This window comes from Gambusia affinis, linkage group LG11 (genome assembly GCF_019740435.1).
Source record: "Gambusia affinis linkage group LG11, SWU_Gaff_1.0, whole genome shotgun sequence".
NCBI lineage: Eukaryota > Metazoa > Chordata > Actinopteri > Cyprinodontiformes > Poeciliidae > Gambusia > Gambusia affinis.
This window is the reverse complement of record NC_057878.1, coordinates 13,292,640-13,364,027: the sequence shown is the minus strand read 5'-3', so window position 1 is coordinate 13,364,027 and position 71,388 is coordinate 13,292,640. Positions and strand designations below refer to the sequence as shown.

At 38.6% G+C, this 71,388-nt stretch overlaps 4 protein-coding genes, 2 long non-coding RNA genes and 2 pseudogenes across 7 annotated transcripts; 2 read left to right on the top strand and 6 right to left on the bottom strand.

Moving 5' to 3' along the window:
* Positions 1-4,620: 4,620 nt before the first annotated feature.
* On the bottom strand, positions 4,621-10,353 carry ackr3a (atypical chemokine receptor 3a). Its single transcript, XM_044132193.1, has 2 exons — positions 10,189-10,353; positions 4,621-7,232 (listed from the first exon to the last, which is right to left on the bottom strand). Exon 2 carries the CDS (start codon positions 7,159-7,161, stop codon positions 6,031-6,033), a length of 1,131 nt encoding a protein of 376 aa, XP_043988128.1. The 5' UTR covers positions 7,162-7,232; positions 10,189-10,353; the 3' UTR covers positions 4,621-6,030.
* An 11,164-nt stretch (positions 10,354-21,517) lies between these two features.
* LOC122840065 (ribosyldihydronicotinamide dehydrogenase [quinone]-like) lies at positions 21,518-22,932 on the bottom strand. Of its 2 annotated transcripts, none has more exons than XM_044132190.1 (6): positions 22,781-22,932; positions 22,474-22,641; positions 22,278-22,408; positions 22,094-22,207; positions 21,927-22,028; positions 21,518-21,856 (listed from the first exon to the last, which is right to left on the bottom strand). In XM_044132190.1, exons 1-6 carry the CDS (start codon positions 22,782-22,784, stop codon positions 21,560-21,562), a joined length of 816 nt encoding a protein of 271 aa, XP_043988125.1. In that variant the 5' UTR covers positions 22,785-22,932; the 3' UTR covers positions 21,518-21,559. The 2 variants fall into 2 exon arrangements, with proteins under 2 accessions (XP_043988125.1, XP_043988126.1); XM_044132191.1 differs by having other exon boundaries at positions 22,474-22,638.
* Positions 22,933-26,798: 3,866 nt separating this feature from the next.
* On the bottom strand, positions 26,799-28,085 carry LOC122840067 (annotated as a pseudogene).
* A 1,530-nt stretch (positions 28,086-29,615) lies between these two features.
* On the bottom strand, positions 29,616-31,001 carry LOC122840066 (annotated as a pseudogene).
* On the top strand, positions 30,994-38,146 carry LOC122840068. Its single transcript, XR_006372164.1, has 4 exons — positions 30,994-31,180; positions 35,862-35,967; positions 37,863-37,972; positions 38,116-38,146. It is a non-coding gene; the product is annotated as an uncharacterized LOC122840068 (long non-coding RNA).
* Positions 37,230-42,873, bottom strand: LOC122840069. The gene is made up of 3 exons (XR_006372165.1): positions 42,752-42,873; positions 37,830-37,908; positions 37,230-37,516 (listed from the first exon to the last, which is right to left on the bottom strand). It is a non-coding gene; the product is annotated as an uncharacterized LOC122840069 (long non-coding RNA).
* LOC122840064 (vang-like protein 1) lies at positions 41,674-64,824 on the top strand. Its single transcript, XM_044132189.1, has 9 exons — positions 41,674-41,919; positions 47,227-47,467; positions 48,392-48,563; positions 55,048-55,476; positions 57,046-57,221; positions 58,158-58,291; positions 60,012-60,162; positions 60,792-61,026; positions 61,188-64,824. The coding sequence occupies exons 2-9, from the start codon at positions 47,406-47,408 to the stop codon at positions 61,446-61,448; spliced, it is 1,620 nt and encodes a 539-aa protein (XP_043988124.1). The 5' UTR covers positions 41,674-41,919; positions 47,227-47,405; the 3' UTR covers positions 61,449-64,824.
* A 288-nt stretch (positions 64,825-65,112) lies between these two features.
* Positions 65,113-71,106, bottom strand: casq2 (calsequestrin 2). Its single transcript, XM_044132188.1, has 11 exons — positions 70,578-71,106; positions 68,078-68,162; positions 67,866-67,966; positions 67,638-67,749; positions 66,997-67,070; positions 66,789-66,919; positions 66,634-66,679; positions 66,484-66,538; positions 66,171-66,271; positions 66,004-66,078; positions 65,113-65,916 (listed from the first exon to the last, which is right to left on the bottom strand). The coding sequence occupies exons 1-11, from the start codon at positions 70,812-70,814 to the stop codon at positions 65,662-65,664; spliced, it is 1,272 nt and encodes a 423-aa protein (XP_043988123.1). The 5' UTR covers positions 70,815-71,106; the 3' UTR covers positions 65,113-65,661.
* Between the last annotated feature and the right edge of the window lie 282 nt (positions 71,107-71,388).

Here is a 71,388-nt window from a genome sequence, read left to right as displayed (position 1 = left end):
ATGTGCTTCATTTTGTTTGTTCTGAATTTATGCTTAATTGCAGATAGTTGTTTTTTTTTTTTTTTGTTTATTTGCCTGTGATTTCAGACCAACATCATCATGCCTGTTTATACCCTCACACAACAAACAAATAATAAAAATAATCATCTTAATGGACTCATCCGCTGGGTTCACTGCGTACACACAAAACTTTAATTATCCATCGCTGATTGTTTAGCTGTTAGATGCAGCTGGATGAGAACTCCTATACTTTGGAAAATAAATCCTTTGGTGTTGTTTATGAAATGACCAAAGCTCAGTCTTTCAGAGAGTTCTTTTGAGAGTTGTGGCCTTGTTGCATGAAACAGAAACTTTTCTTAAAAGACATGTCATTGAAGTGGTGATATTTCCCAGCTCACTTAAACACTCTGCCTTTATAAAAATTAAATCAGGGAATACTAAATGATGCATGTCTTTGTAACTTTCTGTTTCATCGATTCATCAAAAATCCAGTTCAGTTGTCTTTAAGCCGTTTTTTTTGTCTTTTCTTTTAGACTAAACATCTGTCCCACATCTGGCCACACGGGTTGTTCTTTCCTGCTGACAGTAGAGTAGTGCTACACTAACCCAGACAATGAGGTTTTCTTCATATGCCCACTAAAAACTCCCTCTGACAACAAGCAGCTGCTGATTTCTCATTCTACTTCATTAAATATTTAAAGCCTTTTTATGTCACCCTGTTCAGTCCTTCACCACATGGAGCAAAGCAAGAGCAAACTATATTAGGAATCAACATCCATGCCTGGAAACAGTCCAGAAACAATATTACAGTTTCTTTGACCACACAGGCATGTTTGCCTTAAGATCATTGGATAACTGTGCGTAAAATTTCAAAGTGTGCACCTCCTGGAGAAAACGGGAAAGAATCCATGTACTATGAATTGCTCTGTGCTGCTGCACCTCGTTTCTATTTCATAATTCATTCATGTTATCTTGTCTCAGTGAAAGATAGAGGCCATTATTGTGAAATGAGAAGCAAAAGAACCTCACTCCATTAACAGAATTTATGCTCCATTACATCCGCTTATTAAATCACACCAAAAGCAGATAGTTGGCCATTAAGTAACTGCTGTTAAATCAGAGAAAATCTGATTTAAGTAAAATGAGAACTGAATTCCCAGTTCCTAGACTTGATTCTTGAGGCAGTTTAGATTCTGATATTTTTCACTCAACGCGTTTCCTTTGTTTTGACAAGGAGATCGCACGCTGTCTGAGCACCAGGAAAACATAAAGCTAAAATTAAAGACAAGGTGGTAAATGATGAGACTTGCAGTTTTCTCCTCTGAGGCTGGTTCAGCATTTTAACTGCACCGCGTTAGAGTTTGGTCAGAAAAGGTTCTCAATGAAAGGTTGGATACTTCTGCATGTGAAACATCTTAAAGCAGAATAATCTAATTAGAGCTGGCAAACTGTGACAAAGCACAGCAGTTCATAACATAAATGCATTCCTGGGGAAATATAAGCCATTTTACTGGAGTGAAGCCTCACTTTTCACCCTGAGAAACCCAGTCTCCCAGGAATGGCAATTAAAAAAATAATCTGCAACATAGCTTACATGTTCCACTTCAAGCATTCTGGTCAATTTTGATGATTTACTGAAGCCTGAAAACAGTTTCTTAGAATGATATATTGAATATTATGTGAGACCAATGAAAATATGTTTTTTAAGTAAAAAGGATGCCATGTTTTTTCCTATGCATTATTGCACCTAAGTACAAAACTGGAAAGTTAAGTGGAAAGAAAACATCTGGAAGAGTTAGGTGTACAAGAAACCTTGAGATGATTTTGAAGCAAAGCTCATGCAAGCAACTTAAAGAGATTCAGAAGGTGTTGACAGTGGCTGGCAGCACATAAACATATCCAGGAAGCTGGACACACTGCATTCACTGTGTTGAGCCACTCCTAAACCAGACACAGAAATGTCTTACCTGGGCGGAAATGAAACTTCGGAAAATGTTGCTCTGTGTTCAAAGGTTTTCTTTTCAGATGAAAGTAATTTAGCATCCTGTTTTAAATCCCAGAGTTTGGGGAGAGCATCCCGGTTGTTTAAGATGCCATGTGAAGTTTCCACACACTGTCATCTGATGCTGCAATTTATCAACTTTAGAGCATTTCATGTTTCCATCGGCTGACAAATTTTATGAAAGTGACGATTTCCTTTTCTAACATGAGCTAGTGCCTCTTCACGCTGCCAATAGTATCAATATCTGATTTAATAAACACAGTAAATCAGATATTGACGAACCAGCAAACTGGCCTGACATAATTTATTAAATAATCTTTGAAGTATTGTCAAGACAAACCAATCACAAGCCGATCATTTTCATGCCAACAATGATGCAGCAATTCATTCAAAAGGAAACTCATCCATCTATTGAGTGTATACACTGTATACACTCAATAGATGGATGTGGACAAACTTTTCAATAGGTTGACATTTCTGTGTACAATACACTTTTGATTGGTGTTATGTAAGTCACAAATGTATTTTTCTGATCCAGTCATCAAAGTTAACAGAAAATCTGCATTTTTTTAAATTACATTTTTAAATTAATTTTCAACAAAACGATCATTTCTGGGACCCAAGTGTACTCTAGACTTCTTTTTCAATTTTCCTTAACAAACATAGAAAATAACATTGCATACAAATGTCTCCTTGTTTCTCATGCATTTATGAACATATATTATCATGCAATATTTTTAAGTAAATTCTTACAAACGATGGTTCTCATAGGGACATCCCAATTTTGTAGTTGAAACTTTTGTCCTCTATCTCTTTCACCTATAAACCAATGAGCCTTTAGACTTATACAGTCTAGATATGTATAATTCTTCACTGAATCTATGTGTGGGCCACTGAGATAATAAGGTTTCTCATCTTAATATGCCTCTGGCTCCAACACAGATGATTTTTAGCTTCAATGATAAAGGAAAAACACTGTTCAGATCAGTCCTGTAGAGAAGTTCTGTGTCTTATTTTATAACATTTTAAATATATTTCAAATGCATAGTCTTTGCATACTCCAAAGCATGTTTGCTTTTAATCAAACTGAAACACACAGCAGATGGGTTTAATTAGGTCCCACAACTCTTTCTTTAAAATCCACTTGCATGGTGATCACCTTCAAGAGCAAAGCCTTTCATACCTAACTACAAAGCACTGTGTATGCATTGTAGATGAGTTAGTAAGTGGAGAATCGCTGACCTGTAAAAAAGCCTTTGGAGGATATTGACGGGGTCAGATGAGCAGGTCTCACACAGGGAAAAAGATTCAGACCAAGAAAGGAGAGGGAGGCCTGTGCACTGTAGGAGTGCTGCAAGATCAAGGTTGTGTCTGGAAAAGAAAGGAAACTGGAGGGGTATCATTAGCAGGTCACTCGCTTAGTTTAACCTTCGAAATTCCCCGCACAGCTTCCTTATCAGACTGACCTGAAACAGAGTGGCAGGACTGTGCCAGCAGTTCTGCAAGCAACACGTGCTTCCCTGGTTTCACCAGTGCAAACCTTTAGCACAGCTTTTAAATGAAATATACTGTCTCAAGGGTATCAGAAGTGGGACTAAATGCTTTGGAAAAGAGTGAAAATATGTTGCTAAAGACAAGCAATAAAAAAGGATAGCAGTTTTGCTTGCTTATGCTTTTTAAAGTAATTTTCCTGAGATTTCACCACATCCATTCTCTGCCACACTTTCTTTAAAGGAAGGTGAGATTCAATACAAACTCATATAAGACATGATTTTCATTGATTGCTGCATGGAAATCCTGCAACAAAGCAAGATATTTGCATAAAAGTTATTTTCATGAAACCAAGAAAATGATTTGTTGCATGAAAACAAACGCAACAAATGAAATTGTTGTTTTCAACAAATGATTAAGTTAATGGTTTTCTCTTTATTGAAACTATTTTCATTCTCTACACACACTCATATTCAGATCTAAGTACAATATAATGAGATTTGATTAGTCTCTAGTGAGACTTATCAAACATGTTTTCAAACTGTGGGAAAAAGCCAGAGTACCCAGAAAAAACCTGCACAAGCACGGTCCTGGGACTGAACCCAGGAACTTCTTGCTTCAACGCAACAGAACCAACAGCAGCTTGGACATGACAAATCACAAACTAAAGTGCTCCACACTAACAATGTCTTTCTTTGTAAGTGGAAACTCAAAAGAAATTTGCGTTGTTGCTTTGAAAAGAGGAGAAGGGCAATGTTTCTACTCTTTTGCTGTAGTGTGCGTCAGTAACTGTATAATGTGTCTTTTCCTCTAAGTTTCAGCAACTGAACCGTGAACAGACTAAAGTTTAGTGTACATTTCACAGGACAGCTGGAATAAACCACAGAAAGTGATACTTATTTACTTTTTTTCCTGCAGAGGCTTGATGCCTTTTGTGTTTATTTTGAACTTAATAACTCAGACTTAGTGGGAAATGTTTTCCAAACCCACATTCCATCAACATTAACCCCTTAGGGTTTTACGTGACTCATAATAAGTAAATACAATATTTAGTCATGCTAAAATTATAAGTCAGAAAGATGTTAATCCATTTTTTGAACATTGAAAAAAACATTGATGCAGATGGGTTTTTTTTGTCTGTTTTTATTATATAACAAAACACATGCTGTACATTACAATGCAAAGGGAATGCTTGTCGTCTTACAAAAACATGTTTGTGTCTCTGCTCTTTTCTTATCCTACATAAAATCTTTGCAAAAGGCATACAAGTGTAACACAAAACCTACTATGACATCATATCAAAATAACACAGTGAATAAAATGTATCTCTCAATACTCAGCACACATAAATATTATCCCTTGGTGTCAAGCTTTTGGTTCATGTACAGATAAACAATCAAATCTGAATCAGTACATTGATATTTATGGAATTTGATCTCAAACAGGCATATTCTAAAGCTGTTCACCGCAGCTGCTGCCTCCATTACAGGACGCAAGCTGCTTATTAATGTTGTTAGGTCATGAACTGTGTCTGTGGCCTGTGTGCAGACAGAAAAGAATTATTAACACATGAACATGTGTAACTGCCACAACTTTCAACAATATAATTTACTGACATAACAAAACAGACAGTATTATGTAATAAAGGAGTATTCAGTAACATCTGGAGCTTTTTATTCTTGCTTTATAAAATCAGTAGTCTCAGCAGAAGCCTACAGATAAAAGTGGAGAACGTTTATGTCCAAAAAAAGCAGGAATTTTTTTTTTATTTTTTTTTTTTAAGTTCTTAATTTTTTAAAAGAGGTTTTCTTAATTGGCTTATAAGGAAATAATATATGAACTGGTGTTTTCTAGGTTAATAGGCCAAGGTGTGGTAAGCTAACTTTAGCTAAGCTAGCATGCTTCATAACCTCTGATGCTTCAGAGATGATGTTTCATAATCCAAAAGAGTGCCATAAATACTTAAGCAACAACTACAAAAAAAATAAAATAATTGAAAACAGTAAAAACATGTTTTTAGGATTTTAAAAAGAAAATCTTTTTTTCTGAAGGCTTCTGCTGACTAAAATGAGGTTAATATTCACAATGTGGCAGCAGGACAAAAGCAATGGAGTCAGATAGCGGCTCAGCTGCAAATGATGAGGAAATGTTTTACGATATGAGAAATTGTGCGAAGAGTTTGCATTACAACAGAAAAGAGACAAACAGTGTAAATATGCATAAATACACAAAAGTATATAGACTACAAAGGTATTATTCTGCTGATAATGTACATCACTCACACTACACACACCAATCCACAGAGCATACATACATAATCAAAAAACAATGATTTCATACAATTTACACTCAATTTTGGCTTTTTATCTACAATGATTTGTAAATCAACTGCTATTTTAAACTGCTTTAAGTGCTTTTTGATTAGTCTTCAAGTCTTTCTAGGTCTAAAGCAGATGTCTGTGAAAAAGATGCTCGATAGGTTTAGAGCAGATAAATCAAGCGGAGCACAAGTTCATACGCTGCTAGACTCACTGAGGTCAGATCAGTGGTGGGTTTTCTACAGCTGAGTATTCAGTCTCTGACATGTTATTAGTCTCAATAAGATGTGCCAAGCCCGTTCGAGTTGAGTATTTGAAAATGAAGGCCTTCATGAGGTCGTAGCGGTAGTTGCGATTGATGAAGTTGTAGAGAATGGGGTTGAAACAGCAGTGGAGCAGGGACAGGCACTGGGTGAGGTGCAAGGCCACATAGAGCACGTTCTCCAGGCCGCAAGTCAGTGGCACCAGGCCCAGTTGTGACAGTGCGTCAACCAGCAGAGCAGCATGATAGGGCCCCCAGCAGGCCAGGAAAATCACAATGTAGGCCAGAATTACCCTGCGGCTCACACGGCGCTCCTGCTCCAAATGGGAAGATGAGGATGATGAGGAAGAAGAGCGACTGAAAGCTCTGGCTAGTAGGGTGTAAAACACTGCAATGACTGGAAAGGGAAGAACAAAACCCAGCAGGATGAAGCTGAGCTGCACTCCCACCATCCACTCCCTGTGGTTTTCCTCTGGATACTCCGGCCTGCACATCATAGTGTCTCCGTGCACCGACTTCACAGCACGCAGGAAGTAGGTTTCAGGAGAAGACGCCACCAAAGCCAGAAGCCACACCCCGAAACATGCAGCTCGACGGATCAACTTCCTGCGAGTGCCTCCCTCCTCTCTGTGCTGCATCACGCTTAGGTAGCGGTCCACGCTCATGCAGGCCAGGAAGAAGATGCTGCCAAAGAGGTTCACAGAGAATAGGAGGTGCGTGAGCTTGCATGCCACTTCGCCAAATGGCCAGTGGCCATGTTGGGCCAGGGAGCTCACCCACACAGGAAGAGTGACGCACACACATAAATCTGCAACTGCTAGATGAGCAATGTACATATGCGTCTCATGGCGAGGAGTGGAGTCTCTTTGGGCACGGATGTTCACCCAGAGGACCAGACCATTGGCAGCCAATCCGATAATGAAGATAAAAGTGTAGAGGACGCACATGGAGTACAGCAGGGCATTGCGGTTAAAAGCTGTGGTACACACCATCACATCCACTCTTGATATGTTGCTGAAGCTGTCAGAGACATTCAGCTCTCCAAAGGACTCCCACAGCTCCTCCAGCTCCGTGGCACTAAGACTCATTTTGTGACACTGGGGGAAGACCACAGACTACTGGGAGGTAATGCACTCCAGAAGTCCTACAGGGATGGATCCTGTGAAGACAAATAAAAACAACTTAATAACTTTTCATAACCAGTTAGATGTCAGGAGAAACATCAAAACATTGTCTGGTGACTGGGATCTGCAAGCTAAAACTGATCAAGTGAATGCTCCAACCAGGTCAGCCTTTGGTGTGAACAAGAGGGACAAATTATATGAACAGAATAGAAGAATACAAGTTATACAATAAAATACAATATACAATACAAATGCAAATAGTATTCAGCAGAGTTATTCAGCTGCAGAAACCATGTTTTACTTTACAGGAGGACTCACTGAGCTAGAAAAACATAAGATTGCAAAGAATCCAACCCTAATGTGGTTAAGTTGTTAAAACAGTGCTTTCATGAGTTCCTAACACCTCTTTGTTATCCTCTCATAAATGGTAGGGTGTTTCAATGATGGATGTGCACTCTGGGGGCAGCACAATAAATGTTTATATTAGCTCCACTGGCAGAGAGAGCAGAGTGGACATAAGGAAGCAGGACTGAGAAATCCAAACACGGTGTATTTCCGGAGCATTCTGGGCATTCCAAGATAAAGCACTGGTGAGGGTGGGAAATCTGATGCCTCTTTAAAGAGGTTTTTTTTTTTCCTTAGCTTGCTTGTTTTTGTAAAACACATAGAATCCCATGTCTTTTCTCCGCTCATGAGGCAGGAAAAGAGAGGGCGAGAGATCAGCTGTCACCACCCAGTTGATCAAAGGAAAAGTTGCGCATGGCTCCGAATACGTCATCTTGCAACATCTGATTCCAATAAAGCATGAACACAACATAAGATTTCAAACCTGGAGTGAATGTAAGCAAATGAAACAGTCGGTCGGGTAAAAGAAGTTGGCGTCTCCAGCCCTTTGGACACTGAGAGCCTCACCCCTGCGTGGCCCGCATTGGCAGCTTTTTTTTCCTGCAATGTCTCTCTCTGCTAACTGTCAGCCCACCACAGTGTGAGAGATCAGAGGTGAGGGGTGATGGATCAAAACCAGAACATGAGTGGCTTAACCCTGCCGTTTGCCCCTCACTGACTCGTACGCCCACAGAGTGAATTGTGTGCAAAGATCAGCAGGGGGGCCTGACGGCGGCAAAATGCTTTGGCCGAGGTTAAAAAGAGGGTCACCGACCACTGGTTTGGGCACAGCACGCTACGGAGCAGTGAAATGTGACCGTGTCAGACATCTGTCTGTAGGGAGAGACTAATGCTGCACACGTGATAATTGGCACAGAGTCACACAGGATGAGGAATGACGAAGTGTATGTAAAGAAGTTGAAAAAGGACACCTGGAACCTATAGAAAAGCAGTTGTTTGGGGATGGTCTGCCAACTTGTACTCACTCAACTTTAGAAAACATGTGCCTTTCCAGTATTTATCAGATTACATACACATGAAGTAAAACAGAAGAAACACAGAGATGAGTTTGAAATCATCAGGGGGTATTGATACCAAGTTGTACTGACTTCTGCTAAAACCTTGAGTTATTGTTTCACTACCTAAAACTGCTTTATACCTTTCCACAACTTCACCCCTGGCCTGCCAGCTCTGTTACTCGGTCTTTATGATAGTGTTGTTCACTAAAGCTCTCAAACAAACCTCTGAGGCTTTCACAGATTAACTCTATTTACACTGAGAGTGATTTACACACAGGAGGACTCTATTTACTAAATAGGTGGCTGCTGAACGCAAATGACTGCACATGATTTCCTTTAGGGGAATTAGAGAAAATAGGTGCTGAATACAAATGCATACCACTAGTTTTTTTGTTTGTGGTTTTTTTTTTTTTTTTTTTTTTTTTTTTTTTAGATTTGTTTGAAAAAAGAAAGGAATTTGCTATTTGGCTACTACTGCACAAGTCATAGGTTTATTAAATAAAATACACTGTAAAATACACTGAAGACAAAATGTAATAATAATAATAATAATAATAATAATAATAATAATAATAATAATAATAATAATAATAATAATAATAATACAAGCTCTTAACTCTGCAATTGTGTTATTATGGCAGTTATTTGGTTACGTTTCTGTATTTCAGGGATACCCCTCGCAGTTAAAATGTATGAATCTGCCCGTATCAACAGAAGTCCTTACTGATCGCAAGACTTTTAACTTACTCCTTTGAGATAACTCTGATTGAACACATATCTGATGCCCTTCTTTTAAATCATCTTGATAAGATAGGAGATATTCGTTTGAGCTGCGATAATCCCACGCAATTCGAACTCCTCTATATTATATGGAAAATACCTGAAGGTGCCAGGTCGCCTCCCGGGCTTCAAGCGAATTAACCTCCTGACACCGGCAACATGAGATAACAAACAGACTGCACATAAAGTCTCCCTCTTTCCCACTGTATGTTTACCTCTCATTTTCTCCACGTTTTCAACCCACTACAAAAGAAGGGCCAAACGTCATTTGTTTCACAATACACCAATTCGTTTCATGTGCAAATGCTGGTCGACGTGAATAGCGCAGGTGCAGCGTGTTCGTCAGACGCCGCTCCTGTCAGTCCCGATCGACAGGCTCCCGGATAAAATCTCTGGCCTCTTTGCACGAGACCCAATGTTTCCGCGTAGATAACCGGTGATGTGTCACTGGGTGCGTTATTACGCATGAACTCCAAATGGAACGAGCGATCTCAGCTTGCAGCTGCTCACAGCGGATGCTTACAATGTCACTATAATCATTGTTGATTTGAATCAGGCTGTCAACAAACCTGTATCAGATTTGAAGCTACAATCTCGCTCCAGACCCGAGGCAAACAAATGGCGCAAGCACACAAACGAGCGACAAAAATTGTAGCTAACATTGTTTTGTCGTATCAGGCGTCAGCAGAAAGGTGTTAGAAAAGTTGCCGTGATTCCTCGAAAGAGCGAAGTATTTATAGAAAAGCAAGCAGAGGAAAGTCGCAGCATCTCCGTTAAAAAGTTTCGCTTCTTCTTCCCGAACCCTTACCTGATTTTTTTTTTTTTTTCGTCTTCTCCTTTTTAATCGCAGTCTCTCGTCTGTGGATCAGATTTGCTTGAGATTACTTCGGTGTTTCAAAGAGACCTCCACTCTGCAGTGAGAAAAAAACTTCGCGTGTGCCTCACTCCTTCTGCAGTAAATGTGATCCACTCCCTCGACCTGCACTTGCTGATAAAAAGAGCTACGCCTCCTAAGGCTGGTCCCAGCAGTCCTGCGTATTGATATGGCATCACCTCCGGCATTCAAAACATCACGCAGCCCAGCCAGTTTCGGCCAATTGGGGGAAAATAACAAAACAGGAAAATTAACATTTCTGCCTCTGATTCTCTAGGGCCCTTTAGTAAAATAGTGCAAAGTGTAAACGCGTCTGTACTATTTCAGCGCATCACCATCTTAAAATGTAATCGAAAGTAAATTTATTTCAGTCATTCAAATCAAAAAGTGAAACTTGCACGAATTCATTGCATGCAGAGCGTTACATTTAGATTTTATTGATGCTATTTTTTATTACAGTGGCTTAAAAAACTGTTATTCAAAGCATTGATTTGGTCACTGCCATAGCAAAAGAAATACTGGTTTCATTTTCCAGCTGGACTTGGCACATGCACTGCCAAAAGAACCGATAACTGTGTGAGTAACCATGACAAAGATACATATAAGACAGCAGAACTAACGCTGCAGATGAGCTGGAGAACTCAATTACACAACTTAAGGCTGCTTAGATGAGGCATCTAAACAGAGTCAAAGTCTGATCTTCACATTGGTGCAGTTCATTTCAATTCACAGGATCTCTACCTGTTTTCTGTCCAATAGCTTCAGGCAAATAATGTCTCAAAACCTTAAAAAAACTCCCCCGCCCCCTTGTTCCACAGTAATAAAAACCTAGACCCAACATTCAAAACTATGTTTCAGCCATTGTGCTAAGAAAGCTCACATTAATTACAGCCTTCAGCTTGTCTGTATTGCAGAGTCAGGGTAAGAAGCTTCCAAGGTCCCCGGCTCAGGAATGGCTTAACACAAGGAATGCGATAGTTGTAGCCCATATCCTGGACAAGTAGCACAAGTCAACGTGTGGTGGTTTTTGAAGTACTGCAATCTGTGTTTTCACTAAACTTTTAAATGGGGTTTAATCTTTCTTGTGCATCTTACTCTAGTTCAGTTTTTTCATCCACTTAACTTTCCTATAAACAGTTCGAATAAAGCACTCTGCAACAGCCAGCTATTTTTACAACAGTCCTTTGATTGCTCGCCCTTCTTGTGGGTGGTGTCAACAACGACAAGTTTTATTAACCAAAAAAAGCCCACAAACAGCAACGTATGTTCCTTGTATTACATGCAATACACTTTTCCACAATGACTGGACAGGGGCAGTGATTTCTGCCCCACCCCAATTTGCCTAGATATGAAACTGAAGTTTCAGACGTTCAGTGAACCACAACGATTGCCTTCCGCATCCACCCAAAACCAACAAATGGGTCTAACCCACCACCCACTCCCACAACAGTAACTGACAACACATTATTAACCAGCTATTGTAGAAAATATTACTCTGCCATTTTTTAAACCTTTTTAACATCAAGATTACATTTCAGAGGCGCATCTATTTTTTATTTTATTTTTTTAAACCTGTGCAGTTTTCATTTAAAACTACCAGCCATAATCCTAGCTGCAGATTTATTTGTTCTCATTTTAGGGAATTTCCTTGGAGGCTGCTCAGAGCTGTGCAGGAGGCTCATGTGTGCACAAAGAATCTCTGAGAACTCACCTGCAGCTCCAGAGGCCTCGCAGCTGCTTCCGGCTGGGCAATTAACCCCAAGTTCAATACAAAGAACGGATCACAAAAGGAAGCGGAGCTGTGGAATTCCAGCTCACAGTGCGGCAAGAGACGGTGTTTGTTTGGCCTCATAATGATAACACACTTTGATCAAGCTCTGAAAAATAAATGATATCACTTTCAAAGGCCGAATCATTGAACTAACAAAGGCTCAGCATGTCCAGCTTTTATTTTCTTATAAAAAAGACAAGCGGCTTGCCCAAGTCAGACAGCTTATAAAGTTTATTATGACTGTCGGTCTTGTATTCATTGATTCAAATGCGCCCAGTGGGCTGCTCTGACCTCATTAAAAGAGCAAAGCAGTGAAGTCAGTTTCAATGAGGCTTTAAAGAAAGCTCCCACTACGCACGCATATCCATTGTCTTCCATATCAGAATCATCGGGGGGGATTTGTAAGCCCCTCTGATAAGCATCCGTAGTCCCGCAGACTTCTGCCAACCTCTGTTCTGCAGTCCTCATTCACAGGAAGGCCAGAGTGGGAACAGCAGGGGTGTGTATGTGTGTGTATTTGTGTTTTGAGAAAAGACGGTATACTGGCGCTCAGGAAAAAATGACTGTATTGGTTTTGAAGCAATCTGAAAGACTCAAAAAACAAGGACTTTGTTTTATCTAAAGATTAACCTAGAAATTGACTAAATCAATTGTTTGCTTAGTAAAAATTTCCTTTATTTATAGTTTTTCCATGATAATGTGCGTTTGTTCATGCTCTCAAAATGCAGTCAGTAAAAAAAATGAAGAATAAACATAAACTTGAATAGTTATTTCGTTCATGATCATCTGCTCCACCTACAAATTTCTTCATAACATTCCCCCTGTGTAATATAGGTGGGGCATATTTGAAGCCTCAGTCTCTGCATTATAACATGAAAACTTGAGCTCCACCCATCAAAACTGAAATATGACCAGAGAAGATCCTGCTATGTTCTGTCAGACTCAATTTTCTGTCATGAGAGTCACACAGACAGGCAAGGATAGCTGAAAAAGCAGCGCTTCATACATGAGAGAAGACTTTGTCATTGATGTGCTCAAGCTAAATCTTGTCTCAATTAAAAAAGAAATATTACAGTATCCTAACTGCTTAATGAAAAAAGCTGCATGCAGTACAGAAGTCTGTAGATTCATTAAAAATGTGCAGTGAGTTTGTGTTTCCCTTATTCTTCAAGAATTTGGAGAATAACGATTCCAGACGAAACATGTAATAAAGGACCAAGGACTGGTTCAACTATTTCAGATTGGTAAAGATTATTCAGTTGATAAACTATGAACATAAATGAATTAATTTTTACTGGAGTGATCTGAATTTCAAAGTAATTCTTGTTAAGCATGAAATAGCACAACATTTTTAGTGAGAGATGAATGCCAGTGTAACTGAAATGCAAAAAAAAAAAACATTGTTTTTTAAAAGACAAATTCACATAAGGTTTAGAGTACATACACTTCTTATGTTGTTGTCCTTCTTGTTTTATATATATATCTATTTTTTAAAACATACAAGACATCAGCTCTAAATCCAGTGATCTCTTTACCACAAAAAAAATATGCTTTCTATTTTCAGTAATACAAATGAAGAATAACAATATGTTGGGAGTTAGTCAAAGTGTTGTGCTTATATTGTTTCTGTTAACCTCAGCTGGCAAAGTATCTATTACCTCCAGCTTGATAATGGCTATCCCATATTTCAATCTGATACTACTCCCACTGGAACAAATCATTTTACAACCTGGAAGTCTGCCAGATCTAGAAGGTGCACCACTGATCTGGTTGCTTAACTTTCATTTCTTTTCTAATGTTTTCTCATTCCATAGAACAACTGATTCAGTCAAACAGGTGTTTAATGTTTGTATGGGCTGACAAAACAATATTAGGTAGTCGATGATTCACAAATATACAACACTACTATTTTCTTTTCAACGGGGTCAGGTAGATTAAAACTGGGTCCAAAATAAGCAGACAGGGAAACTGAAGAGAGTTGGCAGCTACATGAACGACATAAACAATGACCGAGAAAGGAGTTCATGTACAAGAAAAAAGGGAGAAAAATAAGGAAGTAAAATTAAGAAAGTTTATTGAAATAGCTGCAGTTTCCATTGTAATCTAGCTCCATACATCATGCTGGTGGGTCTGACAGACATGTTCCATTTTCGTGCAAATGTCCATTCAGAGGGTCCCTCTCAAACTCTTCCTCCACCACATTGTTACAGATCAGCCTCCCCTTCTGCCTTGAGGCCCCCTCTGGCATTTTTCTACTCCCTCACATTCCTCTCTGCCCCCCCCCCGCCCCCCCCCCCTCAAAAATCACAAATTTTTCACTTAATTACTTATTCATTTATGATCTGTCAAACAGAGTAGGTGAAGCTGAATCTTTTGTGTTCAGAGTGGATGAAGCTTCTTAAGGAGTCTGTGAACATAAAGAAAACTACTGGACCTTTACAACGGTCTAAGGAACAAAACATTGGCAGCAATTGGGATTATTGTAGATATTTTTAGTGCTCGTGGTAGGATGAAGGATCTTTTTTATTTTGTGCAGGTGCATGGTCGGCAGAGAGCGTGTCCCTGTTGAGAAATATAACAAAGGAAGGCAATTCTCACAGACATAGCATCCCTTACACCAAACTGTGAATGTGTGGGAAACCTGAGAACTTCTCAGATTTCCAAAGTAACAAAAGTAACAAAAGGCTTTGTGTCAAGCTGGTCTGTGAAAAGATTTCTGAGTTCATACAAGGCATTTTATGACTATGATGGCTCACAGAAGAAAGCCTTTTTAAACAAAAAGCTCTTAATTTTAAAATAAAATCGACAACTTAGCATATATTCAATCAAATGGCATCTTCATTTGACATTTTTAGAGTTTGTCTCAATTTGCATTGCTGACCACCAGGTGAGTATTTTCCCTTATTAATTTGCTGAATAAGGAATCCCTGAAAAAACATTTCAACTCCCACTCAGCGTTTCTATTTTGCTGCTAGCTTTAATTATCCTGGGATTTTGTCATGCAATGGGATCATGTCCTAAGGTCCATTGGGTTGGACAAGACAAAGTGAAAATCTCCAGTTTGGTCCATGTTCAAAAGATGCAGAACTATATAGAAACTGGAATAAATAACTTCAACTGCTGAATGTCTTTGGACAAGTTTTAAAAGATGAATATGCAGTTCTAACGCGCCCTCAGGAGGGAACAATGCTAAAATCAGTTTAGTGCTCACCAGGCGCTTGCCAACAAAAACACACATTCAAAGAGAGTTCACAAACTCAGACCAAGCATGTGCCAAATATAACCTCATCGCTTGGCAATTAAAAGAAAATAAATAAATATTTTGGTTTCTTGTCACATTTTCTAGACAATTGACGTGAGCAGTTTTACAGTAAAACTGCTAAACTACCCACCTCAGTCTATTTTATTTAATGACACAAGAATGCAAGGACATATTGTCATGTGGAGATACCACACAGTGTGGATTTCAAAATAAGGGCATTTCAATCATCAGTATAGTAGAAATACCTTTGCAGTGTATTTTATTCTATCATGTGAAAATCACAAATGCAAAGTAATCAAATTATCCGGATTCTGCAGGATCTAAAAAGTTTTCAATTTAATGTAAATGGAAAAGTCTTCAGCACGCCTAGGACTTCCCAGACTGTCTTTCAAATGACGACCATAGATTGCAGTAGTTGTTGAGACCTGTTGGTAAGAATTATTATGAACCCTGCAGTATATTCTGTTTGAAGGCAGGAACTTAGGTCATTCAAAGGAACAAAGGGAGTGAAGTTAGAGACCAGATCTGAAACATACCAGCCTGTAAAGTTATATTTAACTGTCTTATTTTATGAAGTCCATTAAAATATCATGCTTACTATGTTATTAGGTCTTACATTTAAATAACAATGGACTTTCAGAAATCTTCAAGTGTTCAATAAAATGTCCTGAAACTTGCTAACACCATGATATAAATAACTTTGTGTCAACTTTTTTTTTACCTTTTTTTCAGCAGAACTTGACAATTGTTTTTTTGGGGGGGGTTGTCCAAATATTTAATAAATCATCAACATAATTGATAAAATGCTCAATTACTTAATTAATCGTAAGCTGGAACCCTTCCACATACTTCATTCTGACTTTTTAAAAATCTTCCCTGTGAAAGGAGTTGCTTTCAGTGAGCTGGACAATTGTTTGCACATGGACAAAAAGTACATTTCTCTAAGAGGGCTGCATAAAAAGAACAACAATATAAGTGTTGAAAAAGCGGGTGAGTAATACCTTGAGCTGTTTATGAAAGTTTACTCTTGGCTCTACATTTCGACTTTCTCTTACGTCCGTGAATCTGTCAATGCTTAGCATTTGGCCTAAACTTCTGTTGCTCATACAGTCCATTGACTTTGTCTATCCTCTCTGCACATAATTGTAACTCAAACAAAAAGTTATGCTCTCCTCAAGCCCCACTCCTCACCCCCTCAAACATGCAACCACTTTTCCAGCCTTGTGGACAGACACGAAGGAGCAGCAAGGTCATTGAAAACATACAGACGACTGGTGATATCTGAAGAAAAAGTCTCGCCCGAGGGGACACTGCGGCTATCCTGTATGGATTAGTGAATGAGAGAATCTTTCAGCAAGCTCACAAGAAAATGTCAATCTCTTTGCAGATTCTGCAGTGTGTGGGTGTAATCTCCTAATCCTACCCTGACAAACCCAGTGTGAGCTTTACAATGAACCTGTCCTCGCTAAATGCATTACAGTAAGTTCACAAATATGCTAGGTAACTTTCACCCCTATTGTCCTGTCAGCTCAATGAATAATGGACCCTCAGAGCTGCGGGAATGCCGTTGTGCTTCTGAGAGGCCTGCAGCAAAACAGAAGCTTAACCAGTGGCATTACCTGTCAGCGTTTTTCTATCCTGTGGCTGGAAATGACAGTCTGTCAGGTAAGGTGTCACTGGGATCAAGTTTACAGTTTGGGTTAAATGACCAAAGTTATTTTTAGAGCCATGAAACATAAATGTATTACAATCAAACCTGATGCTTTTTTCTCAAGGTAGACAAAAGAGTGAACAGGATGGGACTGAAATCTAGGAATGATGATGTAGCAGCACTTACATTTTTATTAATGATAATCAAGCTTACTGGCAACTTATTTTCCTCTGATTCTGAGCCAGATATGGAAGAGAACATCTAACAGCACATGGAAAGTATCTTATGTTCCTTACACCAATTATATTGCATTAGTTTGAAGTGACCTGTTAGGGGCAAATAACTAAATTAACTCTGAAGAATTCAATTGTAGACAGAGGTCAAATATGGTCTGGTAATAGTTGTTTCACATTAAAACAACTATTAAAACAAAATAATTTACGCTTACATGAAAAACAGAGTCCACTCTGACATTCCAGCTGAATTGTCTCTGTACCAATCAGCAATGTTCTTGCATTTTAACATGCTGCACAGTTGCAGACTTGGAAAATAATACCACTATCTCACACTGCAAGCCCAAACATAACAACAAATGTCCTTTAAATTTTTAAGTATCTCATCAAATCATCTTTGACCTTCTGACATTTCACTGGCTTTGAAAGTTCATGGGCTTCAAGAGGAAACCAAACACTGTAAACACAACTCCAAACCACTCAAACAAGATGGCTGGATAAATATTGTGAATAAACAGGACAGAGAAATGAAGTCCAACTCAGTTCTAAGTGAGAATACATTGTACACATGATGTTATTTTTAAACTTCCCCTGCTGTACTAAATATTAATTTAAATAAATAAGGGAACATGAAATGGAAAATAATCTCAAGCTCTTTTTCTTTAACCCAGGTGGTTCTTATTCAACTTTTTTGCAAACACATAAGTGAATGCAGTACTGCAGGGGGGTTTACAGTCAGGATGTAGCATCCCAGGCAGCATCTGGAGTTGGGTTATGAATGCCTGGAGCTTAGAGTAAGGGGTTCTGCCACTCTTATTCTTTTTCAAAAGTTCTTTGTACCTCATCTGCACTCCTGATTTTAGTTGGAGCCACTGCACAGAAAAAAAAATAACATATGAGACCATTTGTTGTCTTTGATTGTTTATACTGATGTGTGACAGTTGGTAGACGCTTGAAACAAGAAATAGACAGTAAACAGAAACAGAAAACTCAACGTTGGGGGGAATCTGCTGTGTTCTTGTCTATGCCTTTTATTCTTGTTGCATCCTGTGGCGGGGATAGCAAAGGTCTGTTTTTCATTATAGTATGCAAAAAGATTTTAAAGAGGAGGGTAATGGGTGACTGGAGTCTTAACCCCTTCACTTTGACACCCCAAACCACCAGAAACCTCCCAACCACACTCAACCTTGTAAATAGGAAACAGCTTTGGTGCCTCACGTCAGGCTCTCAGTACCAGGCTGCTCCATACATCAGAGCTTTAGTTGGAATCCAATAGCGTGATCTCCTTCTATTCATCAAAGCAATGACGGCAGGCCTTACGTGCAAGAGCTACAGACTTTATAAATTGCAGGCTCGCTGCTGCCCAATCACTGCCAGCTTAGCTGAGTGAAGTGTCTGTCAGGAGATATTTGTGAATGTGTATATGCGTGGTTAAACTAAAGTCCAATCCCATGAGGCATGCATCTTCAATAAGCATTCAAATCCCCGTGGTGCAAAAGACATGCGAAAAGTCTCATTGTGGTAAATGTTTCCTGTGAATTTTCACATCGGTGAGCGCAGATGACAAATACAAAAGAAGGACGGAGATGAGGATAAAATGAACAAGAGATGAAGGACATGTCCTGGAGAAGTGCAAAAAAAGAGGAAGGAGGTGGTCTTTGTTATTATTTGTTCACCCGTGTTTTCCCTCCTTTTCTGGACCTCACTCAGGCCTCTTTGGCTCTGTTTGTTGTCTTGTTCCTCCACAGCTGTCGTAGTCAACAACTTTTTGTAATTCTTCTAAACAGCTGGTCAAGCTGCGACCTTAAGTAGAAGGTTGTGAGGGCTGAGAGGACACATAAACATTCTTGCAAGGGATATAAACCTTGGAGTTACGAGGGGCCTTGCAAATTCGGATTTTGTCACATTACGACCACAAACCAAAGTACATAAGGTGGTACATAAATTAAAGGGAGATATACAAACAATCTTTCATGTCTTTAAAAAAAATAGCTATTAAACATTTGAAAAAGTGTGTTTAGATCTAGTATTCAACAACATTGATATGCCTCAATGACTTTCAGTGCAATTAAATTGGAATTCATCTGTTTGTAATTTGGTGTTATTGGTTTTTTGTTGTTTTTTTTATTGTTTGTTTGTTCTTCCAGAAAATACTAGTGAACAAACTACATTAAAAAGATAAAGATCAAACACATCAGAGTAGAGCTATGGGCAGGTGTAAAGCAGAATTAGACTACATATCAATATGCTAAACTCTTTAATTTCCATTAAGTGTTGTTCAATTCAACATTCACCTTTAGACAGCAAACCTACCAACAGATGTCAGTCCTGAAAATCTGATAGGCCGATCCGGAAGAGTTTTAATCAGAGAAGCAGTAACGAGCCTCATGGTAACTCTGGAGGAGCTGCACAGATTCACAGTTCAGATGGGAGAATCTGTTGACAGGAAAACTATTTGGTGTCTTTCAATATGGAATAGTGTGGAGTTATGCAATAATGTCAAGGAAAAAAAGCAAGTTTTTAAAACAAATTGCTTGAAGTTTGCCACAAGTGATTTGGAAGATGTTGTAAATGTGTCCAAGAGTTTGCTTTGGTCAGATGAGACTAAGATGTAACTACATGCAAAACACTAAATATGGTGGAAAACTAATGCTGTGCTTAGTGGTGGCAGCATCATGCTCTGTAGACATTTGTCTTTAGTAGTGACAGGGAAGCTAGTAATAGTTGTTGGGAAGATGAATGGAGTTAATTACAGGGGAAACCAGAAAAAAAACCTTGCTAATCTGTGATTTCTTCAAAATTTGGTTATGAAAAATATTGAATTAGAAAGAATAGAATAGAATAGAAAACTCAAATTTACATACTCTGTCAAATCTATCAGTTCAATAAATAAATGTAAATAAATGTTCCCCAAAACATTCTGGAAAATCACCATCTTGCAAGTAAAAAGATAATTTTAAGAGGCTGCTATGAGAGGTGAGAATAACCATGCTCAAATGTCAGAGTGAATTCCCTTTGCGCTGTGGTGATGGGGGAACACACAATGGACACTCTGTGATGCAAAAGTAACAGACGCAGTTGGAAACCATGAAAGTTAACGCTGGCAGTTCCTCATTACAAGCCTTTCCTGCTGCCAATCTTAATATACCTTAGAGGAGCCGGCCTCACGCTCCTTAGGTTCATGCAAACATGCATTCACTCATTCATGCACTAAGGCAAAGTTCAACAGGGTGGATTTGTTGTGAAGGTATAACTGATTGGATTTTAATGTAACCTTTGAAAGAGCGAGAGGATGAATCATATAAATAATTTACCTCATTTCTCAGGTTGACCTCTTTCCCTCCAACAGCTGCCTGTTGGGGGGTCATTGTGGTAAATAAACCACATGTTATCAACCCGATGACATTTGCCGCAAACACAGGCACCAATTTATTGCTGGGTAAAAACCCCCATAAATCAATTATGAATAATGTTTTACAGAGTTTAAAATTAAATAGGTTAGATTATTAGATATTTTTCTTCAATACTTGAAGGGTGTTTATGTTTGACAATTTATTGTACAACCTGGACAAGTAAGGTCCTCACAGTACATATGGGGTTCTTCCTACATCAACCCAATAAATATGCATTTGAGCCTCCATTGAACCCAATCTGCTTTTCCGGAGACTTTTTCATCATGCAAGACGGTACCCACTTCCTTCCACAGAGCCAGACAAAAATGGCCTTCCATGCAGTCACTGTGGGAAAACTTTGATGGACAATGGGAGAACAGGAAGAACTCCAAATCTGATTCCATGGTGTAAACCCAGAACCCAAACTCTATTCTAGTACCCTGCAATATATATACATAAATAAAAGATTCCCCCGTGTTTGTGTAGATTTATTGCATACTTAACATTTTCTAGTTAATATCTTCCAGGTAAATACTAAATTGAAGGGCAGGATCTGAAAAAGCTTTTAAGTGACTTAGTGCAGCCTTTAAAGCAGCACACGAGCTAGTTCCCATTTGTCGCAAGCTGTAGTCTGGACATAAGTGCACAAGGCCACTTCCTTAAGTGTGCCTCACCCCTCCCCTGTCTCATTTCCTCCTTACCCAAACAAAAGCTGCTTCTATGGGAAAAGTGTTCAGCCACTTTGTTGCAAGCCCCTACATTTGATGTTGCTCAACTGAAAGAGTGATGAAGAACCAGAAACTATCAAGAACGCCTACAGTGTGAGTGAAGTATTCAAGTCAGAATTGCAATACAGTGGCAAGTTTGCATCATAAAAATCTCAACCAGCAGTTCACATTAGGTGAACTGCTGGTTCAGCTTTAAGGGCCAAGCAACCACAGAGCTTGAACAAAATTCAGAATAAACCAGATTTATTGATCATACAATGGAACCATCTCAGCATCCAGCCTTCATCTGGTTGTGAGGAGGGAGTGGTTTGTTCAGGTGGATGCCCACAGTCAGACCAAATTCTTCACTGGCATGTTTCTCATGGACATCAGGCTTCAACTGGAAAGTATTCTCATCAAAACAGTCCAAGGGAGTGAAGGACAGGGGCTTCTCCTCCAGCAGGCCTTGCAGTCGTGTGCGCCAGCTCTCCAGCATGTTCTGACGATCTTCAGCAGCAGCAAGAGCCGGAGCCCAGAAGATCTGAGGGGCAAGAACCTGGAAGCCACAGTAGTGCAGGATGCCATTCTGCAGAGAAAGAATTGCTATGAGGTTTCCACTTTGTGTTGTTTACTCACACCCAGTTAACATAAATTACCTGTAGTGGCCACAGTGTGACGTTCATGTCTCCATTAATACCAGTTGGACTGAACATGGATTCTAGAGACCCAGTGGTGAAGGACAGCATGGCTTTCTTGTCCTGGAAGGAAACGGGTTGAAATCCAGCATGTTTGGATTTCTGCAAACCATTCATTGAACTCTCACCTTGAAGGTTTCCAGGCCATAGGGTTTCTCTTGTGAAAAGGCAAAGCCATTGGTGAGCACCCGATCAAGCCAGCCCTTCATGATGCCAGGGACACTGAACCAGTACATCGGGAACTGAAAGAGGTACTACAGTAAGTAGGTTCTGATGACTTACCACAATGCACTGCTGCCAGGAATGCTTTACCTGAAAGATGACCAAATCTGCCTCAGTGAGCTTAGATTGCTCCTTTCTGATGTCCTCTGAAAGTTTTCCCTGCTCCCATGCAAGTTTGGATTCATCAAGATAACAGAAGTTCTCAGCATCCTTCAAGTCTCCTGTGCATGAAAGGTTCATCAGGCATTAATAAGACAACATTTGATAAACCTGCATTGATTCATACCTTTGATGTCTTCAGCTGTAGCAGTGGCTTTAAAACTCATGGCATACAGGTCAGAGACTTCCACTGTGCAGCCCTGAGCACTCAGAACCTCCACAGCAGCATTTTTAGCTGCAGCATTGAATGAGCTAGAGCTCTGGTGAGCATAAACAATCAGCACTTTCTTTGCTGCTATATAGAGAAAAGAAGAATTGGATTTAATTCTTTCAATAACTGAAATATAACAGAAGACAGCAACTTTCTTAATGTTCTACAAAGCAGACACAAGAAATAAAAGTTTTCCAATACAGGCACAAAAAAATAAGTTTACCCATTTTAAAGCTGGTTTCCAAATAAACAGCCAGTTAAGAAAAGAGAAAGAGGTGCTTGATATTCACAGCTCAAAATGCAGGTTTTATACATCTTTTCCACATTAGGCTTTCTCAGATGCCACCAATTAACAATCAGGGTCACCAGTCAGTCAGGTGGGAGGATCATTGCCCCACCTAAATATTTGTTTCCAGTTTAAAGAAAAAAAAAAAATTCTTGATTTACTGCTGAATTTCAGCAATGATTTATCTATATTCTCACAAGGTGTAATCTCTCCTTTTTACAGTGTTTGTTTTTCTTCTTCTTTGGGCCTACCAGTAAAGCAGCAGAGCCAGACATGTGTACATGTGGATCCAGGATATTTGATTGCATGCAGGTCTGTATTTGTCCCTCTGTAAGCCACGTTTTGCTATAAGCATCGCACAACAAAGACCAGCAAGAAAAGCTGGTCTGTCTACAAGATGTTTAAAATTTACCTGCCAGTCTCGCTATCGTTCACCCACATGAAGCCAGAGTGGCCTGGTAGTCCTCTCACTGTACAGCTTTTGGTTTTCTTTTACACTACTTTCCTTTGCAGAAACAGTTGCCTGTGGTCAAGCCCACTCATGATTGTTGCCCCGTTAAAGAAAAACAGATTCAGCATCTGGCTTCAAAGGGATAGAGCTGGGACACATGTCGCATCAAACGCACTGATGTCTTTCTGGTCAGAGGACGGGTTCAATTAACAACCGCTACATTTTCCCAAAATGAAGTTCTACAAATTCTTGGTTCTGTACAACAGTTTAAGTGAGACAGAAACTGTGTGTCTCCTCAATGTGATTTTTATCCCGTTACATCAGAAGTATGTTGGTTTATGTAATGTTATATTTAGGCTGTGTTTGTACTTACTTTGTTTTGACACGAAAGGATGACGAGAAATGTCTTGGGGGAAGGGAGGGCATGTTTTCATGCTCTCCACACACTAAGCTGCAGATTCTTAAATATTTTGGCACAACATTGTGCGTCGTTCTCCTACATTTCACATAATAATTTCTGTTTAAATGAAATAAAGACAAACATAACACTAACATCTGCACCCCAACTTTGTTTTGCCTGTGTTCTCATAGTGTGCATCAGAAGCAAAAAGAATTTCACACACTTTTCTTGCTGATCTTTGTTGTGTGATGCTAATAGCAAAACGTGGCTTACAGTGCCATTGTGTGGCCAAACTGAGTGTGTAGCTTTAAGGCGCGGACATAAAACTCAAACCTGTGCATCTGTTTAGCTGAAAAACAATTTTAGCATAATCTTCTGTTTTACAGAATATTGACAATAAAATAAATGTTCAGGCTCAGGTTGTTATTTCACAAGGATGGAGTGTTTTGAGGTGTTAACCTAAATTTCACCACACATAAACCTTCATTCAGCTCAGATATTTTGTTGGTTCACTGGGTCTCTAGAATCAATCATTTGGGCTTTCAGAAATTGCTCAAATGTTTGTAATTGTACTGAATGAAAACTTCTATATTTAAAAAAGGAAATGAGAAAACAAAATCTTTAAGTTCTCTCTTTTTTCTGGTATTTAAACATACAGATAAGTTTGGTTATCCAAATGCACCTAAAACAGAAAACGTTTAGTCTGATTTAAAGCCAAAATGTGATTAAGAAAAATATATAGGTGTATCTATCTGGGTTCAACCTTCAAAATAAAACTCAACATCATTCTGGTTTATGTTTATTTGGTGAAATGCTTTAACTGTTTTTTTTTTTTTTGTTGTTTGTTTGTTTTTTCCAAAAAGGGTTTTTCTTATTTTTTTAAAACTGTACCAGCTTCCTCCAATTGAACCAACAAAAATGGTTTTTTGTGCAGAACTGGTGGGCGAACTACAACGAAAGGCATGAAAGCAGCATAAATACAGATAAGAAACTTGGTTTAACACTCCGATAAACAATTTGTGTTTACTGATATGTCAGACTCTCACAGAGCCAAAAGCGATTTTCAGGAATCAAACAACATCATTGGTTGTTTTTATACTATTGTTGATAAAATCGATGTGAACATTACTGTGCAGGCACTGAAGAAATGTTCCTTAGCTTATTTTGATGTCTGTGCAAGAATTTGGCCCATATCTCAATATTCTTTCTATTATACTTCAGTATTTTATATTATGCTGAATATAATTTAATTTGTTTCATGTTGACTTTGTTTTGGTATGAATTAAATGTCTTGTTTATTTTATCTTGCTTTGAGATAACGTGTTTCAACTCTGATGCAACTGTAAATTCAGATTTGACTGTGAGGTTGGGTGGGACAGGAAGATTTTCTTTTATTTGTTGCTTTCTTTAGTTTGCCTTGCCTCTACTTTCCATTGCACACAATGTAAATAACATTGGCACATTGTTCACTGTTATATAAGATGTGTATACAAATGAAGTCTGACTGATTTCTTCACTGATAATAGTTTCTAAAGGAAAGCCTGACTACACAGGAAGTCCTTCACTGGTGCTTGTGAAGTGGGCAAGTTTAACACCGTCTTTATTTAGTCAGGAATGTTCTATTGAAATTATTTCTTCCAGGAAGACCTAAACAAAACAGCAACATAAACAAACTCAAAACGTATTCAAGTAAAAAATAATTGTCAAGCAATATAAAGACAGTATAAAAAAGGACAAAAAAAAATACACAAATATAAAATAATTTGCTTAAAAACCAATGGAAAATTAGGGAGAAAAAAATCCTTTCAACCCAATTTAAAGGCCTTCAAAATATGGACTCAAATATAATTCTTAGTCTTTCAACTGGTGCATTACTTGCTGAATTCTTGTGTGTGAGAGAGTGTTGTTGAAGTCTGTAATCATCTCAATGCAAGAACACCACAAAAAGATTGCATATTGAGAAAAATTTCAACATTTTTGGATGTTTGTCTCTGGCACTGGAACTTATTACACATCTGGTAAATATTTCTTGCAATTTGGATGATTATTACATACAGATAAACCCAAAATGCAGGCAGTGTTTCAGAAAAACAGAACATTACATATCAATTTTAAAAATGATTTTATACAAGGATTTCTATACATTTAATATGTCAGGTCTCCTTTTGCATGCATTATTGCATCAATGTCTGTGGCATTGCTGAGATATAATGGAAGCCCAGGTTGCAGTGAAAGCAGCCTTCAAGTCATTTGCATTGTTGGGTCTGGTCACTCTTCATAATACCTCAAAGGGTCTTTATGGGTTCAGGTCAGACCATTTTGCTGGTAAATCAAGCACAGTGAAACCATGGTCATTGGACCAGCTTTTGACAGTGTGAAAAGGAGAAATGTCCAACTGGAAAATACAATCAGCATCTCCATATAACTTATGGAAATAAGTTATGATTGTTGTGTAAGATGGCTGTAGTGACTGGACTTCAGTAACCCAATGCCAAGGCTTTCATAACTGAAAATTTCACTCTGGACTTTAAGCAATGTGGATTCTCCTCCAATCTCTGGAATCTCAAGTTTCATCCAAAATACAAACTGCTCTCATGCAAAAACACTTTGGCTGGATGACAGAGCTAGAGTCCAGGAGTCATCTGTGCATAGTGGCTCATGATCCAGCAACTGACTCAAGTTAAATCCTTGTGATGCTCCCAGAAATATTTGGATTTTATGGTCACAATAGATTGGCAGGAAAGAGGAAAAAAAGATATGGCAAAGGTAAAACTGCCAGATCGAGGGCTGAGGCCGCTATACACGGGTTGTGGGACCGATCCCCTGTGCCAACTCTAATCCCAGAAATTCCTGAGTGTTTTGTGTGGCAGTCCTCGGAAGACAGCACGGAAAGCCTTTTATGAGTTTACATTAAGTGAAACCAGCACGCTGAACCTCCAATTTGTTTAGCCGATAGTTGGGGGTTTAGACCAAGCCATCTTGTTTTGGGACAGTTGGCAGCCATAGACAATGCTGCAAAAGCTCTTCCCCCGCAGCCATCTACAGTCAAATTTAAATTTTTCCATCTAGGAGGGGTTGAAAAAAAATAATAAAAATAGAGACCATTTCTGAATAAATAACTTTTAATAATCATGAGAATCAGCATCCAGCCTTCATCTGGTTGTGAGGAGGCAGTGGTTTGTTCAGGTGGATGCCCACAGTCAGACCAAATTCTTCACTGGCATGTTTCTCATGGACATCAGGCTTCAACTGGAAAGTCTTCTCATCAAAACAGTCCAAGGGAGTGAAGGACAGGGGCTTCTCCTCCAGCAGGCCTTGCAGTCGTGTGCGCCAGCTCTCCAGCATGTTCTGACGATCTTCAGCAGCAGCAAGAGCCGGAGCCCAGAAGATCTGAGGGGCCAGAACCTGGAAGCCACAGTAGTGCAGGATGCCATTCTGCAGAGAAAGAATTGCTATGAGGTTTCCACTTTGTGTTGTTTACTCACACCTAGTTAAGATAAGTTACCTGTAGTGGCCACAGTGTGACGTTCATGTCTCCATTAATACCAGTTGGACTGAACATGGATTCTAGAGACCCAGTGGTGAAGGACAGCATGGCTTTCTTGTCCTAGAAGGAAGCAGGTTGAACACAGCATGTTTGGACTTCTGCAAACCATTCATTGAACTCTCACCTTGAAGGTTTCCAGGCCGTATGGTTTTGCTTGTGAAAAGGCAAAGCCATTATTGGTGAGCACCTCAAAGCCCTAATCATGATGCCAGGGACACTACAATTACATTTTAAACAAGGTAACTGAACTGAGGGACTACAGTAAGTAGGTTCTGATGACTTACCACAATGCACTGCTGCCAGGAATGCTTTACCTGAAAGATAACCAAATCTGCCTCAGTGAGCTTAGATTGCTCCTTTCTGATGTCCCCTGAAAGTTTTTCCTGCTCCCATGCAAGTTTGGATTCATCAAGATAACAGAAGTTCTCAGCATCCTTCAAGTCTCCTGTGCATGAAAGGTTCATCAGGCATTAATAAGACAACATTTGATAAACCTGCGTTGATTCATACCTTTGATGTCTTCAGCTGTAGCAGTGGCTTTAAAACTCATGGCATACAGGTCAGAGACTTCCACTGTGCAGCCCTGAGCACTCAGAACCTCCACAGCAGCATTTTTAGCTGCAGCATTGAATGAGCTAGAGCTCTGGTGAGCATAAACAATCAGCACTTTCTTTGCTGAGAAAAGAGACATGATTTAGCAGAAATCATATCATAAGGATCTACATAACACAAATCGCATAGATTTTTCTTTAAAAAATAAAAATAAAAATAAAAAATTACCCATTTTGGACACTGTCTCTCAGGTGTGAACGATCAACTTCACAAAAATAGCTTCAGTGATGCTTCTTCTTCTTCTTCTTCTTCTCAAGCAACTTTAAGGTGCATACCGCCACCTACTGTACATGAGTGTGTAGCTGCATTACTTCACATCTATTAAATTCTATTTTTTAATTTTGTATTCTTAAGATAAATAAACAATGCTTTCCTTAATTTGTGAATATCTGTTATGTTTCCTTCATTTCCTAATATATTCAGTGATGCTCATTGTTCACCAGGTTTTATACACTGAACTGTTTGCGTTCTTGTTGACCCGGGTGTTGTCAATCAGCGTTCATCAAGCCCACAGCAAACAAAACTGAATGGATGTGAGTTAATGCCGCTGCACACTCATGTACACCAGGTGGCAGTGTGCACCTGGACGTTGCTTGCAATCCTCCGTTATAGAAAAGAAAAAGAAGAAGAACTATAATAAACTAAATATAGTAACAACTAATTTACACTAACTTTGAACCATAATACTTACAAGGTGACCTGTTTTACTGAAATAATCCTGCTATGTGTTGCATAATAGATACTTTGCATTTATGTGTTCTTCCTGACGGTTGTCTTCCAGGGTTGCATAGCAATTTATATCTCATCTAAACTTCTATGTATGTGTACATTCTTTCTCAAATTTTATGTAAAATACATTTTCTAAGTTGCTTCTTCCAGTAAGAAAACTTTCCATATGTAGAACTGGAACCTGGAGCTTAAGCATAACTAAATCAGATATAACAGTGGAGTACTGTGATGGTGCAGGGGCAAACAACACACACTAGGTATTAGTTTTTGGCTGTCACAGGGTCAAGTCCAAGCCTGATAACCCACTTTCCCTTCTGATCACCCTCAAACAAGAACCACTGAGACATTTTTAAAAAGTAAATTACAGTTATAGTTTAACTTTGAGACCTGTTTGCTTTTGGGAATGGATGTGAGTGATAGAAAATAGGGCAATATTCTCACAATTGTTTTATGCATGCAAAGATGACATTTCATTTAAATGTTTGAAAATTGAGCTTTCAAGACAGTTAAGCTTGCTGGAGAAATTAACTTGTTCAAAGATTTATGATAAATGACAGGGATCTCAATTGTTAAAGTTACATGCCTTAATGTTTAATATAAAAGTCAAATATTTATAGCCTTCCCAATACTCAATGAGTGAAAGGCCTCTTGGAGATGAGCAGAATCAAGACTTTACAAATAAGGTTCCAGTCATAAACATGTAGAAATTTATTCCAGGTTTACCTGGGCTAAGAAGGAGATTGGGTTCAACAGGAAACCTCATGTCAATTTCATTAAGGGGATGAACCTATGGCAGAACATAGTGGCCCTAATGGTATTCAAAGTTTTGAACTAGCAATGGTAATATGAGGGAAAAAGTAACTTTCAAGTGCTATAATGTAGATTTTATGTTCATAACACAGCAGGACCAAGCTAGAGCTTAAATATTTTAGAAAAGACTAAGTGTTCAGTGATCAATTCACAATGCCTCCAAGCTTGGGGTTCAGGGAAATAAAATTTATTCCAAGGAAAATGAACTCAGGCCAAGCAAACATCAGATTAAAGAAGCTTTAATTACACTCACTGATCATTCAAGACAAAAGTAATATCTCAGCATCCAGCCTTCATCTGGTTGTGAGGAGGCAGTGGTTTGTTCAGGTGGATGCACACAGTCAGACCAAACTCTTGCTGGCATGTTTCTCATGGACATCAGGCTTCAACTGGAAAGTCTTCTCATCAGAAAAGTCCAAGGGAGTGAAGGACAGGGGCTTCTCCTCCAGCAGGCCTTGCAGTCGTGTGCGCCAGCTCTCCAGCATGTTCTGACGATCTTCAGCAGCAGCAAGAGCCGGAGACCAGAAGATCTGAGGGGCCAGAACCTGGAAGCCACAGTAGTGCAGGATGCCATTCTGCAGAGAAAGAATTGCTATGAGGTTTCCACTTTGTGTCGTTTACTCACACCTAGTTAAGATAAGTTACCTGTAGTGGCCACAGTGTGCCGTTAATGTCTCCACTAATACCAGATGGACTGCACATGGATTCTAGAGACCCAGTGGTGAAGGACAGCATGGCTTTCTTGCCCTAGAAGGAAGCAGGTTGAACACAGCATGTTTGGATTTCTGAAAACCATGTATTGAATTCTTACCTTGAAGGTTTCCAGGCTGAAGGGTTTATCTTGTGAAGAGGCAAAGCCATTGGTGAGCACCCGATCAAGCCAGCCCTTCATGATGCCAGGAACACTGAACCAGTACATCGGGAACTGAAAGAGGGACTACGGTTGGTACAACATTGTGCATTTATAGATCACTGATGTGTAGTAATACCTGAAAGATAACCAAATCTGCCTCAGCTAGTTTAGATTGCTCCTTTCTGATGTCCTCTGAAAGTTTTTCCTGCTCTCTTGCAAGTTTGGATTCATCAAGATAACAGACGTTCTCAGCGTCCTTCAAGTCTCCTGTGCATGAAAGTTTCATCAGTCATTAATAAAGCACAACATTTGATAAACCTGCATTGATTCATACCTTTCATTTCCTCAACTGTAGCAGTTGCTTTAAAACTCATGGCATACAGGTCAGAGACTTCCACTGTGCAGCCCTGAGCACTCAGAACCTCCACAGCAGCATTTTTAGCTGCAGCATTGAATAATCCAGAGCTCTTATTGGCATACACAATCAGCACTTTCTTTGCTGCAAAAACATGAAAGAATATATTTAGCACCAATCAGATCCTAAATGTTTCTAATATTTATCCAAACTACACAATTCAACCTAACAGATTTTAAAATTAACTACCTAAAAGGGAACATGTAAAGGAAAAAGATAAAATCTGTTACCCATTTCAGATCCGATGTCTCTTATCAATTAAAAAAAAAAAAAAAAAAAAACCTGAGTCAACAATACTCACTGTATAGAAAAATCCTTCCTACCGCTTTTATACACTGAACTGTTTGGGTTCTTGTTGACTCAGGTGTTGTCAATCAGCGTTCATCAAGCCCACAGCAAACAAAACTGAATGGTTGTGAGTTAATGCTGCTACACAGTCACATACAGTAGGTGGCAGCATACACCTAGAAGTTGCTTGTGATCCTCCATAACAGAAAAGAAGAAGAAAAGGAAGAACGCGGTGAGGGAGATGTATCTTATATTTATAGAAAGTGGGGGCATATAACAACTAGTGATGGTGAGATGAAGCCTCATGAGGCATTGTACCACTTGAGCCAATTGGTTCGAGAAAGGGTTCATTTCTTGAGGCTTCATGTGCACACGAAACCACCTACTGGCCAGGTGTACAATCACAGCCCGCTGTATCTTAACACATGTGATGCATTGAATTTTTGTCTATTATGGGTCTTGGGAATGACTTCACAAAAGGTGTACATATGTGTACAATAAAATATTGTTTGAACAATAAAATATTGTTTGAATGTATTCTCTGTGTGTAATTATTCCCAAAATAGTAGTGTCATGTGATATGGCATGTTGTGTAATAATGTTTTTCTGTGACTCTAGAAAAATGGCATGAGCTTAATCAGGCAGAGGACAGTGAAAGTGCTTGTGGAACTAGGGAGGGGGTAGTGAATAGGCTAATGCTTGTGTAACTTGGATGATTTCATTCATTTTTACTAAGAAACAACAATTTCTTCACAGTTTTAGGTTTCAAACGATTTCTCTTTTTTGACACTACTTCTCCAGCCTTTGAAAAGACACGCTCACATGGCACAGATAATGCCGGGGTGCATAAATAAATAAGTGCAAGTTTGTACAGATTGGGGTACAGTGACCGATGATTATAGTATAGTATATAGTATAGTAATGAAATACCTTGGCTGGGTGAAGCTCCAGTTTCCTCCCTATTCTCATGCAAGGCACGGTAGTGTCTTAGCATGGATGAGGTGTTATTATTGTACCCCAACTCCTTGGTGCACAATAAACACCTCACCTTTACAGAAAATAAGAAACAGTGAAAAATACAGTTCCTCATAAGCAAACCTAATGCATCTGCAAATGTTCAGTTCACCTTACTGGCTCCATCCTACTCCTATCCTGTCTTCGCGCTCCTAAATCTCCTATCTATCTATCTCTCTCCTAAACTCTCCAAACACCAAACTAACTGTCTCAAACTAAATAAACATTATCCAAACTCTGCTATCCAAACTATCAAAACTCTATCCACTCTCTCAACTGACCGCAACTCGCCTACAACAACCCACATTTTGAATGGAGCCTGTGGGGTTTATAAAGCTGTCAAACCGCGCGACAAAATCTGAGCCATTTCCCGAAGCAGTCACGTGGTACAGCCGGGCAGCGAGGCCTCGGACGTCATCGTTTTCGGCTCCTCCCCTAAATGAAGCAAGCCTCGATACGCGCTTCACGGAAACGCCCCCTCCATTACTCGACACACGCCTCGAAGCCTCGGCTCATCACGTAACATCACTAATAACAACATATATTGATATTTCTTAGTGCAAGTTTTGATTGCCAGCTACCTTGGAGTTCAGAGAATCGAAGCACCTGCTCTAAATCTTTGTAGTTGGACTTTTGTGTTGTCTTTTGTCACAATTCTCATTCACACAGAAACACTCCTGTAAATGTCAGATAGAAATAGAAATATGATTTTTTTTTTTTTTTTTTATATATAATCTCAGAAGAAACAAATCATGGACTGCAGTAATGTCTAACAATAAGTGCTGGGAAGAAACAAGAGGATCATTAACATCATCAGTTCTGTCAGGGCAGCTTTTTCAGTGATGTTAGTCTAGATACATGTGAATGTAGATTAAAAAAAAGTTTACAATTTTCAGGTGTATATTTTAAAAAATGCCCTGGGAACACCTAAAGCTCAAGAAAATACCAAGGAAAATAAACAGTGGAATATTTTATCTTTGAATTTGTAGATCCTTTCAGAGCAGCTAACAAGATATTCCTTATAATGTTCTGCATGCATACTCTAATCTCAGTCAAGATGTCTATAATTGCTTTGTATGGGTGACGGCACATTTTGTTGTGAGGGGAACAAGACCAGTCAGCAAAGTAAGCATCTACTGTCAATCCAGACAATCATCTGTTGTCTGGATAGACAAACCATTGCCTGGTTGTAGGGAATCTGGTGCCCATTTTCAGTCAAAGGTGGCAACGGCAATTGCAGACTGAAACCAGGGGAAACTTTTAATATGAACTGTGATATAAAGTTAAACGTAGTGGATATCAAAGTGATTTATCTGGACAAATAACTTTACATTCATAAAGCTAAAATCCCAACAGTTTGAGGCACCATGCTTATGGTTTAACAAAATTGAGTCTTTGAAAAAAAATTTGGCACCAAGTACATTTCTCAAACCCAACAAAAATTTTAAATATTCTACACACACACACACTTATCCCATATAAGCATTTTCTTTGTTCTGTTGTAGTTTAATTTGAAAATGCAGATAACATTTAGACTTCAATCACAAGCATTTCTTTAAGAGGAAAATATTCCAACATCTTTTAAAACAATGAAAATACAGCTCGGGGAATCTCAGCACATATCAAATTCAACAGTCACTGCCAGAATTACATCACCCTCCAAGTAATTTTTAGACAGGTTTGGTTCACATTTAGACTGTGAAAAAGTGCAAATTGAAGTCATGAAAACCTCACATCTCCAGAAATAACCAGCTTTTATTGATCATGCAATGGCACCATCTCAGCATTAAAACTCATGGCATACAGGTCACTGTGCAGACCTGAGCACTCAAAACCTCCACAGCAGCATTTTTAGCTGCAGCATTGAATGCGCTAGAGCTCTGGTGAGCATAAACAATCAGCACTTTCTTTGCTAAAAAAAAGCAAACTAGACATTAAACCATCATCTCAGAAACATAATATTTACAACAAATATGCTCAACAATCTCAAGGAAACTATTACCCGTATTTGACACAAAAACCTGGCTGTTTTTGCCACAGCCAAATGAACTGCAATAAATCACACCCTACCTGCTACACTAGGTCAGCTGTTTTTATATCTGGCTGTGGTCAAACACACTCAGGTGCAGATGACTAAAAATTATCTTCATCATTCGGGTATCAGCATTAGAGAGTAATTTCAGATTTTCTCACATTTCCACTAAAATCTGAAGTTGAATGAGTTCTGTCCATGAACAATAGTACAGTATTTTACTTCCAATTTATACTTCTTGAGACTTAATGTTAACTTTGTGTTCCTTCTACTTTTTCATCATATTTCAATGAGCTGTGCAATCTCTGCACAAATATGTCCACACATTAAATCACTGCGCAGACATTTGGCAAATTCTGATAGCAACCATGTAATGTAGTTTATATGGCAGCAAAATGCGTTTTAAATAGTGAGCAACAGCACCATCATGTGGCCACAAGGAAAATTAATTATTGCAAAGTTCTTTTCTCCATCTGCATCATCTTGGTTGAAGTGTAGTTCTTAAACTGGGTTGTCTGGTGCTTGTCTAGTTCTGATCGTAGCAGCTGACATTGAACAATGAACAATTACTGGTGATTCTTAAGACATAATCCAGTTACAACAGAATTTGAAATTTGGCTCTGGAAATGACATCACACCCAACAATGGTGCACTTGTGAGCTTTAGTACCTGTAAGATTTGAGAGTTGTTTGGTTTTGCACAATCATCACGCTAACATAACAACTATTCCCATTTTTTTTTCTCTGCTATAGAGGTTGTTATGACTGCAAAAGACGCAAATAATCATAAGTGTAATCATTTAGGGATTTTTTTTTTTCCTCAAAATTTTCTTTTCGAAATTTCAGTTTCTGAGAAACAGTTGAACTCACAGTTAAACTCCAACCAAACATGTGAAACATACAGGATCGTAGCAGGCCACTACTTAAATAAATGACATTCAAATATAAATTTAAGCAATGCCATTTTACTGTGACAACTTTTATTTTAACTTTTTATGCGGACATCTGTATGTGAAAGTTTTTATTAAGAAAATAACACAAACATAAGTCAAGCAAAAAATATAGTGGTCCTGTTTTCATTTTTAACCAGTAGATGGTGAAAGTGCACATACACTGTTAATGCCAAGGTCTGACTTCAATACTGTTTATGACCTAATCACTGTTTACATCCAAATAACAGCCACCCAATAGCCACCCAATAGTCACAGCCAGGCACAGTGAGTTATAACCATCCAGATGTTGAGACATTAATTCTAGCTGGTACCCAGATGGAAAATAATCACTGCAGAGATGCAAATGGCAACCTTTAAAAGATTAATGAAGCTGATCTAATCACCAGGATGACCGTTAAGTAAACAGAGCTGCAGGATTTACTATGAGACTATTGGCTGGCTGTCAGCAGGGCCGGCTGGCAACAGTACAAACTGGCAGGTGCTCAGGAAAAGACTCAAGATGGACTAAAATTAATTTGTCTGTTTGTGGTTCAGTCATCGTGGCTCTTTCATTCAGCTGTCCAGCTGTAACTTATTTTCACCTTAATCACTTAAAAAGTGTGTAAGCTTTCATCTTCATCTTTACCACTGTGAAATGATACAATTTCCATGTAGAGAGACAATGAGAAACCATTTTAACAAGTTACACACATTTGCCGTTATTCAGATCAATTTACTTTTTTCCAAAGATATATTTAAATGCACTTCAGTTTCATTTGAACTGATAGTCTGATTGATAAATAAAACTGCTTTTCTATTAACTCTTTGTCCTTTCTAACTTTAAAATTTGTCAATGATTGTTTTGTTCTTTTGAAACATTGATTTTCCGTGTGGAATTACCATCTTCTTGCCACATAACTACTCTGTTCTCCTCAGAATGATAATTTGCTCAGTGTGAAGACGTCTTTCCTGAGTCCAAACCCCTGCAGGCTGCAGGCAACATGATGAAGAGACGTTCACTGAACTGTGACAGTGGCTAACAGTGAGACACTGATTTGCATTGTTAACAGACCAGGGGACTGAGAAACCTTCTGCATACTTATTTGATGTCACAGCAAAGGAATGCACAGATAAGAACATCTGAACATTTATATGCATGCCTCTTCTTTTGTTATCGCCTCTGGCTCAGACGGTGTTCTCCATAATCCACTGATCCCTTGGAGGTACTTACTGCAGATCTGCCTTCCAACTCATTAGCATAAAAAGATATGACAAAAAAAAAAAAAAAACATTCCAGCATCTCCTTTCTTAGATACTGTGGCTCTTCAGCTACGTAATAATGCCACCAAACGTTTTGGACTTGTCAACAAAATCTAGCATCACAACTCGGAGACTCCCTAACTACCACACAGATGGTCAATTTCACCATTTGACTTATGTTTTTAAGCAGAGACACTTTCTTCCCTGCAGACTGTGAGCAGGAGAAGCACAAAGTCTTCTCTTGCACAAAGAGAATTCTTTTAATTATGTTTAATTATGTTTAAGTTCGTAGTTTTCTATGTTACCTTTCGGTTCAGGGGCTTGAGTCGGCGTTGGATTAAACACTGATTATGGATCGTGTAGTTTTCTGCTTTTAGTGCTTCTCTGTGTTGTCTCTGCTTAGCCATTTCTTCCCATTAGATTTCTTCGGTTTAATCTCAGCTCTTTTCCGTAGCCTGTTAACAATCTTCCACCTGCTTCTACTTCACTAATCACCTCCTCAAAATATTTGACACAGTTCAGTTAGTAATTTGTCAGATCCTTCCTTTGTCCCACCATGTCAGGTCTTGCCAAGAAGATAACTCGTTCATGTTTAAAGCAATGTAAGTTTGTAATATAACGACTGATTAAACTGCTGCTACTGCTTTAGCGCAATCTCACCTGTCTAAAATTGCCATATGAAGCTAAAAACACTATTGTCTCTTGCATAACAGCGATCGCAGTCCAATAGCAACAAAAAACAAGAACACTTAAAACACTTTTCAGGGGAGGAAGGGCTGTTTTTTTGTTTGTTTGTTTGTTTTTTTGTTTTTGTTTTTTGGGGTTTTTTTTGGTTTCTTTAAACTTTAAGATTAAGTCGTCTTGTATATGCACATGAAGTAAAAAGGAGATGAAAATGTGAGACTCTGTCCTTTCAACCAGATGGTGTCTAGACTGAAACAGACGACGAATTAAATCCAAGTCATCCCAGCGGGAGAAGAGCAGGGAAACACAAGAGAGGAAATACGCAGTCTCCAAACAATACACACTGCTCGGGTTGTGAAAATAAGCTTTATTAATAAGTGGAATATCAGAACAAACAGCCTTTTATTTTCACAAATCAGTCAGAGGTGAAACACATTAAGAATAAGGATTTTACCAACATCATTATATCACATCTTGTATATATTTTTTAAAAGATGTAAGCAACTTACAGCCTGTTTGTGTGTTTGTCTCTTATCGGTTGACAAACACAAACAGGTGGCTTGGAGAGAATGATGGTGGCCATATGCCGAAGCTCCGTCAGTGACTGCATACGGTGGAGTCATTTCTCACAGAGCCTGTTGCAGAGTCTGAGGACATATTTTCCACCGGCAGTGATCTTATTCAGAGTGTTCGTTAATTTAATGACTAAAGCTGACAATTTAAAGGAGCCAAAAGACCAGCATAAGGTTTCATATTTGACTTTAAAAACGTTTGTGACATTTATTGTCCATTTATTTGGCCCAATTCAGGGAATGTCAACAGGAATGTTTTTTCTCATAAAATGTTACAATAAAAATAAAAAAAAAGACTTTCATCAACTGAGATTATTATAAACATTTTCTATCATCTTAACCATTAAGGCCAATACATTTAAATTAGCTTTAATTGCCCACATCTTACCTGCAACCTTCTTGAATTCCTCTGTCCATGTAGCTCCAGAAGAGAGGTGGGTGTGTCTCAGTGAGGACAGAACGAGAGGCTGCAGAAAAAAGCAGACGACTGGACTCAGAGGAGACGACAAGATGAGGATGTCTGCTTCCCAGGTCCTCAATTACATCTTAATCCTAACATTTTCTCTTTAACTTCAAGCATCATGTAAAACATGGGAATGTGATTTTGTGCTTTCTGACTAAACTTATAATTTATTTATTTATTTTATTTTTATTTTTTTTTTACTTTTCTCCAGCTATTTAGAACTGGATTCTTGAATGTTTCAGGTGAGTAGGTTTTCATTTTAATTTAAGACCCTTAAGTACATCAGTACATCTGAATGATTATCTTAAGATCCTAACTTTTGAGTTGATCTCTTAGTCATCTTTGGCAAGAAAACAAATATTTGATTTTCATTGTTGTGGAATTTGGAATTTTTCCTCACAAAGTTTGCATGTTCTCCCCCAGTGTGGGTTCTCTCCTGGTGCTCCGGCTTCCTCTTACAGCCCCTACCCCCTAAAAAAATCTGATTGATTACTTTAAGCCATACCTTCATTGTGCGTTAATGTGATTGTGTTTCTCTGTACTGCCCCGCTAGAGCGACCTGTCCAGGGTGTACCCCACCTTTCTCCCCATAATCGCAGAATAGATGCATAGACTCTCACGATCCTACCAGAAACAAACAAAAGAAGAATACCTTATAGGTACCCTTACAATGGAATATACCCGGTGGTGGAGTTATTTTTAGACTCTTTGCGAAATCATTCTTAATTTTAAAGAAAATGGCCAACAGCACATCGTTATGACAATTCCGAACCAAAGAGAGCATTTTCATATTTTATATTTTGCATTAAGAAAATTATGCCTCTTTTCTTTATAATAAAACAAAAACTTTCTTGCTCCAGAGAAAATGACCTGGTCCTTATTTCTGACCAACAGCAAACTGACTGTACCAGGGGACCAAACGACCCGGAAAAACTCCACGAGGGTCAATGCCGGTGGACAGAGAGGACCGCGCGCGCTCCAGAGAGGAGAGGAAACGCAGGAGGCGCGCAACCGCCAAATATCGGTCTGCGCATGCGTCCAGGGAGCGTGTTCGCGTCGTAGCCTTTAACGTGGCTTTTGCGGAGCTTAGGAAACTTCTGCCGACCCTCCCACCGGATAAAAAGCTGTCCAAAATTGAAATCCTGCGACTCGCAGTTTGTTACATCTCCTACCTGAACCATGTCCTGGATGTTTGACGGGAAATGGCAGAAAGGATCAAATCACCAGATCTGAGGATCACGGTACTGAGGAGCAAATTAAGTTTTTTTGTTTTTTATTTCTTTATTTTTTATCACATAAGGAGCTGCAGGACAGTTTCAGAAAAATTCTGCAGGATAGTGGCATAAAGAAGTGTTTTGAATATTGTTTGTAAGCAAAGTGTACTTAATGAATATTCTTAGAGTTAGTAAATATGGAGGTTCAAAAGTGCCATAAATAAATAAATGGCACAATTAATGGTGTCATTAATGCAGTATATGTCTCCTAAGTAAAAGGATGAATATTCCTTTACATGCGTAATTAATTAAATGTCTCATTAATATATATATTTCATTTGCAAATTTCATGGCAATTATTTTTTACAATTTATTTAAGCAAAATGGTTATGCTTCACACAATGAATTTATTTTCCTTTTGAGCCAATTACTTCAAATTCAGTGGGTGGGGTTAAGACCAAGCTGACCTCCCTTGTGTCCATTAACCAATCAGATATTAGAGTTAAGTTCCTTCTTTTTGGCACTGCATCAGAACTATTTGTTAAATTAATTTTATGCACATGAATGGAGGAATACGTTTTTAACAATTGAATTAGTAAATTAATTGATTTACTTTTAATGTTTTAATATTTTAATTAAGAATTGTATAAACCATTTGGTAGTAATTGATTGGGGAATTTTTGACCGCCCATACTTGTCTTTAGTGTACTCTTATTTTGAACAACAATAAAAATATTTATTTCGCTGGTGTTCTGTGGATATGGTCATTTTGTGGGATTTTGCAGTAGTATTGTTCATTGAAATCCAATTGTAATCCATTTAAGGTTAATAGACTGCAGTATTTGTCTGCATACAAATGACAGCAAAAATAAAAATACCAAAAAATATAGTTTCAGTAACTAATAAAGTATTTTATCAACTTAAAAGCATTGCAAGAGTGCAGCCATTTATTTCTAGGTCTGGTACAGAGACATTAGTTCACACTTGTGTAACTTGTAGAATAGTTTGTTATAAAAATCTGCATAGAGGTCTTCTTTAAAATGACTGTATCTCCACTACAGCTGCTTCAGATCTCAGTGGCAAGAAACTTATGAAGACCAGAAAGAAAGCTCATATATCATTCATTTAAAGTTTATATTTTCTAACTTTCCATTATAAAATTTATTTTAAGCTGTTTTATTGGTATTTTAGGCTTTTAATGGTCATCTGTTGTTGTAGAGTGGACATTGAAATGCACTGTAAAGCAAATGTTAATCATTTTGGGCTTCTTTGGCATCTCCACAGCATGAGGCTGCCACTATATTGTACCATCAGGATTTTGTTTTCATGGTGATATGCAGTGTTAATATTTCTTCAAAGTTGCATGCTTTGCTTATCTAAAGTTTAGTGAAATTCAAAGTTCAACCAAAAACACTGGAAAAATTAAGCTTTTCAAAGAAACTCATTACTCATGGCTATTTACACATTTTGTCTCATATAATGATACTTAATTTATTAAATCTAACAAAACTCCCCTATTATCTAAGACTGCGACCTTGCAACAACTGGAATAGCTGTAAATGTGAGACCTTTCTCATTTTTTTCCTAATTAAAATGAGACCTTCTGCAGCCCAGGAGGTCTGTAAACACTATAAAGCAGATTGCTGAGTGTAGTATGATATATTAAAAATTAATTAGACAAAAAATTTATTTGATGCATTTAGAAATAAAAATAAAAAAAAAATCAAGGACTGTTTTAATTGATTTAATTTTAATATAATTAAATGTAGCTATATTTTACATAAAATTAGATTATGTTTAATGTTTTTCTGAAGAATTCGAGAGTATAAATACAATATCCAACCTGTGCAGGGTTTGTTTATTTTTTAATACTCCCTGAACCCGAAGTATTTCCCTAGATAACAACACCGCCCTCTCCCGGAGTTGAGTAAACTTACAAGATGGCGCCATTATACTCATTAAAATGTTTCTGTTCATTCATTATTTTAAAAAAATCCTTGTTTTTAAATAGCTACAACTGTTTTAGTCCTAGCATTAACACTCTCTTGAACCAGAGACACGGTCAGACGCATCCTCAGAAGCAGTGAGGAGGAAAGAATGATTGGATTGTAGCTCACAAAGAAAATTAAGCTTCCAGAAATACACTGTATTTCTGGAAGTTTTGAAGAAATATTTTGAGAGGCATAGAATTTAATTTGCTCAAAGTTCAATGTGAGATTTCCACAGCCAGTGGTCATTTTAGGAACCATGTCCATTTGAAATTCACCTGTATTATCTATATAATATGTATCTTGAATTTTGAAACGAATATATCTTATAAATTAACTTTTAGACAATATTTTAATTCTGGGACAAGTGCAATTTTTATTTTTATAAAAGTAGAAATTGTGAATTTGGGCTTTTATTTATATCTATTTTCAGATTTTTGATGCCGCAAAATGTCTTTAAGTTGAGCAAACAGAATTTCTCCATTGACCGTCAATGTGAATTACCGTGAAAAATAAATACATAAATAAATAAAAACATATTTATGTTGTAAGTTTTCCTGTTTCGTGGAGGGTCGTCAAGTCACACAAAGGACGACCCCTCGTGGTCTGGAGTGAAATCTCGTTGTGGCTCTTTTGAGAGCATTGTACATCCACTCCGCCTGCCTCTCTGGTCCTGCTCACTACAATAGCCAGGCTCGTGTGAAGGAGCTGCCTCTCTCGGCTCAGACAGACGCGCCTCAGAGCAGCAGCCGCGCATCCACTGACTGGCATCCAGACGCGCATTCCGGAATACGAGGCAATTCTGAGTCAAAGGTAGGTAAATTAAGCTTTATCGAAGTGCTGTGTTTATGGCACCGGGACGGGGTGGAGGCTGTCTTTGCTCAAAAAAAAAAAAAAAAAAAGACATAGCTGAAGACACACGACCTCATAGGAATTAAGTTCACTGCTGTCGTAGCGGCGAGGATGAGTCTAAAAAAAAACCAAGCTTTTCTTAGCAAACAGATGCTGCGTCCTAATCTGTTTTTGTTTTTGTTTGTTTCTTTTCTTCTTTTTTTTTACTTAACGCATACCCTGTTTTATATTTCATTAGAACACGGCTCTAATGAAACGCATAAAAAACGAGTGGCTAATCTGAGGTGATTGCACATCACACAGGCCTCTGAATGGAGGTGAATGGGGGTTCAGGTTGGGACTGATGCTGCAGCTGTGAAGCAGATCAGTAACACCCTTCTCTCTGTCAGCGCCTGCGAAACACAGACTGTTCGGAGACGAGGCAGCCTCCGCAGGGCATCGCCATCCTCAGCAGCTGTCTGCAGCGCTGCACAGCTGGATGAAGTGCTACTGAATCTGAAACAGCTTCTCTGCCGCTGTCTCGATGCTGTGCAAGGAGAGCTACAGTTATTTATTATTGAGCAGTGCTGTTAGGAGAGGCTGGGGAACTCCTGATCAGATGAGTCATATCAGCTCCTGCAAGGAGAGATCAAAAGAAAAGGGGTTGCTTTGCCTTTTGTTCTCTTTAAAGCCATGGTTTCTGACTGGCTGGACAGGATGTAAGAGGAAACAGCACTACCTTTAGGCTAAAGTTTGGATGGCGTGATGCAAGATTCTTTACACCAGGCCTATAGAAAGATGTAAAAGCACTTACAGCAGAGCTGGCTGGACGGATCCGGCATCTCTTCCTCAGCAGTGGATGTGCTGCTCCTTCCTCCTACTGTACTTTTACTTAGTTCCACTTGAACGCATCAGAAGGGCCTGAAGTTTGCATTCCTGAGAAATGTGTCAGATCTTAACTTTCTCCTTTTACTCTGTGGGCGTGTTTGTGAAGGTGGGGGGTGAGAGAACAAAGTGAGGTAAGCCATGAGTCAATCGCAGGTCAAGGATTTGCTTTTTTTTATGCACATATCCAAGAAATATTTCTGGAGCGAGCCAGAGTTAAAATGGGGATCAATGGTTACTATGTAGCATGCGACTCAAAGTTAGGCTTACGGAAGAAAAAAAAAGGGTTGTTTGTTTTTGACTTTTGCAATTTTTTAGCGCCTTAAAATTCATAGTGGGAATGTTGTCACATTAAAACCGCCAATTTATGTGTATTTTTGAGGGGGCTGGAGATATATTTTGACAGACCAACTGTCTGTTTTATTGCATAGATGTGGAAGCGAAATTCTATAAATGCATTTGTGTTTAGCATCCTTTTCTCTAAAATTCTCAAAGAACTAATTTCCTTCAGAAATTGCCTAATTGGTAAATTAAGTCCACCTGTGAATAATCTAACTGTTCTATGAAGGCACCAAAGGTTTACTATAGAACATTGGAGGTTAAAGAAACTTATTTCTAGTTGAGATATATCATTAATACCTTTTGTTTAATCTGTTTGTACCCAAGCTAGTTTAAAAAGTAATAGTCAAACATATCATTTTCTATCTATGCAAGGCTGATACGGCTCAATAAAAATACGTGCCACATTTAGATTTTTATTTATGAAAGAAATTAAAAAATCGTCTATCATTTTCCTTTGCCTTTACAATGATCATCTAATTTAAGTCTGTCGAAAATATTATATGATAACAATGAAAAACACAGAGGTTTGTGGTTGTTGAGTGACAAAATGTGAAAATGTGTGTTTGAATTCCAGTGGGACTGAAATCTGTTAACAAACAGGGATTTGAGACTGCATTCACAATAAATACCAGTAGCACACCCCAGCAGAGAGTGTCAGCCTGCATCTGATTTATTTCATTTAACAAGCTCAGCGGAGAATGTCTTTCTTCTGTTTTTGCTGCATTTTTTTTCTCTTCAAAACAACATTTAAACGGTAACAAAAATCCAACTGACTCGGCGGAGGTTGTAGGAATACAGTAGGAATTGTGCCGTTTGTAGATTGGGGGGTTTTGTAATTTGTTGACTGCTTTGGATTTGTGAAACAGTCAGCTGCTGCATCAGGCAGATTACGGCATAGTAATACCACCAGAGCATGGTGTGCATGGAGGAAGGAAGGGAGGCACAATGGCTAATGGGTGTGAGAGGGAGGGCACAGATGCTATGGTAACCAGGCTTCGGCATGAGCCCTGCAGGAGCACCGAGGCAGATATGAGCCATTTAGGGTGCCAGGACCGCACTGGATACTTTGATGAAATCATTTTCTCTTTCACAGATCATCATTGCCATCTTACATTTGGAGGCTTAAAACTAATTCTAATGATGCAGCTCTCATTTTGAAAGGACATTGATGCATGACGAGCGAAGTGTGTTTTTGATGTCCCTAGGATAAAAGGCAAAACAACGCCAGTAGCATGCGATCTGCCTGCACGTGTTGTTATATTAGCTCCTACTGTGCAGCAGGCTCCTTCCATTAAACAAACACATTAATGAATGTTTGTTTTACATTAGTGTCAGTTTCTGCCCTTGTGACTCCTTCAGTGCAGCCAAGCAGAACGATGTGCGCTGATGCAAGTACATTTAGCCGCAGAATATATTTTCTCAGCAGGATGTCATCAGGATGTTTAAATATTTATTGCATTTAATAGGGTCAGTTAGAAAAAGTATACTTATATGCAAGTTTCTATTTTCTCTCTCTCTCTCTTGCATGTTTCATAGTTATTCTTTATTGGTAATTGATAGTTTTTCTTAGCCTGTGGCTTTGATTCTTCCACATGGCCTGGTTCACATGCCTTCTCATGATCGTCTCGTGCATCAGTGGGCTTTGCGCCGGTATTCTCCTGGCCCACATACGACAGCCACGCGCTCCGACTTCAGCACTCAGGGGGTTAACAGCTTTGAATCAGGCTTATTCATTTAACCATATGGGTTCTAGATGGGTTGAAAGGCTATTGTTTGCTGTTTGGGTCCTATCCCTTTGCCACCCCCCACTTTAATGCACACACACGCCGACATACACACACACACACATAGATATCACATAAATTTCCTCTCGGCAGGGGAGATTGATTGTTGCCCTTAGGTGCAGCCTTCAGCCTTGTGCGTTGGCAAGGCAACAGTGGACGCCGCAGATGTCAGAAGGAAATTTGATTTGAGATTTTGTGTTAAAAAATTTGCAGCTGCTTCATAAGGTTTCGTCTTCATAATTGACATTTTAAAGCACACGACGCCCTCCCTGCGTTTAGCGTCAACATTAACACAAAGAAAGATCTTCTTTACAGCTGCACGATCAAAATGATTTGAAAAATTAGTAGTGTGAGATTATTTGGCCGGCAGGAGAATCCTTAAATGCAAATTTTGACTAGACAGAGAATTTAGTCCAAATTATTTTTATTCAAAAAGCACACAGAGATCAGCAGTAGCCGATTTCTCTTTGCCACAATGATCTCATCTTGTTGTGCTGCATGTGCTAATTTAGATAAAGCATCCATCATTAACTCGAGAGACAACAAACCGCCTGTAAATGATGTGCAGAATAATTCCAGTTATTAGGAGGTGATACTGGGGATGGGTATTGGCGGCTGGTTGTCAGGACAACAGCAGAGAGACAGGCAGGGCGTAGATTGCGGTCCAAATGAATGGTCATGCATGGTGAGACAGTAAAGCATCACACTGCACCCATTAAGGGCCCGCAGTGGGCCAGATGCAGTCCCAGTTTCTAGACAAATTTGTATGCATGTTGAGTTAAGAAAAAAAAAAAAGAAGGCTTTAATATTTAATTTAGTACAGAATATTCTATAATTAATTTGGTTTGGGAGGTACAAGAGTTTGTGCTTGCTTGTAAAAAAACGTTTTAACAACCAGAAGAGAATTTAATAATACATTTACACAGGGAAGATATATTTGTGGTACTACTAGCCGTTTAAGTTTCAATATCGTAAAAGCCTCTTTAATATTTCATAATGAAAAGCTAAATACATATCTGATAGTTTCTTAGACATCCAAAATCTAAAATTGTGAAAAAAACAACTGGATGATAAATGGAATAAATGAAAAATACTTTTATTTTAGTTTTAGCTATGACTGTCTAAACAAATGACATTGTTAGTAATATGCAAAAGTTTATAACATTTCCTAAGTTATCATGTTGATTGAATTAATTAGATTATTCAGACAAGTAACCAAGATGCCTTGTGTAACTGCATGGAAGCTACAGAGATCTACATCTCAGATGAAGGAATGTTAACAAGGCAACTATAAAACATAGACTCCACAAGTCTGGTCCAGATTATGAAATGGTAATACAAACATTTTTGGAAAGGAAGCAATAAAAGTCTTGATTATACAGTTCACCACAAGTAATGAACGGGAAGCATTTTAGAGAGAAAATCTAACCAAACATATTATCTAAAATAAAACATGGAAATGGCACCATTATGGCTGGAGGAAAACGTTTTATAGGCTTCCAGCAGGACAACAAACCGTTATAAAACAGTTTAGGCCAAAGAATATTCACTCATTTGAATGAGCTGGTCAATATCCAACAAAAACTCTCGAGCAAGTTTTGAAAGTTGAGCAATTAATTATTTCTGTAGATGTCCAAAGCTGATGTAGACATACACTGAAAGACTTTCATCTGTAATCTAGAAAACTTTGTATAATTTATGTTTCTCCCTCTACACAAATATGCACAACTTCGTGTTGATCAATCTACGGTAATAAAATCCTAATAAAAAACATTTAAATGTAGAGTTGTAACACGACAGCAAACCGAAAAACTTGAAGGGATGTAGATACTTTTGCAAGGCATTTGTTTAAGACGATTTCAGAGGTGCTTTTCTTGTTTGTCATTTTCAGAAAAAACTCTTTGCCCAGAAGAACACATGTATGTTCTTTTCTAAAAGAAATTAGCCTCAAAAAGACATCTTGCCGGCTTACAACTATGACTGCTGTGGAGCATTTCAGAGTGTGTGTTTTTGGATCTGCCTAAGTTTTTCACATAAAATTTGTTTCGTAAATTATTCTGAGCTGAGCGTGCAAAGTGAAAGGAACACATTTGTCTACAATATACACATAACATATCAAAGAAGCAATAAGGTTTTGCAGGAGTGTTTTAATAAAGTGTTGCACAGTTACTAATAATTTAGCTCAAAATAAAATTGCATGGCAATCGTTACTGTATTTGTTGAATGCTGAAGGCAGGTTTTGATGCCTCCCCCTCATTTCTCTCTGTTTGTCTCGCAGGTTCATGTGGCATTTGAAGCAGCTCTCTGGGGTCGCTGTCAGTCTCTGTGGATTCCTGTCTCTAGAAGAGCCCAGACCCCCATCTTCCTCCTCGGCCTTGGTTCCAACTCACGATCTCTGTCACACGACAAGTCACTCCTCGTCCGCCTGCCCAATTTCCAGCTCCGAACTCTGTTGAGATGGACACCGAGTCGACCCACTCCGGCTACTCCAGTCGCTCGGGGAGATCAAACCGCCATGGGTATGCCTCCCGTCTGTAGGCCTCATCATCTGCCCATCAGCTTCTTTGCTGGGACTCTTTCGGCCATCTAGCATGAGTTTGCTGTGTGTGATCACACACCAGCCTGAGATGTTGCATTTTTGCTAGTTTTTTTGTTGTTGTTGTTGTTTCACTCGTCACCCGGTAAACGAGGTGAGAGACAAAAATAGCAGGGGATTGATATGGAGGATTAGGGTCGTATTTATCATGGGCATAGCAATCAAGCGTTTTGTGGCTCATGATGTTCTCATATCTATATAGCTTTGTCAATTTTATCCAGAGTAACTGGAATCAACAACTAAGTAGCCTTCCTGTCTAAACTTATTTTTATAGTAGAAATGGGAACTGAAATATTGTAAATGTCTGGAATTTTTGTCCAAAACAGAAAATGTTACATCGATTATCAGTAAGATACTAATTATTACACTTTTATTAATGGCATTTATGACATGTATATATTATTTTTTATTTTAACACAGACTGATTCCGTACATCTGAATGATTATCTGCTAAATTTAGTTTAGTTTTTAACCTGCTCTCTGCGCCAATGTCTGTTTTTCCGTTCTGCTGTGTAATACAAGTATTTAAATTTGCTTTGTTTGCTCAAGTCGCCTGCCTGATTTCAGTCTTACTGTAAAGGTGCTTCTAGCTTCCTGACAGAATTGCATTAACTAGAGAGACGGATGGCTTTTTGATAGTTTCTACATCATGACTTTTCTGTGGTTTTCTTGAACAGAAATTTTTCAAAATAACCAAATTTAAAATTGAACACAAGGTATTAAACCATAAAAATAATGTCCACGGAATTCCTTAACCTCTACATTGTTATTCTAGTGGCTCTCTTTGTGATTATTACATAAAATTAGTCATAGTGTCTGTTATTTTTGTTAATATCCCTGTTTTTAGGGAACGTACCCGCGACAGACACAAAGGCGGCAGCAGCAAAGACAGCAGTCGCTCCGAGAGATCTGTGGTGATCAACCCACCCGACACGCCGTCCCAGGACTCCCCCGTTCACAACGAAGAGCCGCTTCCCGGAGAGCCGTCAGCAGCAGCGGATCCTGGAGACGAAACCCAGGTATTTGTTCATGTTCCACTTCCTTCAGCGCGTACCCTGCAGTAAACTGAAACTATAGACAAATAGCCAAAAATCGAGAATAGCAAATGAGTGGCAGTTACATTAATGTTTACCAGACGTTCACTCTGAAATTGTCTCTGTGGCAATCACATTATTTTTAGAACAAATCCTGTAATCCTCATATGAACTCTGTATGCTGACCTTACAAACTCATGCTCCCAACACAGCTGGCTTTCCACTCCCTTATATAAAGTAACAATGGTCACTCAAGATCAAATAGGTCAGCGGATTAGCATCGCTCTTGGAGGCGTGGATGGATTCAGTTCCAGGTTACACTGCACATGCTGGTCATGCTGTGTGGGATCGTTCTGAACAGGAAATAATAAAAACACTAGATGTAATTCAGTGAGGCTAGAGCAGTTTAAGGAAATTAGCTTCTACTTTCAAACACATAAAACAAACCCCTAAACAGCCTCTTGGAAGAAAAGATTGCAGATGCTTTAAATATGAGGGTTGTGGTGCGAAGAAACTGTTCAATAATTTTTGGCCGAGCTTTAGATAAGAGGATTAATGTGGCTTCTTTGTATCATGCAGTGAGAACAAAAACTGGAAACAGCCTATCTCTGTTCTTATATAATGACTTCCTTTGGCTTTATTCTCACTGCGACACCCCCTTCCGCCCCCCCTTTGTAAGATTGTGGTTTGTTGTTTTTAAATTTTATGCTACAGGTGTTTCCCAAATTCCTGACTTTTGTGCACCAAAGCTAAAGACGGTGCAGAAAGAGGAAAAATACGTGGGAAAAGAGAAGCAGACTCTCTTCTTATAAAGGACTTTGCCTGGGGCGGCCTACACCGTGTCAGAAAAGCATCTTCTTATTTTTTACTCATCTGTATGTCAGGGAGCTGTTTAATTCACACACGAGCAACTGCACTTTCTCAAAGTTTTTCTTCAGTCATATATTTCGATATTTCTTTAGACCTATTCCACTGTCTCTCTGCTCTGTGTGCCCTTCTGGCGGCAAAGTGACATTCCACACATTCCCCATTGGCATGTGATTGTCCGCTTGCGGCTCATATGCTTTGTCGGTGGTGTAAGGTGATCTGCTATTGTGCTGCATCTTGCCCACCAAAAAAAAAAATGTGTCCAGCAGCACTTTCGTTACTATCTCCACCCCCCGTCACAATCACCCACATTCGCTCTGTTCTGAACTTTCTGGAGCGGCAAACATGGACTGGCAGAGCTGATGGAATATGAACTGGCCTCCAATGGAGAGAGAGAGAGAGAGAGAGAGAGAGAGAGAGAGAGAGAGAGGGTGATTAGCCTGAGTTTTCCTGCCAAATGCCACTTTGGGGAAAACTGATATGAATAATCCTCCGTGTTTATTACATGCACAACAACATAGCGATATACTCTTAGAGTGGAGTTGGAGTGTGTAAGGAGGTGTGTGTGTGTGTGCGTGTGAGTCACAGCGAGTCTGCTGCTGAGCCTGTCCATGCCGCTTTGTCAGAGACATTGTGCCAGGAGGAAGCAGCTTCAGTTTCCTCGCACTGTTAACTCAAGCAACACCAAAGCATATGTTAGTCTTGTAGTCTGTGACTACATGTCTCTTTAGCTTTTTGCCTGAGCGGATGTCCAGATAACTACTTGCAGCCTCGAGACATGAACAGCTTGCAATTTGATGTTTAAAAAAAAATTTAAAAAAATAACACACCCACACAATAAAAGGAAAGCAGTAATTTAAAGAAAAACAGTCAGACTATGTGGCATTGAACCATATCCAATATAAACAACCAACATGTAGCTCGTCATCCGGAGCAGCACAGGCCTGGGCCATTGTGCTTTGCAGCTGGGAGAGTGTTTGTCCTCTGTCGTTGTGCTTTGTTAATGGTGGATGTGGGCCGATCATCCATACGTACCCTCTGCCAGATCTCAGAACCTTGCCAAGAAACAATTTGTCGATGTTGTATTCTCTCATCTCTTAATTGGTTTTCTACATTTTGCCTGGCGAATCAACTTTTTTACATTTTGTTTTGTACCACAGACATCAAAACTCTGTTTTATATGCTGGCCCAGCACAGAGTTGTGCATAATTGCTAAGTAGAAGAAAAAGTATGCATGTTTTTCCACATTTTGGGAGTATAGTCTGCTCCAAATGAGTCATTTTGTAGAGCCATCTTTTGCTGTAATTACAGCTGCAAGTCCAAATAGGCATGTTTCCACCAGCTTTCCATCTCTAGAGATTTAAATGGTTATGCATTCTTGTTTGCAAAATGCCTCAAGCTCATTGAGATTGGATGCAGAATGCCCTGCCATAGATTCTTATTTGGATTCTTATTGAGGTTTGAAATTTGGCTGAGCCATTCTAACCCCTGAACAGGGCGCTTTGACCTAAACCATTCAGTAACCATTCAGATGTTGGCTCATCTTTCTGTTGAACGGCGAACATCAATTCCAACTGATGTTTACTTTCCATTGGTCTTTTGTAGCCTCTAACAGCTGAATGAGGTAAAAAACTATATTTCAAGACTTGACACTGCAGTCAGTTTACTGAATTGTTGCTGATTGTTTTGCTCAATGATCCAAAGTTTGAGTTTGCATAAAAAACAACGGCTTGTTATATAATTTCTAGTTCACTGAAAGGTTAATTTGTTGTACAATTTATTTTAAAGAATATTGTACATTTTGCGGGAAAACTTTGATGTTTTCAGATTTATTCAAATAGAATGACTATTCTATATCAACTTGTCCAGCTTACATCCTTTTATTGTGGTTTCTAGTATAATTTCACTCACATGACCATTTATGCTAATATGAAAGCAGGATCCCACCGAAAAGGGGATTGATTTGAGAAAAACAGAAAAAAAATGGCTTGACAGAAACTAAAATGGATCTTAAAGGAACCAGGAGTGTTTGGCTGGAAGCTTTTTTCACTCATTAGCCTTACAGACACATACAGGATGAACGACCTCTGCACCCCACTCCGCTCTAGCCTTCTTTTCGCTCTGCTTCTCTGCCCTTGAATTGCACCTTACCCACTTCCATCCCCCTATCCAACTTCCCTTTACTCTGCTTCTTCTTTTTTTCATGCTCATTTATCTTGTGGCCCCCGTTGGCATCCCCTCCTCCAACGAGGCTGAGTTAATTGGCTGTTAACTGCAGTGAAGGACTGAGTACTTGCTCATTTGGTGTCTTTTTGCAACTGTAATTTGAAACCTTGGTTTATAAGACGAAAACAATAACAATGCTTTCATAATCTGTAACTGTTCATTTAAACCACCCAATGGACTGAAGTGACCCAGTATGCAGTGGGATAAATACTCTCCAGACAGATGAGCGTTAATGTGACCGTCTGTTGTCTGGTTTTCCAGCATTTTCGCTGCATTCTCTGGCTCTGTGTGCTGCTTGATGTGCTTCGGTGTACGTCTGAATGCACACGTGTGTGATGATATGAAGGCTCTTCTGTTCAGCTTGTCATTTTCTCCAGTTCGCATCCATCCGTGTCTCTGCAGCTGCTGCTCTTGTGAACGGTTGTAGCTGGCACAACACAGCAGCACTCTTGGGGACAATAATTAGCTGCCTGAATTAATGACACGCAAACAAAAAAATACTCCGCTTCCTACACATTCATTCTGCCTGTTTGTGTGCTTTTGTAGGAAATGTTCATGTTTAAAAGAGCCACAGCGGTTTAGATACAAAAAAGAGCCTGCCCTGTAATGACGTACAACTGAAGCTGCAGCGTTTGTTGTTGTGATTCACAGTCTGTGTTTGTGTATGTAGGCATGTAGGTGCGTGTATGAACGGGCTTTCTGAGTTATGCTGCTGTGCGGATCTTCCTTCACATCCCATTCTGTCACATTGGATTACTACAACTAGATTTTTAAAGCCTAGAAATGATGAGCTAAAGCAAAAAAAAAAAAAAAAAAAAACTCCCCATAGCACAGAGCATGTGCTATATAAGTAAATATGAAAATGTCCCATGCTATGAGCTGTTTGCATAATGCATAAAATCTATTGTGTAAGCCTGTAAGTAAATTTTTTATGTTTGTTTCTCATAGATTATTCTGAGGAGTGTTCTAAAACTATCTGAATATATATATATGAAACATAGCTGGTGCTGTGTTGTTAGCCCAAAGCTAATTAATGTTTTAAGGTTGCATAAAGCACAATAAAAACTCCAGTGTGAATTACAAGAGGGATCATACCACTGAACAAAAGGGAAAAAATTAGTATCTGAAGTTGTTTGTAATGAGAGTTTTCCACAACAACCTTCACTTTATATTTTTTTCAGTTCCAGTTGTAAGTGGGATTGGTTGATTGTTGTGCTCGGTGACCAGGGTAACCAACGTCATTTTGCTTCCTTATCTATTTTTTCCATAATTTTATACATACACAGAACGTCAGAATTTGTTTAGATTTGAATTTGGCTCGTTTTTTTGCTACTTACATCGCCACGGTTACTCGAAATGCCAACAAAAGTAATAGCACCCCTCCCGGAATCAAGCCGTACATTTTGAAATACGTATTGTGAGGGGGCACACAGCAGTATGAATCATATTAACCGTGAAAGGAAGCAGTAGTTATTTTGAGATGTACAATAATAGCCTTCCATGCATTGCTATGGAAGGCTATTAATATTAATATTATATCAAACCTGATAGTGCTTTTGTAATTGCTCTTCTTGCCTTTTAGACATTTTTTTGCTGATTTTATAAAAGCAGAAACAAATCTGATTGTATTTAAAAGTTCAATTGAATGAAATTATTGTTATGCTGTTTCAAAGTTTAATTACAACCGATACGAGTACGTATAAAATATTTTTATTAGAATTTTTATCTTCAGCACAAAAATACGTACATATTTTAAAGCCACTGACACCCAGCCCTAAACTCAACAAACAGCAGGATTTGCAGATTTTTAGAGTCAGAAACCAGGTTAAAAGTAATTAACAATACAAGCATGCAGCAACATTTTTCTCAGCATTTTGCTGTGAGAATCCATCGAGCAGGCTGAATATCTTATTTGCATGTAACATGTGTATTCATGATTCTTTGACTATATTGCATGCAAACAAGCTCTTGCAATTTTAATACAAAAGACATTAATAATGTGATGACAATATTTGCAATGAATAGTGCAGCCCTGCATGGCAGCTATGTTGATATTGACTTAAACGAGCCTCCACAATTTGCATGTGTAATTTGCACAAATTTGGAGTTCTAGTGGGGAGCATTAGCAATTGTCTATAAGTTCACCAGATGCTTTTACTTCATTTTAACAATTACAAACTCAAAGTGTTGGGAAGGTTTTTTTTATAAAACATTATAGAAGAGTCTGATCGCAGGTGTATAAAGCTTTAGTTCTTAAATCTTGGCAGAGCGCTTAGGCAGAGTGCTGGCTGGTGAAATGGTTGTGTCACATCACCTATATTATTCTGTCATTTCCACACGTCTGTTCTGTCAGAATGAATAATTCCATTTTATTCAGTTTGGCCCTATTTCAGAGCTGTCAGAAATTAGCATTTCATCAGTATTCCTCTATAGAAAGATTTGTCCATAAACTGAATATAATAATATTCATTTCCTCTGAGCACAACAAGTATATGCTTCAGAGTAGGTTTTATATGCTGGAAAATAGAACATAATGACTGCAAATCACTTGCAACAGGATATGTTTTAAACAGCAGTAGCCACCAAGAGAAGACTTACATATCATCTGAAAGAATAAATGAAGGCTGCACTTTTATCATATTTATATGTAAAATAGTGATTCCTAGTTGCATCGTAAAGGAGGCTGTCAGCAATTTAGAGATTGCAATGAAAATCTAAAGTGTTACTGTTATCTGGGTCAGAGATCAGAGCGGTTCCAATCTGGAGCCAGGCCTAGTAGAAAGAGTCTTCCTTTGAAAATGTCTCATGGAAATGTCCACTCAGCTGGATTTGCAGCTAAAAACAATACAGCAGCATGGCAAAAGTGTTTGACCTCTGACAATTTTTTTATGTTTTTGCTTTTTTTTCCAAGCTGAAGTGTTTCAGACTATCAACCAAATTTAAAATGAGGAAATGTCTGACCTCAGTAAATATGAAAAGCTGTTTTTAAATGAACAAAACTAACCAAAGCAATCTAGCATAATCTCTACATTTGGTTAAACTACTGTGGCAAAAGTATACTACATGCAAACAGGAATGTGATGTAATTACTATGTAAAACTCTCACTGCCATGCAAGGTTGGAAAAGAGTTATTAGATTTATTAATATTCAGCTGAATTTGAGTCTGATATTTTGAGTCTGAAAAAATTAAGTGTAATGAAAAGCAAAAACACCTAAAATCTGTAAGAGATCTAATACTTTTCATGCTCGTGTTCCTTTAAAATTCAACATATCAAAAAATCATAAAATCTTCCGGCATCAACAACCTGGTACATCCAAACAGCAGGTGCCTTTAAAGATTGTTTCCTCTTTCTTTTGTCTCTACTTTTCTTTCAGGATGATAACTGGGGAGAAACCACAACAGCTGTTACAGGAACATCTGAGCTCAGCATCTCCCAAGAGGAAGTGGTTGGCCTTGGAAAAGAGATACAGGATCGAACACAGGGCTTCCGGCGATATCTCCCCCTGGCTGTGGGCTCCTGTGTGGGTCTGCTGGTGCTGGCCACACCCTTGGTCTTCCTGCTTCTTCCAGTCGTAATGTGGCCCGACAGACTGCAGGCTTGCGGTGCAGCTTGCGAGGGACTCTTTCTCTCTATCTCCTTCAAAATCCTCATCCTCCTGGTTGCTGTTTGGGCCTTGTTCCTGAGGCCGAGCCGGGCCTGCCTGCCCAGAGTGTGTGTGTATCGGGCCTTTCTCACCACTCTCACATTGCTGCTCACCATGTCCTACTGGCTTTTCTACGGGGTCCGGATCCTAGATGCACAGGTAGGCTTCACATATTGCCGTTATTGTGGTTAAATACCATGTTTTATGGCATTCACAACCAACTAACTCATTTTTTCATCCTTCAAACAGCAAAGGAGTTTCAATATATCAGTCATATTGCAGACCATTATTACTCTTTACATGAATCATATGGGAATACAATGTATTCTGATCCTTATTGTTTTTATAATAGAGAACTGGCTGAGGATTTCAGATTTGAAACGGCAGATCACTCCCTGTAGCTTCAGAAATGGAAAGTTAAACAGGTTGGGTATTTGAGGCAGAGAAAAAAATGTCTTCAATCCCCAGTGCTTTCTGGTTTGGGGTTTACAATTATACCGTTCTCCTGCTGCCATGGTAGCCTGCCAGGACCTCCTGGGGAGCGAGGATGCTGCTGAGTGTAGTACAGACAGAGTAAACACGGGTGGTGGTTGCCAGCTACTGTCAGGCAGACCTGTTGGCTTAGAAACATTAGCATATTCAAAGATAATATTTATTGTGTAAAGAAAAACAGAAGGAGACACTATCTGCAACTTCGTAGGGATAAGAGAGTTCTCATTTAGAAAATCATAATTACTAATTATAGAAATAATGACAGTCACAGCTGGACTCGACCATGACTTATTGCAGATAGTGTCTTGCTAACATTGGTGTAACACTCATTAGCAAATTGTATTACAATAAAACAGTGAACATTGCTCAAGAAATTTTTTTTCCTACTGATATTATTCCTCAATAAATACAGATTATTTTCTGTTGCTTCTTTCTGTCACAACTAAATATTTCAAGTCGGCAAATAAATGTTGATATAAGACAAGAATTATGGCATACATTCTTAGTAACTTTTGTTGTTTAATTGTTTTGGCTTGATAGTTTAATTATTATTTTATTTTGGTTAGATCTTACTGTTTCTAGTTATGTTTATTACTTGTATATAGTTAGTCTAATTATTCTTTAGCGTTAGATTTATTTCATGTTTCTCTGGGTACTCTCCCTTAAAGAACTATAAAACCACAAAGGGAACAGATTCACAGCATCATTGATATATTATCAGTAATATATCAATACAATGTTGTTATATTACTGACAAATAGTTGTAGCGCTCAATGTCAAAGCAATATTGTACCTCATACTGAATTCTGAATTACAATAATTCAGATATTGCATATATCCCATACCTGTACACACAGGTATAGAATTTATGCAAGTGAATATCTCAGGCTTCACTATGCAGACACTCTGTTTGCACTGATGAATATTCACTTACTTCGGCATGCTGAATGCATGAAGTGATTCCAACTGGCAGCAGTCTGACCTACTTCCTGAAAGACGGATGTTTCACTTCCTGAGATGAGATGAGATTAGATAAGAATCCTGAAGTAAATTATTCTGATGTCTTCAGCTACATCATGCCTTAGCTCCGTATTGTGTTTTCAGTTAATGAGCTTCAGATGGAAATCTCTCATTCAAGTGTTTGATTTTTATTTTTACTTTTCCTTGCTTTATAATCTGTGCCCCAGAGAACAAACTCCATTCAGTTTGTCGGAAATTCTTGTGTGATTTAATCAGGATGAAGATTACCACGGTATCGTCCAGTTTGCCGTGTCTCTGGTGGACTCCCAGCTGTTCGTTCACTACCTGGCAGTCGTACTGCTGGAGCTCCGTCACCTCCGACCCTGCTACAGCGTGTGCGTCATCCGCTCCACAGACGGAGAGACACGCCACTACAACATTGGACAGCTGAGGTATAAATACACACAAGGCTGTTGTTATAATCATAAAAATGATCTACAATGACTCCGAAGACAAATTCGTTAGCCTGATTTCTTGTGTCTCACTGCAGTTCACACTGAGACACATGTTGGCTAGTTGCTACACACTTCTTGTTGAAGTAATGAGTGTAATCGGAGGCTCGTGTCTGCAGGGAAGACTGGCATAGGCTGTAATCAAGTTACTCAAGAGTCTTGGTAGTGAGAGTTAAGGAGTTTGGGGGAGGAATGACAGTGGAGGACACGGTGCTCTGAGCATGTCCAAGACATTATGAGCACCGTGCTCATAATGTCTTATTCTGGCGAGAAGAATTGTATTAATGTAAGGTTCATAAACTTAATGGTTTATAATAAGTCTAAGTGGCTCCAAACGGGTTTTTGATGAATGCTATTGAGGGCCTGAGCAGCTTGGTAATGCCCTCTTGCCACTTTTGAAGTAGAATGAGAATAATAAAAGATTTTCAAAATCTTTAATTTCTACAAAAAATGCAAAAAGTACTACATGTTCCCCAGCAAATATTGACTATTTTTAAATAGCTCAAGTTAATCCAGACCCTAATCTCTAATTAATTTCTTGTTGAGAGTCTCCCCCACCTGAGCTGTGGATCTCGGCTGTTTCTCTGACCAGTGCTCACCTTACCTAACCTTTTATTTTTTATCTACTTATTTTTTAAATTGTAGAACACAGAAAAAATATATATTCACGTCAAGATGCTGTAAATATTTTGTTATACATTGTGATGGGTTATTTGTCAGATTCAGGTAAAAAAAAAAAAATCTCAAATTCATTTACTGTAACAATATAAAGCCACATTATAAACAAAGGTTATGTTATTGAATTTCAGACCAAGATTAACAAATCAGATCAAATCCAAACTTGTATTTATATTTCCTCATTCTTCTGTCACACAGCATTCAACGAGCTGCTTTGACCATCCTGGAATATTATTACAGAGACTTTCCATTGCACAACCCTGCCCTGCTCTCTGCCTCTAAACACAGAACTGCCAAACACCTGGCTGGGCTAAAGGTCTACAACGTGGATGGTAGGTCACCTTAAATGTGACAGAAACTTTCCTGTCCAGTAATGGCAATGAATTTTGTGTCTATTACCTAATTTGGAGGATTACATACACAGACTGTATTTGTGGGTCGAGGTAATACCTACGTGAAATACATTAAAAATGAAATCTGCAAATGGTGTTGCCCTGTGATTGACCGGTGACCAGTCTATGGATGAATAAATGAAAGCTTCACTGCAGCAGCAAATTACTTCCTTGTGACCAAATATTAGTGAAAACATTGTAATATTAAAAAATCTAAGCTAATAGTCTTTATCCTTTAAATTTGGAAGCAATTTAAACTTCAATATTTGCTGGTTTTGTTGAAAGAATAAATGGTCAGTTGCAACAGTAAAATGAGAGAAAAGTTGCAAAAGTCTAAAGATAAAGACGACCAGTTCCAACAAGTTCAACGAAGAGTAAAAGATGATGTAAGACTTTTACATCACATTTTATTTCATGGTTTAGCTGCTTCGTCTTTGCCACCTCAGTATAAAGATCATAGTGGATTGCCTACTCATTCACACTGCAGCACCTTGTTGCTCTTTAATATATTGTTCCCCATAACTACGTGTGCCTGTCCTCTAGTGTCACATATTGTACTCTCTCCTGCATCTAAGAGGATCTTCCACTCACTGCCCATTAATCCTCCATCCACTGCAGAGCTCTGGATTTCTTGATCCTTGGCGGCGATATAGTGTGGAATACAGTGTCCTCGTAGTAATCTTCCCCCATCCCTATCGGAGCATAGCGAAAAGCCCTCTAGGGGGCCATGGAGTTTCATGCCTTAAATAATTCATCAGAGAAATGCTCGTTTCTCACATTCTCCTACATCTCTCCTTCCTCTGCGCAGCCTGTCTCCAGCTCCGCCTGTTCTGTCCCTTTTTTCCTTTCCTGTCAACCCCCACACATGGCTTATTCTTCCCTGCTCCATTCACCCACAGTCACTACTCTTATTATAGTACATATAAGTAGGCCAGGAGGTAAAGAGGGTGATGTTTTTTTCTGTAAAAAATGCACAACAAATATGAAGATTCACCTATTTTTCATTGCTGCATTTGGTGTCTTTTTCTGAACTGCGGTTGCATCAAGGCTCACATATGCAGATCCGATTATTAATGATTTATATCCTCACCTGACCTGTAGCATTAACTCCACCACCTCCCTCTAACTTTACTTATCTGCATGCTTGAAAAAACCAAATGCGCCCCACATTAAAAGCTGATGAGCTTCAGTTCCACTACAAGTTTCATTACACAAACCAGTAAATGCAGTAAATCCATCAGACATGGATTTTCACATTATGTCACAATTTACTTTAAGCCACGTCCAATGAGATGCTTTCTGTAACAGTTTAAATGAAAGTTATTTTTATCTTTTGCTATTAATGAAACAATCTGCAAATTAAACTGGAAGGATGTCCCAAAGATTAACATACAGAGTCCTGAAACCCTGTTTTCTAAAAGAATTGGACTTAGATGGGCATAATCCCGACCATAAAAATTCATACTCATTCATTAGTCGTCCACCTTCTATGATTACATCTGATTTCTCTGTTGTTTTCTGAGTTGTTTTCTCAATGCCCATTCACGTTGCCCATTCATCACTGGTGTGAAGTCCACCACCAGTGTTGACGGGTCAGGAAGCTGCTTCCCGTGTGTCACACTGATATAATCAGTTTACCTCTGTTCTCTCCTGGCTTTAGCCCCAGGGGGTACGGCTGCAGCTCAGCCCAGCAATGGAAATCAGTCACGGCCCATGGTTACACCTGCCACCAAACGCAAAGACAACGCGCACAGTGAGCTATACTATGAGGAGGCAGACTATGAGAGGAGAGTCCGCAAGCGAAGAGCCAGGTAAGTCACAACAACAAACCTACACAAGTTTATGATACATTTTCAGCAGACCAGGCCTTTGGAGCAAAGCTCTGGTCAAAAATGTTCCTAATTAGAGTCCTGGAAACCAAAACGCCTCATGACATTGTCCCAGTGGTGGCACAGATTCTCTAATAGCCGTTTCCAAATCCAGTGTTATAGATCCATTGAGACCAGATTTCTCTTCCGCCCAAATGTAATAGGATTTATCTTTCGGGGGTTTGGGAAGAAGGGATAAGTCGGAGTCCTTTTTCTAATGAGGTCACAGGATATAACACAGACAGAAATAGTGAGAGTCTATTGTGGAAAAATGTTTATGGAGAACCTTAAGTTAAATTAGAACAATCAAAGCTACAGTTTCTTTAAAAGATACTCACAGCTACTATTTAAGCACATTATCATCCAAACGCCTCTGGTAAAGAGTGGATAAATGAGCCGTATGGTTAATATTAATAACATTCTCATAACACACCAGAGGATACATATTTGGTCTATCATACTTCTGTGTTACTCTCTACCGTATCACAGGTGTCTCGGGTCAAGATCGTTGTTTTAATAATTACAGAAATGGCCGTATGTAAAAGTATTTCCTATATCTGTGGGTTTATCAGGCTGGTGGTCGCCGTTGAGGAGGCCTTCACACATGTCCGGCGCATGAAGAAAGAAGATGAGAACGCAGCACCGTCTGACATCATGGATGTCCGAGAAGCCGCTCTGGCCGTATTTCCCTCAATGGCTCGTTCCCTGCAGAAATACCTCCGCACCACCAGGAGGCAGCACTGCCACAGCATGGAGAGCATCCAGAAGCACCTGGCTTTTTGCCTAGTGAATAACATGAGTCCTAAGGTCAGTCTGGATTATGTTTGTTGTCATGTTGGACAAGATTATTGAAACTTCAAATGAAACACAGCCTGCATAACTAACACTTTCACTTTCTATCAAGCTGTTGATTTAAATTACACTAAGTATTTTCATATGGCTATAACTTTTTTTTCCCTTGTGTCCAGGCCTTCCTTGAGGCATACCTCGCTCCCGGTCCGACCCTGCTGTACGGTCCCGAGCGCTGGATGGCCGATCAGTGGACTTTGATCAGCGAAGCTTCAGTCACCAGCGGCATTAAGGAGGGAACAGAGTTCCTGTTGAAGTGTCTTGATTTTAGTTTAGCAGTCACAGTCAAAGGCATCCCTTACATCCGTTTGACTGAAGAGTACATTGACCCCAAATCTCATAAATTTATACTGCTGCTCCAATCAGAAACATCTGTTTAATAGTGACGCATTGCAGCGGTGCTGCTGCTCTGTAAAACGCAGAACTTTTGCAGTTGTCCAGCTGAATTTTTCCAAGAAAAACATTTTGTACCGTTTTTGTACTTATGCGTGTTGTTTTTCAAATTGATATGTTGTAGTCATCGTGACGGACTGGAATGAGGATGAAGGGTTGAAAAGTATTTCTTTCTGAAAACATTTGCAAGGCTCACTTTAGTTATACCTCCATGCACTACAAATGACATCTGCAGTGCCTCTGAAAAGCATTACTGTTGAACTTTTTAACATTTTGTAATATTTTAACCACAAATTCCAGTTTATTTCATAGGGATGTTTTGCAGCAGGTAGAATATTGCACAATTATTATATGAAATTAAAAGAATACATGGCTTTCAATTTTAGCTAAATGCATTTGAAGTCATAACCACTCAGTAAGTAGTGTACATTGCCCAAACATCTTCTGTTGAATATAAAAATGCAAATATTTTGCAGTGTGTCTTCACAGCTCGGCACATTTGGGAAATTCTTACTTCTTCAAACTAGCTCAAGTTCAGTCAGACTGGATGGAGAGCATCTGACAAAAGCAATTTTCATATCTTGACACAAATGTACATTTTAGATTTAAGTCTGGAATTTGACCAGGCTATTCAAAGCATATGGAAATATATTTCAGAACAACTAAATTCCACCAAAATATCTTACATTTTGTGGTTATACCGTGATGAACTGTGGAAAAGTTCAAGGGATGGACTTATTTTTATGCCTCTGTTTTCCCTTGGTCAGTGTGCACCGATGTGCTGTAGGAAAGTTTCAGAATTAGGACAAAAGAGGGATTACAGCTTGTTCACAGCTTTTTCATAGAGGTTCACATTGGAGTCTGTCTTAAGCAATTCAATATAAAGTTCATTCTTTTTACCAGAAACTTATCACTGTCAAAAGATTTTGGGTCATCTCTCATTAGAAGCCGCACTATTTGTAATCTTTTAATGTGCTTGTGATAAATTCTTGCGTAGGGTTTTTGAAGGCTTTTCGATGTTCTTTGAAGTTTAACTGTTTTTCAAAGTCCAAAGGAAAGTTTTGAAGGAACATCTGAGAGGTATTTATCAAGGCAACCTTAAAAGATCACCCCTTCCTGAAAAGGAAAATGTAAAAAACGTGTGGTTGTTTGATACTTTTGCACAGTGCTTTTCTCCTTTTTAACAGTAGCAGTTATTATTTATCATCACCCTGTATTACAGATGTATGTACAGTATTTATATGTAAATATGCTTTATCCCATTTAACTTTTTGTACAAAATTGTGCATTGATTGCTTGAAAACATTTTTCTTTTGGGATTTTTTTTACCAGTTTGTTTATATATGGATTATTTGATGAGATGCCAGGATCACAAATAATTAAAAACATGCAAGTATTAGATAAATGACAGGAGTCTAATGAACAGAAAGCAAAGCACAGTCCAGCTGAATACTAATGTTCTAATCAGCAGGTTATAGAAAGACACACTTGGCTACTCTGGTTGAGTGATGTATCAACGGATTAGAAAGAAGACATCCAAGATGTTAGGAGACATATCCAGCCTCAATGAAAGTTTATAAACTTAAGATCTATTCAGCAGTTTGTTCAGTGAGGAGAAGGGAATCATGGGAGAAATAACTTGAAGTTCTGACCAGCATTATCATTCTGATGTCAGTACTGCCATTTGTCTCGCAGTAGCTATGTCACACACATGCCCTACTTTATGTTCTCAACCTGTGCCATCATTTTGTAAACTTATAGCGGTACTGAATGGAAGCAGCTGAAAGTCGTGCTTTTCCACACATGCTTAATTCATGTTTTACTCTAGGTGGTTTAGCTGCACTACAATAATATAACTTTCAAACCCTTGTTTCATGGAAACTGCCATATCTGTGAGGACTTGAACTGTATGGTTTGCTTTTAAAGCCATCCAATTTTCCTACGCAGCCTTGCTAGCTCTGTAAAATTGGGGAAATTTAAAAATTTTTCCAAGTTTGGAAAAGCATGGCGAAATGAGAATTCAGATTACAGAAAGCTTTAAATGATACAAATCTTAATATCTGTTAAATAAAGGGTCCTTTCAGTTTTGTGTGGCACATCTTAACTTGAGTTTTTGTCCAACTTTTTTGTAATTTTGGTCATTGAGTTATTAGAGAAACAGAGAAGAAAAAACAAATGTGCACAAAATTAAAAAGAGTAATTTCACTTCTAGATATTTATACTTCTGTGTTTAAATCTGTGCATAAATTGCTATATTTTATTAATTGTAATCCAGTCAAGATTTGACAGTATTATAGTCCATAATTGATCTGTTTGCCCAAAGGCAAAAATAAGTCATATCTAAAATAGTAAAAACCATATTAAAATAGAACATTTTTCTCCAGTAAAAGTATACTTCCCCACAACCATAATGGTCTGGCTGCTAACTGTGAAAGAGCTAACTGTTAGCTTTGTTATGAAGTGTATTTTGTTCTTGTCCTTTGACCATCAGTTGCTAATTTTCTTAAAGCTTAAAATTTTTATTGTATTTTTGACAAAAATTTGTTTACAACAAAGAGATTGTTTTGGGATGAGAACACTTACTCTCTATTTCTGCATGGTTGAATTTTTGAAGAAAGTAAGAGTGCTCACTCCATTATTTTCTGTAGCATATAAGTAACCACAAACCTATTCAACATATCTATTCATGTTAAAATCATAATTTTATTTTTGTCAAAACATTTTGTGTTTGTTCTCTGTTTACAACACCAACCAGCCACACTTTGTGGTTCCAGATGACATGTCCATATATGGTAGTTAATTTCCTGTTTCCTGTTTAACATTAAAAACATTCCTTAAAATATTTTTGAAATGGACCATTTGTTCTCTTAAACTGCCAATTGCTAAAGCAATTATTGAAGATGAATATTTGAGTTTGAAAATGACTGAGCAATGTCAGTATTGCTTTTGTGGTTCATTTGATACGTTACTGCCACCTATCTACCAAGATTGGAAGAGCATCCTGAGAATCTACCTTGACTTTTGACGTGTGAGGATAGATGATTATTTTTTTAATTTTTTTTTATTTGTGAGGTTGGTGATGTTGTAATATCTTGAAGTGTTGCTGTGTTCAGAGAAAGTGTAGATTTGTTTAGGAGCGTTACACACGTGCCTCGGTTATATACTGCGTTTTTAGAACCTGTACGAGTGTGTTTTTATGTTAACATGGACAAAACCTGAGTAAAGAGACTGATGTCCCGTATTTATGCAACTACATGTCATGAACTCCAGTTTCCCTGTCCTGTTTTATACAACAAACATGTAAAACACAGCCATTCTGGCAAAGTTTGTAAAAAAAATAAATAAATAAAATAAATATTTGTACTGACCTCTTAAGTTCTTTAATCCTCTTCCTATCTTGCATAATTTTGTTTCATTTTTCCATGACAAAAGGAAGCAGTGTGTTTGCATTCTGGCTTACAATACACCTGTCTGTATTATTCACTATTAGATCCCCATTAAAGGCAAAGGTTGTGAATTTGGAGGCTTACAAAGTCATAACATCATTTTGGCCTTTCCAAACCATCTCTCATTTGAGAAAAACAAATCATGTTAGTGATTCCATTTTACCTTAAACAGAAAAAGATTAATTTGATTTATTGTCAAACAGTAACAGCAGATTATGTGTGGTTTTTTACAGTGTATTTTAACTTCTGGTTAAAACTGTATATAATTCTGATCCGAACACCATTTTAACATTGAACCAATCATCTCTTGTGGATCAGCTGCATTAAAAAAAGTTGCTTGGTTTTTCAGAAACATTGGATCACTACTTGCAATAGGTGAGAAAAAAGTCTTGATTTGTCCACCTGCTGTAAAGATGAATGCATAAGCCAGAACGATCACAGCAAAAGTACCGACTACAAGGATAAATTTGCAATGATTGATTAAGACTGCAGTTTACAACAGGAGAAACCGACATCAACACCATTTATTATGAAGAGTCAAATCCATATCCATTAGACATGTCCCTCATGAACATGCTTACGTGTTTCTATATTCGACCCCAATCACATGTTCAAAAATAGTCTTGATGAATATTAACGGTTAAAATAAGTTAAAAAGATCAGCAGGCACAGATTCAGATGATATGCAGTCATTTTTGAGTCCAAAGTTCTAAAGCAGGACTGAGGGAGGAAGAGCCAACTTCAAGGCAGTTCGTTATTCTTCATCATCATCATCGTCATCATTGTCATCATCGTCATCATCGTCATCATCATCGTCATCATCATCGTCATCATCATCATCATTATCATCCTCATCCTCTTCATCCTCTTCCTCATCATCATCATCATCGTCGTCGTCGTCGTCTTCAGTGTTTACTTTGCCAGAAAGAATGTCTTCAATCCAGTCCTCCAGCTGCGTAGCCGTGGGCAGGTCCTCCTCATCCTCCATTTCCAACCACACACTGTCTGCCTGCGCTCACATTAAAAGGTTAAACTCTGTCAGAAAATGTTGTTTTGGTCTGAACATCAGGTGTGACGTTTGGGTTCGGGAACTTACATCTGTAACATTGACGACGCCGATCTGCGGTCTGAACAGATCCACCTTAAAGGTCCTCTCCCAGTAAGGAATCAGCTGGAAAGAGTCAGAAAGAGAACATATAATTGTTTTGCCTTTGCACTCTGCTTCACTCACAGTTACTCTGATGTAGGAGGCATAAGGCTCACCAGGGGGAAGTCATCAGGGTCGATCCAGATGATGCTGAGGTCAGGAAGGTGAGTGTTATCTCTGGCAACCTCCTTCAGGATCTCTAAGAACTCATAACCATCTGGAAAACAGGAATTTTGTTGTTACTCTTTAGTTTCTTTAAAAATATATATAGCGATTCAGAAATATGTTTTAAAATACAAGCTTAAGTTACTATTCTTTTATATTAGTTCAGGCCTGTTTTTATTGTTTATGTTCTTAAAGATGCAGATCTCGAAACTATCCAGCTATATCACATAAAGTAGCCTGTCCCACAATGTTATGTAACCTTACCTGGGTCCTCTTCCTCTGCAAAAGCCACAATGTGGATGCCCTCAATGTCATCCTCCTGGAAAAAAAGGAGAAAGGTTTAAGGCTAGGTGCTAAATAAAAATGTTGTGAGAAAAACATAAAGCAAAATGATTAATTTTGCCGCTCTCTGACCCATGTCTCAAACATATCTTCTGCACGCAGCTTTCTCAGAGTTGGTCTGGTGGCACAGAAAATACAATATCGCACATTGCATCACATTACAACGCAGAATTGAGGTTGCAAATAATTAAAAATATGAAATAAATCGAGGTAAGTCCACAGTTTACCGCCTGTGCTCTGTTATGAAGTCCACCAGCTCCTTCTCAGAGTGTGGCCTTCCTGGGACGGTGACGGGCTCCTCCATGAAGGGTTCATAGAAGTCCACCTCGTTCAGCTTCAGGGTCAGTTCTTTGGCCACCTTGACCAACAGAGGAAGATCAGCCAACTATAGCAGATTCCTGATGACAACCTTTTTACACTCTGTTTGACACTTACGGATTTTTGAAATGTGGCGAAGAATTTAATGTAGGGCTGGAAGTGCTCTGCAGCCTCTTTATATGCTTCGTAATCTAAAAACAAAAACGACAGATAAAGTATGCGCAGCTGAGAGCTGAAGTATTAAAGTAAAGACATGTTTATTGTTGTATCCTCTTCTTTAGTCACAAATCAGCTTGTCCTTTGCACATCAGGGAGCGGAAATAGCTCAATCTTGACCTCAGTGCGGTTCTCCCACAGATGGCCAGATGGGATAAAGCTCCAGCACAGCTCTGATTGTATACCAGACTCAGTTTCTACTGTTTTGGTCAAATGACACTTTGTAGAAAAAAAAAATATTTCTCTTAAATTGTGGTGGTGTTAGTAGAGCCACATTTCTTAGATCTCAGAAAAGCTTTTGACCAAAACTACACTTATTACACAAGTGTAGTTTTGATTTTCTCAGCAAAATCTTAACTGGGTGGGTCCTGTTTGTCAATTCAATCTATGAGTATGAAACTATGAATAATCCCTGGAGATGAGAGGCTTAAAATCTATTTTTACTCCAATCAAAATCAAAGAAATTCCTCTGCAAAGCCATCTAAACAAGCAAGATGACCAGGCAGCAGAAGATTATGCATTTTACAAACTAAAGCACTCACGTTCAGAGTCTTCACTCTTGAAGTAGCCAACAATGCGAATGTCCTCCTCCATTCTATCAAAAGCCTTTAGCTCCAAAGCGTTCTCTATGACCTCCACAGGCTCCTCCAAAAGCTAAAGAGAGAAGCCAAAGCGAAAAGCTCAGAGAGTGACCTGTGTGGACTCGTAACTACGACCAGCCCTGATTTAGACTCAAAGCTGGAAATATGCTCTGAAACAAATCTACTCACATCCAGCAAGAACTCCACCAGAATGTTAGCAGACAGCAAACCATCAAACTCAATCACTCTGTCATCTTTAAAAACATACACACTTCCCTCCTCCTTCAAGCCTGCAATTAAAAGAAAAACAATTTCAGAAAAAGGAAAGCTAAATATCTTCGATCATATCCATCTTGCTATAATAAAGAAATAAATTATTGAAGACACGCCTCTGTTCTCACCTAGTTTCTTTGCGACTTTTGCATCTTTGACTGAGTCAAGCATCCCAAAGCCAATGTTCTTTTCCTCCATGACCTGAGCAACAAGCTGAAAGTCAAGGAAGAAATATTAAGAAGAGTTAAAGTGAAAGAAAAGATCCACAGTTTGTGTATGAAGACAAACAAATCCGAACAAAGATCCAAGATCACAGAAGATGGTTGGCAGCATGACAGGTGCTGCAGGCTAGAGGCAGAAAGATACAGTTACATAATCACTCAGTCTGCCTCGTTCTAAATATAACCACAGTCAGAGCATACAGCATATAATTGTTCTGGTATTTGTCATGTATAGTACAGGAGCTTCTTTGGTGTTTGACCTCTCCATGCAACAGGGGAAGAAACATACTGGTAAAGTGTTGCTGGGAGGACTTGCAAAATGGTGGATTTCAAATTGGGTCAATGCACACATGTATACACACACTTAACTCCAATTTGCAATGCGTTGAACAGTTCTTAAGCAAATATTAGTAGTTTCTAGAAACTCATCAGATGTTTCTTCTTCTGCATAAAACAAATTTGACTTTTGTTATGTCTTTTCTTGCAACATTTGGAAATTAAATCACCAAACATGGTAACATTTGGTTTAATTTAATTTCCATATAAACTGTACTGTGGTGCCTGAAAGAGATGTCAGAAAAGCAAAACAAAAGAAAAACAGGATATGTAACAAAAAATATTGGGGTTCTTGTAAACCTGCTTGTAATTGGTTGTTTGTGTCTACATATTTAAATGTGACATCAGAAGCTCAGAGAATCATGTCTGAAAAATTTGATTTGGTTGATCATCTTCCAAGGCCTCAGCAGTCACTTTCCATCATTTTACACCAATTCCACTCAAGAGCAAAATGTTTTCCTGAAAACAAACATTTGTACATGGTTGTTTTTTTTTTTGTTGTTGTTTTTTTTTTTCACAATTAGCGGGTGTGAGCATATTTTTAACAGAAAAGCAAAAACTAAATACTTTTTGTTAATCCTAATTATATCAGGGAAGTCTAAAGTGGTGCAGTGGAAAAGTGATCACCTAAACCAAGTTGAAAACTGGTTACACACTTTAGTTATTTTTGTTCTTTCTTAAATTCAATTGCATGAAGCAAGGCCCAAATAGCTACTGCAGGCCATTTAACAGTACAAAGGTACCAATATTACCAATCATTGTGCAATCTGAGTTTAAGTACAACATCTGTTCTTACTCACTGCAGTCAATGTCTGTTGATAAACTGTAGCCTTTTCTTATTTTCTGGAGAGTAATTTAAAACTCAGACATTTTTCTGTGCGTTGCATACAATCATAATAAATATTGTGTATTTATTATCTCTATCTGTGAAGATAGAGAATATATATATACATATATATATATATATGAAGCTAACTATTGTGTTAGACTGAAAGCTGGAAATATGCTCTGAAATAAATCTATTGTGTCCAAATGTTTGGAAAAAATATCTTTTTGTCAAGAAAATTAAGAGATTGCAGTATCTGAAACCACAACGATAAGTCGGTCAGATAATTGTTGAGCATTCAAAATACCAATGAAGACATTGTGACACTGATGAAATGGTTTTCAAGCATTTGCATAGTGATGTTTTCACTTAATTGGATTTGAACTCTTTTCTTCTAAAAGGACAATAAATTTTTTTATTGGGATATTCTCGCTGATAAGAATTATTATTATTCTTTATTTATAAAAGAAAAATTTCTTACAATCTATCCCCTTTCCTGCTGCAATAGAGGACATTTTCCTTCTAATGGAAAAATTCTAGTCATTACATTTTTGCTGTCTTAGCCTTAAATTACTGTTTGAACATTACACTTGCAGTCACTTGTACACCTCGGTCAGACAAATTCCTTACATGAGATTTAATGGCTGTGTGATAATAGCTGATCTGCCCACCTGTGCCGGGAAGCTATTAGCAGGAGTTCGAATTACCTCCAACAGGTCAAAGAGGAGCCCTGCTTTAGCTTTGTGCTGTGAGACAAGGCTGTTTGGGGCCGAACATTAAGAACCATTTAATCTAGAAATCAGTTTGTGACTGAGGCCATAATATTAGAATTGGGGGGTGGGGGGGTTAGGGGGATATTGTATTGCAGACAAGAATATTGTGACCTTCAGCTGTTAAATTCTGCAGATCTCTGGTTCTGAACAGAGCATTGCGACAGGGTGAAAAGAGCTCATATACTTCAATGGGATGGAGACGCTGTGAATTAGGGTGAAACAACCTCAAGTGACAGCAATGCATCTTACTGGATAACTGGGCATTAATAGAGTACACACTGACCTTCAGGAGTATTCCTCATATAGACAGATAAAACCCACAGATAATCATCTCCTATCTGTGGGTTTCCAGCTTACTGGAGCATAAACATGGACCTTTATATGTCACATATTATTTAATTCTCTATCACATCCACTCGCCTCTTTCTCTTTTATCAATTTGCCAATGTTTACCCTCCTTGTCATGCTTTACCTCCAGCACTAGCTCAGTCATCTGGTGTTGTTTCTGCAGCTCTTTACTGTCCGGCACTTTCTCGTGGTAGAACAAGCAGAGCATGCTGTGCTTCTTCAAGGCCTTCTTGTAATTCTTGTCACTGATGTCGAGAACCCGGTCCTTCCCGTCATACTGAGGGAACTCCAGGCCCTTCTCAGCCGGCGTCACACTCACAAAGCTCAGGCAAGGGAGCAGGAACAACCAGAGGTAAAACATGGTCCACAGCTAACCATCCACCCGCACAGAGCGTGACTTGGTTTCAGAAGATGAAGCTGCACAACTGGAGAAGTCAGACAACCAAACTGGGAAAGGATGGAAGAAAGTGTGAAATCTCTGCAGAGGGATTTAGGAGGCAAAAGAAAGTCTGACAGCTGACGTTTTTAGCATGCCGAGAGAAATCTCAAAACTTCTTAAGAAACTCTTTCCCCTGCTGCGTGATTCCTCCCTCATGGCTTCCTGCAGACACAAAGAAGAGAGGAGCGCACTCAGGCCTGCAATGTACTGTGGGTGGATACCGTACATAGTCGAGCTTCTCTTCCCCTACTGGAGCAGGACAGGCCCATTTTTAGGAGACCAGTTGTTTAGCAGATAAAAATAGAACAGCAAGTGAGAAAGGGAAACACCAAAGGATGACAGTGGGTGGTCCATTAAACAATAAGTATTCACTCCCTCTGATTTTTCATTTACAGACTTGATGTTGGAAGGGGAATAGGCTGACCTCTCTCCTCCCCAGTTACAATGAGGTGTTTAAGGATCAGAAGAAGTAGTTGGAGGTTTTTTAGTGCAGTTG

Bases quoted from the DNA above. Each gene is read 5' to 3' on its own strand.
- ackr3a (XM_044132193.1), bottom strand. From the start codon at position 7,161: ATGAGTCTTAGTGCCACGGAGCTGGAGGAGCTGTGGGAGTCCTTTGGA.
- LOC122840065 (XM_044132190.1), bottom strand. The intron at 22,208-22,277 runs GTAAAGCATTCC...TACCTCTTTCAG, and splicing joins CAGATTTGGTCATCTTTCAG to TTCCCGATGTACTGGTTCAG. The intron at 21,857-21,926 runs GTAATTTATGTT...CTTTCTCTGCAG, and splicing joins TCACACTGTGGCCACTACAG to AATGGCATCCTGCACTACTG.
- LOC122840064 (XM_044132189.1), top strand. From the start codon at position 47,406: ATGGACACCGAGTCGACCCACTCCGGCTACTCCAGTCGCTCGGGGAGA. The intron at 47,468-48,391 runs GTATGCCTCCCG...CCCTGTTTTTAG, and splicing joins GGGAGATCAAACCGCCATGG to GGAACGTACCCGCGACAGAC. The intron at 55,477-57,045 runs GTAGGCTTCACA...TGATTTAATCAG, and splicing joins TCCGGATCCTAGATGCACAG to GATGAAGATTACCACGGTAT.
- casq2 (XM_044132188.1), bottom strand. From the start codon at position 70,814: ATGTTTTACCTCTGGTTGTTCCTGCTCCCTTGCCTGAGCTTTGTGAGT. The intron at 66,539-66,633 runs GTCAGAGAGCGG...CTTTTTTTCCAG, and splicing joins AAGATATGTTTGAGACATGG to GAGGATGACATTGAGGGCAT. The intron at 66,079-66,170 runs GTGAGCCTTATG...GACTCTTTCCAG, and splicing joins ACCCTGATGACTTCCCCCTG to CTGATTCCTTACTGGGAGAG.